Below are 72,089 nucleotides of genomic sequence, written 5' to 3' on the forward strand. Positions count from 1 at the left end.
AATGTATGATACCCTTCTATCAATGAACTATATATGCAAACCAATGAGTCATCAATACTTTGCTTTCTCTATTGAATGAAGTTAGAAGTATCAGACTACGGTGTTTAATACCAGGTATTTTGCTACACCCATCACAGCTGTAGAATGATATCTGAAGGTTTTTAAAATTTGAATGCCTTCGACGAAGATAAACATTCTTTCGAGCACAAAGATTTTGTCCACGGGTAGAAAAAAAATTATACCTGCTAGAGTCAAATTAACATATCTTTTACACATGCGAGATAAAATATAGTGGAGAAAAATCCTTGTAAATGATTTTAGGGTATGTTAACCTGTCCTGTTGGGGGCTATTTTGACTTCCTCGAGTACAATATTAGGGAAAGGGATTCAACCGCCTCTTTATGGGTATGACTCCTAAAACAAAAAGTTAATAGAATTTACATAAAAATTCTCTTACAACATCCACTTTTACCACTCCTGCATTGTAAAAAGAATAAGTTTCCATTTACCTCAATTTTACCGCTTGTTCCCCTAGGGATGGACTGTTACTACCATTAAAACCCGGCCTTAGCCAATGTTCCGGCTGATCCGTTGCAGAAGCCGCCTATGGGTTTGGCGCCAACGATGTAGAGAGAGTAATTTTACACAGCACAGAAATCTTGCTATCCCATCAGGAGAATATTCGTAGTACAGCGATTTAACCTGAGAAACCTTCTATATTTCACACTGAAGTGCCTTATTTAGCGTATGATCAAGCATATTTTCTGGACCCTTCCTAAAAGCCCTTAAAAATAACATTAGGCATATTAAGAATTGCATATTGCAAAATAATAGTGTTTCATGCTTCCGTTATTCTCATTGGTTAAATTATACAAACGTGTAAGGACAAAATTATGCAATGAAGATACATGCTTACAGCCCTAAATATGAGTAGAGCTTCATTAATAAGCTTGGAAAGAAGTCATTTCCCTGGAGTATTTCCACTAAAATTTCCACGGAATGCGTTTTGATGCAAGAAATTGAGCAGGTACCTTTAAATTAGCCAAATGGAACTTAGTGGATAAGAGAAAATTTATATTTAAAAATAAATGGAAGCCTATTTAAGTGAAAATTGAAGGACTAAGTTCTCTTTAATGCTCTCCACAAACCAACTCGACTAGAATAAAATTCAAAGCTTCCTATGATTCAGTGCAATTGCTATAATGTTCCATAGCTCAGAGCACAATGGTAGGCATGATTAAATCAAGATACGGTTCTAAAATATTTGTCAGATAGAGGGACCGCGTAGATAACTACGTAAGTACATATTTCGATGAAGCAGAGAAGAAACGTCACTATGAAAGAGGATATTTAATTATCAAAGTATTAATAATAATGCATGAGATGGAAAAAGGAGATACTAAAACTTTGTGGGCTGTTAAATGATTAATGATATTCTGATTATAATCGGGTGATAGTTGCAAGAACCGTAGGATTTTCGCTGAAAAAATTAGGACCTTTCTAAGGTTGGTTTGGATAAGCGAAGTTAGACGGCAGCCCAACAAAGTACAGGTGTAGAGATTCGCGTATCGGTTGGACCAAGCCAATAAACCTGAAAGTAGACATGCATGTTAGAATTTTCGTCCTTCGACCACTAAATGACCGTGGTGTCATAGCATAATTACATCTCCGGGTGTTATCATTGTTACATCCATATTCATCACAGTTACATCTACCTAAGATGTAAGAATGTCGTGAAACTCGGGTCGTGTCTATTCAAATGTACAAGTGAACCTGACAACCATTAATTCGTTTATTTTCAATTGCATATTTTTTATTTAATGATTACTGTCCCACCTAGAAATATGGTACAGATGTCCAAAGTTATTTTTGCCTCACATGCTTCGGTAATCACCGTCTTTTGAATGTGCCTGAAGCTACCGAAAATGGAAGTGAGAAACGCGCAGGCACACAAATTTGAGTCTCCCGACGAAATAACCCTTTCCCTCATACCTCCCACACACTGCGATGGAGTCCCCAAGGATAGGCGTTTAAGCGGAAGGACACACGAACAAAAGAATCTGCGTGCGCGCAAGGGAGTCGGGGAGAAAGAGATAAGAGAGAGAAAGGAACACGAAATAAAAGTGAGTAGGAGACAGTGCCGTCGACGACGCCGAGAGAGATACGGAAACAGAAAGAGAAAGAAAGAGACAAAAACAAAAACTTAACGCTTGCTAAATGAAATTCCCATGGCGCTCCCTCCCCCCACCACTTTCCTCACCCCCTCCTCCCCTTGTTGTTCTGTGGGATGGGAGCCTCTCCTCCCTTTTTTTCTACCTTTTCAGTCTTACTGGCTTATTGCCTTCGGCTGCAAGAGGAAGGATACAAAACGAAGACATGGGGAAAATGGAGGAAGAAGAGGAGTTAAGACGTTGCGTCTAGCTTTGTGTATTTATTCCTTTTTTTTCATTTTATAATTTCCTTTAAATTCCGCTCGGTCCATGTGCCTCGGATGCAAATGAAATAAAAGAGATGCGAAAAAAATATACGCGAGAGGACATCAACGATAGTTTCTTGAGGTACATGTCCGTGTTAATTTCATCGAGCGCTTCGGGAACTTAACTTTCTATATCCCTTGATTAATGAATTCTTCATGCTTGGAGTCTCGTCAAGAAGTTAATGGCGATAGTTGTGCATAAAATATTACACTCGGTTGAAAATAACAGTCACTATCCCATAAATGGCAACATTAAAAATATTGAAATAAAGAGAAGATAATTTAATTCATTTAGTCAGGTGAAAATTCTAGATTTCGACTGCCATTGAGTTAAAGCTTAAAATACGCAAATTATATTTTTTCAAGGTATGTTGGAGTGAAATGCATAAAAAAGTAATAATTACCATAGCATAACAAGTGAACTGAAATGCTTAATATTTCTGTTTTGTTCCTCAATGAAACCATTATATGAAAGATGAGGTTTTTATGTTTTTAACTATTATTTTCATGCGTATTTTAAATATTTCATGCTCCCTATTCATCCAAAATAGCAAGAGACACAAAGCTGATATCAATAAATTTACAAAATTAAGACGTGGCCTTGTTGCGTTCATTATCACCCGCATGCCAAAATGTTAATTAGATTTGGAAATAAGGCAGCTAGCGATTGTTATCTGCAAATGGTCGCGCAGGATTAAGATTCCTTCAATCAACGCCGAAGGAAAGGAGTTCGTATGTTCTTTGCTCGCTCCATCTCTCTGGCTCTTTTGATACATTTTAAGTCTGAATTGGGCCCTGTAGCGGACCAGCAGTTGCTGTATGTTGCACTATCGGCATTTCTTGCGAATCTGTAATTTGAAATCATAACTCCCCAAAGACTCGTTCGGAGTAAAATGCACGTTATAATTTGCGGTGCGTCAGATTAGCTAATGACTTCTCTCGCTCCCAAATGATCTGTCAAGTCATGAGATAGAGAATTTAAGGAAATGGCGAGGTAATTTGATGATATTTAGGCCGGAATGAAGAATAGGAACTTTATGTTACCACCCGACTTCATGGTCGACTTGTAACCAATTATTTAATAATAATAATAATATGGTGAAAATTAATGAAAAATAGAGACTTGACTAACTTCAGTCAAAACACCTTTAACTTTAAACACGATCAACAGGTATTTTAAGCATCCCAAAGATCATAAAAAACCTCCTGACTATGATATATAATCGCCTGAATTTCCTATCCAGCAACTAAAACATCAAATATATCATGTGCTGACACAGTTGAGTGTTAAATTGAATGAAGTGATTCGAATCCTATATGATCAGTCAGATTTGCTATCAGGAGTATTTTTTATCTTAGACCAGTACTTAAAGGTTCTGTAGCTTATCAGCATCAAAAGCAGGAAAAAAACGCAAATGAAAACGAGTTTGAGCTGTAAAAAGTTCATTGTACAGAGTCCTAAGCATTTATCGCACAGAGAAGTGCATCTGTTTCGAGACTTTCGGAGGCCCACTCAGCGACATTAAATTCGGTCGTAACTGCGTCGGGTCTCACGCATGAGCGGCCTGTAATTGAAACAGCGAGCAAGGGGAATGATTAAAGCAAAACCTTTAGCAAGCATGCAATGCATGTCGTAAGGAACTTGTGGCGGAAGCGACGGTACATGACCACAACGAGCATTGCGCCGCTGAAGAAAGAGAATGGGGAAGGGAGACGGTTGTTACGCCACTAATTGGTGTAAACACTTTAAGCTTTGATTATTTACTTGGGAAAAATATAATTTATCCTCAGGAAGAGCTATATCATTTTTACTTAGAAACTATATGCCTAATATCACGATTAAAAATAAAAATTAATCATGACTAATAATAATCATTATTAATAATTAAAAAAGTTTAACGATTAGTAAATCAGGTATGAATAAAAATATTTTTCTTTGTATGAGAAATCAACCAATAGTAACCTAAACACGCATGACACATCTTTTTCCATCGTAATCGAAGACAGCTTCAGCTCCTGGTATTTCATGAATATCAAACTCGTTAGTTATTCCTTGCCTGAAGACTTGTGTTGATATGCATTTATTTTTGTATTTTATGTTTAATTGTTTTGGCACATCATGTAACTACACCACACCTAATCAACACGCACGTTCAAGGCTGGTTGAGCACCAAACTTGAGGTTGAGCTATAATTGAGCAACCACGCAATCAAGATGCTTATTTTTTCCGTTGACCTTATTTCACGTAAAACGCTTATTGATTTTGTTATCCTCATACCACCGAAAAGGCCTTATTGGCCTTTTACATCGGGGTTTATTTAACCATAAAACAATTAGGCGCGCTCGAACAACCATGATTTGGATAGGGGCAGCCAACCCAGGTGGGAATCGAACCCGCGACCTCTTCTTTGGTAGGCGAGGACTTAACCCCGTCACTACCGAGGCCCAAAATTTATTAAATTTAAAAAATTTAAAAGACCATTTTCTATTTTAAAAATTAATCCGCCATTAAAGTAGATATCTTTGGGAATACTCCGTTTGTGGAGGACGTATGGCAAGGTAACAACATAGTCACTTTCCTTCCGTAAACCATTCTGCATCTTGACCTTAAATAGGAAGCCTTTCGACTAAAAAACAGTCAGACAATACAAGGGTAGGAGAAACTCGAGACGAGGAGGGATGAAGGAGAAAGAAGTATACCCGAGAATGGAAGAAATTGGACTAATTAGAGAGCATGTGTTTAAAAGCAGGGTCTGTCGCTTCAATGGCGACTACATTTCACCTAGCACAGGCGCGTTGCTGGGGTCGAGTACGGGTGGGGGCGTTTCCAAGGTAAATTACCCCGGTAATTTAAGTTTTATAAAGGGTATTATTGGGGAAGGTAGCGGCTCCAGTCCTTCCACTTGAAGACCTCTCAACGCGGCCCGCCAGAGGGCCTTGCACTGCAGGGTGAGAAGGCTTCTCAGTGCACCCACCCACAGCTCATTCTACTCTCGCGACACCTGCGTGTGTGTGTGTGCCCAAGACGAATATATTTTAAGTGTGTAATTGCAGTCGTCTGGACATAACGAGCCCGTCGACGAAGCCCGAGGTGTTTTTTGATAAAAGTACCAGCGGAGGGCTGGAATAATCCTTTTTCAAAAAAGCTTAACGTAACATGCATAATGTAAATTAAAGCTTACTAGCAATTTCTCACGAACAATCCTATTAACATAACTGGGTTCAATATATTTCGTATTAAAATGAATTATTAATTTAAAATACGTTCGCATTACACCTAAGTCTGAATCAACTCTCTACACCTGTAACTTTGCAACACTATAGAGTCTACATGACTCAAATGCAGCGTCTACTGGTCTACAGCTTTAAAAGACATTAAGTACATGCATTACTTCATTCATCACATGGAAAAGAAGAAATATCTGCTGAACAGTTGCATTTAAGTGAGTTTTGCTATAGAGAGGCATAAGAAATATCTTACTTCCTCTTCAATCAATGTCACGATGAATGAATGATCGAATAAATTTATCTTCAACTGTTGTTTACGTTTATAACATAACTTGGCATTTTGTAAATTAAAGCTCACAGTTGATTTCCAACGAAAAATGGTATTTACAGAATTATTTCAATAAATTTTGTATTGAAAATACAAAATGTAATGACATCGGTGTTGGTTGAATTAAATTGTTCGTGGAAAATTGCTAGTAAGTTTTATTTACAATATCTTAGTTTTCTACCTGATTAAACCTGAATCAACTCTCTTTAGCTGTAACTTTTCGTTACTACGGAGTTGGAGACCCAAAAAATACAGCGTCTGCTGGTTGAGAACAACTTTATAAGCCGTGGCTCACATTAATTGAAAGAGCTGAAATTTCTCCCGAACAGTAGCGAGGAAATGATTTTTGCTATCGAGAGGCATTAGAACTATTTTACTTCCTATTAAACCAATGTAATGGCCAACAGTTTGAAGGAAGAATATATCTTTTATTATTGTTCATAGTACGTCAGTTACACTGAGTTAAGCTTTGTTGAGTTTACTGTACCGGATAAAATTGCCCGTAGGCAATTGGCAGAGCAAGCAGATGGGTAGTAAATAAACAAGGCGAGGGTCTGGAGAAATCACTGTGAGGACAAAGAGTACGGGTCTAAGATCGCTCCTTCTTATTTTCACGTGCTTGCAGCCAAATACAAATTGTCTACTTTTGAGAACTCCCAGGTGTCAACAAAAGATCTCCCGGGGATATAGGGCGTGAGAGAATTTTTTCTCCTCCTCCGGCAAGCTCCAAGGCGTCAAAAACTCATGAAATGTGCTATATGTACTTTCCTTCTTGGCCAAAGGATGGCGTCGCATTCTTTTTCTTATTGTCGAGAAAATATTTTTTGGGAAACATGAAACAGAATATGTGTTTTACGAGATTTTTTATCTCGTGAATTTGAAATTGAACGACATTACTTTCATCAAAATGCTATTTTAGGAGCCTTTAAGTAATAATTTAATATTTACGATGCTAAATTTTGGCAACTTCTCCACGCTTAAAACAAAAAAACATGGCAATAGCAAGTATTCAAAAGATGAAGCCTCAAGTAAGCAATCTTTTATGTTTTTTTTCTAAATTATTAATTCTAATGATTAAAATAGTTTTAAGGAGCTTGAATGAGAAATTCAATGGAAAAATAACTATTTATGCAACCGATACTTTACCACCATATTGGAGATAAAATGGTATTTATACCAAAATATTACGGATTACCAGATCATCTACCATATTGCATAAATCTCAATGTAACCAACATCTACTTCTCATACGCTAAGAATTAAGTATATCAACCTCAGCGGCGTAGCCACGGGGGGGTCTCCGGGTTACAACCCTTCCCCTCATGAGCCTTTAAAAGAGGCGACAAAATAGAGGAGCTTGTACTTCGTCAAATGTATACAACTTATTTTAAGAAATACTCGTGCAAAATTAATGTCTATAGCCCTAATAATCACGTTTTCAGAATCAAAAATTCCAAAATTTTCCCCTCTCCGCCCTGAAGTGTTTTCCATACATCTCCGGTATGTCCGGTAAAACCCTATTCCCCATTTCAAAATCCTCGCCACGCTACTCATCCACCTCCTCAATTTTACTCTAATTATGAACTAAAGGAATGAAATGGAGGGAGATTTGGATAAGTGGGGAAGGTAGTTGGCAAAGAATGAGCTTTAGCCTCGCCTAGATGACACTGGCAGTGGTCAAAAAAGGTGGCCTGTAAAATATCAATTTAGGATACAAACAAATGTTTGGAAATTGGTTACTAAAAGAGAAGCAAAAATGAAATCAAGATATGTTTCTTGGAATTTTTGACAGTGCTTTTAGCGGTCTATGCATGAGAAAGGAACGGAACATGGCTACCTCGAAAAGGACTTCTTGAAAATAGTCTTGACTTTACTGAGGTCTGTTTAAGTTGGGCCTTTTGAAATATGTGGATAGTGCAAAGTCTATTTAATTATTTTACAAAAAGCCCTCTCGCTACGCTAGAACTTGTGACAATGCTTTTAGCGGTCTACGTCAGAAAAAAAGAACGGAGCATGGCCACATTTAAAAGGACTTCATGAAAGTAGTCTTGGCTTACTTGACTAAAACCTGTATAAGTTGGGCTTTTTGGAATATGTGGATAGCGTATAGTCTATTTAATTATCTTCAAAGACGCCGTCTCTCTACGGTTAGCTCCAACGTAGTATTCTATCTTTCCATTATATCTATTTTGGTAATTATCTACCACAAAATTATAGCTAAATGCAGTGTGGAGAAAAATTGTGACACGAAATTATAACCGTTGATAGATAATGCCACTAGGAAAAAAATTATCAATAATATTTTAGCCAAAAACGCACCATCATTAAAAGCGCAGCACTTGGATTGGCTAAGAGTTTTCCCTGTTGCCAGATGCTCTGGGTAACTCATGACTTCTAGTGCTTTGCCGGAAATAGCGATGCATACAATGATTCCGGCAACTGGGAAAACTCCCAGCTAATTGGAGCGCTTGGCTCAAAGTTTTTGGAGTTCAAATAACATCAGAAAATAAGAAGAAATTTTTATAAAAAAAGTTTTTTGTGATGATTTATAAAATAAATTTTGATGCAAACAAATTATATTTTATGATGTTTTGCTATTCTCCTTCCTTTTAATGATCACATCGTCGCCATTTGATTTTTGTGGCCATTTTTTGAACTAGTCCCAATATTTAATTTTAAAGTCTGAATAAAAATAACAGTTCTAATCATAACAAAGGCGTAACAGTTTCGCATTGTGATCTAGTTCAGAGTTATCCTGACAATTTTAGCTTTATTGCTATTCGTAAAGTGAGTTAAAATGGACTTATAAGAACTGGCACGGAAAATTGACAAAAAACAATGCGAGTTTATCAAAAAGTTGTAAAATGGTGCATTTTCGACCAAAAATCATTGATAATTTTGATTTTTACCGGTATAAACTATCGAGTATTAAAATTTCGTTGCATAATTTCTCTCCCCCCTTGTACAATACGGGGGTCGTTTTTTTAACATCCGAAAACTCAACAAAAAAACCACGGCGGGCGGGTACTGCGCAGGTTGGACAACTGAGCGTCATCCTCTGCACCACAAAATCAACTCACTTCCTACCTTAAGTTGTTAGTTTAAGGTTAATAGCAATCTCATTAACTACACTACCTCAATTGATTCTCCCGCTTAGTATGCACTGAGTAGCGACAGTTGAAAACTGACTTCACCATTGACATGTCTCGATCTATATGCCGATAAGGGAAAACTTTTTAATGCACTGTGTTTAGAGTGTGAAACAGAGTGAAGCATTACTTCCATTCCCAATCAAAACAAAAGAAGAGACATACTGAGTTATAAAAGTTCTCTGATCCATGACAATGACCGTCATCTCAGTGCTTATGAAGCCCAACTGTTCCTCCAGCAATTTAAATGGGACATTTTCGATCACCCACAGTGCAATGCGGGCCTAGTGCCGTGTTACTTTAATCTTTACTCTAAAACGAAGATAAGGCTTGGAGGGAAGCGTTTATAAACGGGCGATGAGATTCAGGACAAAGGCAATACTCATTGGAATTCATAGGCGGCAACATCCTGCGAAGTAGGTTTAGTAAAGTTTGACTACAGGCACTACCAATTCCCCAATCACCGAGGTGATTATATCGAAAAGACACCACAAGTGTGCTCAATATTTAGCTATGAAATAAATTTTAATCTATCATTCCGTCTTATGTTCACTGCCCATCGGAGCTTATTAAATAAACTGCCCTCGTAGAATACATACTCAAACAACTATCCACTCTAAATATAGTTCCTGGTTAATACTTTTTTCTGCATTCTATTAGGTCCAAAGCTTCAATATCCTCCCTTTAAAAAACAAACTCGATTGCACTTAAAAGGAGGGCGGACTAAGCGACCAGACAGCCAACCCGTCCCCTCGCCTTCCTCACCTTTACTTCAATTGACCGTCAAACAAGGGCGAGAGGGGAGACTTGGTTGGAAAGGGTAAGGCGGGGAAACCGTTGGACTCGAAAAAAATGGAGGGATGAAAAGTAAAAAAGAGGAAAAATGAGAGAATGAACCTTTCGCTCCAGTCAATCATCGATAAATTCTCTCCCGCCGTCGGGTACGTCGCTCGATTCCCGGCTTTCAAACCCACCCACATCCCAGTCTCCCTTCTCACGCCACCCGCCTGAACAAGCAATGCATAAAAATAATCGGCCTAGCAAAAGGAAAAGAAAGGCAGACTTGGTGGGTGGGGGAGGTGTGGAGGAATGGGGAGGGAGAGTTCTCAAAGGAGACGAACGCCACGAAGGCAAATGCGAGTAAAAACGAAAATTAGAGCAGAGACAGGTGTAGGGGTGGAGCAGGGATTATAGGAGATCGTTAAATTATTACGTAAGACGGTTTCTATGACCCCCTTTTCCACCACTTTCTTTCCTTTAGAGCAGGTCACGATTTTTTTGCTCTTCTCAGCCAAAAATTTGTATGTTATATGCATATTTCTCGGGTTTTCTCCCGCGTGAGTTGGCTTGTAGACAAAATTTTAGCTGGATATCCTGTCACCATTTTCAGGTCGATTTTTGTGCGCTCCTAAGTAAAAATTCTGTATGATCACTGCATTTTTCTTGGCTTTTCTTCCGCGTCAGTTGGCTTTTGGACACCAGTTTAGCTAGATATCTTTCGAGCGTCTTCAGCTCCAAGGGCGTTGCAGTACGCTTGTCCATGAGACAAATGACGCGGAAGAAAACCCGAGAAAAATACAGAGATCAAATTACCACCACGGAAACATTGGCTGTGATAAAAATGAGAATTTTTCTATGAGTTCCTTTTAGCATAGTAAAAATACCTTTCGGTTGCAATATGCAGTGCATCTATAAACCAATGGTAATGATTTTGCATACGTATAAATTCACCTCTGATAGGGTTGACATAAGTCGTCATTTTCAAGATTGTAATTCTAAGTCTTAGTACTAAATTTATTGTCCAAAAATTATTTTCTTGCGATAAATCACAAGAGAAAATATCAGTGGCATGCTCAACAATGCTTCTTTAGGCAAAATAAATGGCAAAAAGAAAGAAGACATTTTGTGCCATTAGTTATCCCATTACACCGAGTTTTCCTCCTTTTGGGAGAAGAAAACATCTCAAACCTATAATTTAGATAAATCATTGGCTCATTTAGCCTTTAAAAACCAAATTTTAATCGTATGTAAACGTCTCTCAGTGTCTGGTTACAAGGTCGTATCATTATGCATTTGAAAAAAGCAAGAGTTAACTTATTCAATATCTTCGTTGATCATTGCATTAGTTGTTCCACGACATCTCTCCACAAAAAGTTGACTTTATAAGATCATTTCTGTTATCCTCCCCTGACTTATGTTTGAAGCACTAAGAGAGTATTTCCCCGCCGTTGCCAAAGAGAGAAAGGATGAAGAAAAAGGTGAGAATCGAAAGAAAGAGTGTGAAGAAGAGAGAGTGTAAGAAAGCAAGAAGTGGCGCGGGAGTTGGATGGAAAGGGTTTGGAGAAGTTGGAGGTGTTGGGAGCAGAGTTCTCTATCTGAGAGGGAGTCTCGTAACTGGATGCACAAAGCGTCTCAAGGGCCTCACGAGTGTAGTTGGATTTCCACGACACGCCCCCCCACTCAGCCAACGGCCAGCGCCGACGACGACGGAGCTCCACCCCCGCATTGCAACACATGTACAACGACGAGAGATACATGCACCGACACATATACATACACCCACACGAAGAAATTCCTACTGAGACGCTCGGCAGAAGCAAATAATTCCGTGGGAAAAGATGAATTCGCAAATATAATGTTACAATAGCATGGATAATGTTGCATTTGCGGTATAATGTTACATTTGTGATGGATAATGCTGAATTCACATGGATAATATTGAATTTGCATGAATAATTTTGCATTAGCGATGATAATTTTGAATTCACATAGATAATAAGTCTGCCGCTAGAATTGTTCTCGCTCCGCGCGCATAAAAATCAAACTTCAGATTTGCCACTCGTGGCGCTAATAGTGATCCCTTCGCTTTTCTCACGAAGAAAACCACGGCATTTTTACGTAACCGAAGCATAAAATGATATAAACCACATACTTAATGCATGCTAGACGATTGTCGGCTATAAAAGACCACTTCCACTGCGGTTAATGGCGAAAGTCTCAGTGAACAAGATAACGCTGCCCAGTGGCGCCACAGAATAAAATGCGTGCGAAACGGCAACAGATGCAACGCTTAACCGCTATGCTCTTGGGCCTCCTATAATGGAGTCCCCTTGGATATAAATCAGGGCCCAAAGAGTGGGAAGCCGAAACTCGAACCACTACACCAGCTCGATCCCCATTAAAAACCTCCCAATAGTGTATTTTCAATGACAAGTTTTAACGATGACTACTGTATTTTCAATACGTCATCATCATAATCATCATATGTCAATAATGATAATATTGTTACGGAGGCTTCCGCGGTTAGTTGATTGGTGATGGTTTTCCGGGTTTACACCACGTTGATTCATGTTTTGCGGACGACAGTTTCGGGCGCGTTCCAGCTCCCGTCTTCGGGTCCAAATGATTTGCAGATCTGTGATCCTTATTTATTTATAGCTAGTCAGGAGGATGTTGATTTTTAATTCCATTGTTGGAAAAACCGTTTGAAAGATGAGGATAAAGGATAGCCGTCTTCCCTATTGAAGTTCTTTGGGTGACTCGCTATTTCAATCGCCTCCCTTATCAGCCTAGGGAAATATTTATTTTCCCTGGCGATGATTTGATGGAGTGAAAAAGATCGTCATCCATCAGATATCTATGAGGGAGTGTATGAAGTAACGTGTTCCTGTGGTTTATCATACATCGGGTAAACATCTAGATCCCTCAAATGCAGAATAAATGAACATCTTAAGGCAACCGAAAAGAAAAATTTTCGTCTTTCTGCGGTTGCAGAGCATGCATGGTCGGAACCTGGGCACGTCATATTTTTCAAAGAATCGAAAATCATCGCCAGGGAAAATAAATATTTCCCTAGGCTGATAAGGGAGGCGATTGAAATAGCGAGTCACCCAAAGAACTTCAATAGGGAAGACGGCTATCCTTTATCCTCATCTTTCAACCGGTTTTTCCAACAATGGAATTAAAAATCAACATCCGCCAGTCTAGCTATAAATAAATAAGGATCACAGATCTGCAAATCATTTGGACCCGAAGACGGGAGCTGGAACGCGCCCGAAACTGTCGTCCCCAAAACATGAATCAACGCGGTGTAAACCCGGAAAACCATCACCAATGATAATATTGGTTTGACGCTGCTCTCCACTTCTCTCTATTGTCCGCTAACCTTTTCATAGCGACGTATTTCTTCTCTTTTACATCCTTTATTACCTGTCCCATGTAACTCATTCGGGGCCGTCCCTTGCCCTTCTTCCCTTCCACCTGACCTTCCACGATAGTCTTCATCAGGCCGTCGTGCCTCAAAATGTGGCCAACTAAGTTGTCCCGTCTTCTGCTTCTGGTTTTTAGGAGGCTTCTCTTTTCTCCCACTTTTCTCAGCACTTCGTTACTTATGCGGTCAATCCATTTTATCTCCATTATTCATCGGTGGCACCACATTTCAAATGCTTCCACTCTCGACTTCTCTGCTTTTGCCAACGTCCAAGACTCACTTCCATAGAGAAACATACTCCATATGTAGCATATGATGATTTGTTTCCTTACTTTTTATTTTCAACACATTGGGATATTTTACAATACATGTAGTGTTAGCTTACAGACTCCAGAGAATTACCTAGCTCCATTTTCAGGATCCTCGCCTTCTTCAAAATCCCATTTTCAAATCGGCCAATATCCTCCCCATTCATCATGCATAGTTAAGCACCCACGAGTGATGAGATGAGAAAAGTTCCGAATCCTCACACCGTCCTCGGCTGTCACCGTCACCCGTGGAACGACTATGTCCGGATCCAACGCTGAAGAGTTTGGGAGTCATTTTCTCCAGACATCTGTTGCCAACCTCGGCTTCATGCCTCAGATTTAATATCAACCAGAGTTGGTAAGCAGCCAAAATTTTAGGACAACATTAAAATCCCACACTTCAATATTAATATGGAAAATGGGAAATAAGTAAATGAAACATTTTTATTTTCACATTAGGTTCTAATCACCAAAACAAAATGACTGAAATTTATCGATAAGACAGGATGTGGATTATTTACATTTCGAAGATTAACGATTTATAAACACGGTTTGTTAGTGGCATAATGCTTAGTGTTCAATTAGATTTAATATAAACCAGATCTGGTAAGTAGCCAAAATTTAAGGACAACATTAAAATCCCAGACTTCAATATTAATATGGAAAATGGAAAAAATGTAAAGAAATCTTTATTATCACAACATGTTCTAATCACCTACTCTAAAAAACTTAAAATTTTCGATAAGGCAGGGTGTGCTTTGTTTAAATTTCGAAGATTAACGATTTATAAACACGGTTTGTTAGTGGTATTGTGGTAAGCGTCCCATGTAAAACATTTGGAGCGGTAAATAGCCTATAATTATCATAATAGCACGCCAAGTTCCTAGTGTAAAAGGATTTCCCCATAATTTCGAATAATATATGGCTTAACTGAAGGAATTTGAGACTTTTAAGGAAAAATGAGATCTTGGAAGTAGAATGAACCGAAGTGATTCTATTCAACGCCAAAAACTAACTATTTGTCCATTTTTAATGGCTGTAAGCGGATAATATTTCCTCTTATTATCGATAAATAATCCACTATACGGCATCGTTCAAATTAGGTGATGAAACGGCATGCGTTTCAGTTGAATTTTTGTACCTGTTGAATGTAAATCCTTGATGATGAGCTCACTTCGCCAAAGTGACAATCCACTTTTTCCCATTCCATTGTATCCAACGTAATACTTCGCGGTTGTTTATTCCCATCAGATAATAAACACTTCTTTTTCATTATACTAGTAAGTGGCATTAGGAAAGATGAAAGAAATGAGAAACTAGCTCTGTTGAGATTTTGTTTTTCGACACATTTCTGTATAATATTAACGCGGGTTCTGAATAATACCCAGTGAAATTGAAAAAAGCACCCGTTTTTTAGTGGATGACCTCACTTGATTTATTTCTATTAGGATTCTATGATACATGTACTTAGTAATACATCGTTTGAAGTTGAGATAGTGCAGCAGTTTAGGCATTTTTCATCAAATTTGAACCTAATGCATTAACAGGTAAATCATTGTTGATATTGAAGAGTGATACCATAAAATAGTGTCTTAATTTGAAGAAATCATTTCGTGAATTTGAAAATGACACGGTCGGTCGTCGAATGTTGAATTAAATAGGGTGGAAATTATCATTTGTGTTTTTATCATGGAAATCATTTCATTCCCACAAAGTACACCGGGTATCTGAAGCTGAATGTAAGGTGCCCTTCAAGTAAATTTCCAGCTTTGTTACTGATATACATATTAGAAATCAAGAATGCAATTCAGTAAAAAAAGCACAGTCCAGCTCAAAATAGTGAACAAATATGGCCAATATTCTTTAAAGACTAGAGCCTCAGGTGCAATTTACACCACCGAACGATGGATTCAACAATTCAAGAAGAGCAAAAATATAGCAACTCAAGCAAAGATACTATTTCCAAATTAGTCAGTTATTAGAGCATTAGTCAATTCCAAAGCTCAACCATCAAGTGGTGATGAACCTGAACCGGTGAGCAATCGTAATTTTTTTACGTGTGGTAAATAAGCATCAAATTTCAACGGCCTCGTAGGGTATTCGCGTTTTATTCTTCCCCCGTGGTACCAATATTGACCACTCAATTGAAATCTCGTCACTGACAGATTGAATTCACATAAATAATTGAGATGAGTCACAAGGCTTTCAATATTCGGCCATTTGCATCTGTGCAACTGCATCACGTTAATCTGTTTTCACTGGCGGACAGCTGTTGCATCCGAGTCTTGGGAAACGACTCAAGGTGTATCGAATAATAGGAGGAAATGGAAAATTTGAAGAACCATGCGGCAAAAAAGGACGCACTATACATGCCATGTCGTAGGACAAAGTAACTCCCAGAGATATATAAAGGACGAACATGTTGAAGGAAAATTTAACCCAGGAAGATTCTTAAGTTCTTGGGGTAAATGACGGAGAACACAAGAAAGAGGGACTCAAGTTACCAGTTTGGGAAATGTATGAATAGAGGGCTGTAGAATACATGTGTTAGAATTTGAACAGTGCAAATGAATGTGTTTCTTTGAACGCCCATAGTTAAGGATCTAATATTAAGTAATCTAAGAAGGAAGAGAGAAATAACATTATTTTTACATATGAATTCAAACAAAAATCCACCACAGTGGTTATTGATTGCAAATTAAATGGAAGAATAGCCAATAAAAAGGGAATACTTTTATGAAAAAAGCTTTTAAACAAAGAGATTTGATGACAAAATGATACCAGAAAAAATACTATCCAATTAGATCTTTAAATAACATATGACACGTTAGGTCCCATTGGAGCTCACTCACATCTTTTCAAAATTTTCATCAGAATGATAAATAAATTCTAATACGAACTGAATATAAAAATATTGGAAGCTATTATAACTGATTCACATTATTAAGTGAAAACGACGGAAAATAAAACAGATACATTTGAGAGAACATTTACAGCAGATATGATTCTAGAATATTTCGTGAAGTGAAATATTTTTCATGAAGGTATTAGAAATTAAGGTGTAAATTTTCAAGTGAAATTTAACGGAAGCGGCGTATATACTTTTATGTTTCCAAATTTGATCACAATGTTTCGGAATAAATTACTTCAAATAGTTCTGGCAAGGAAAGTATACCTTTCCGGATATCGGAAGCCGAAGAAAATAAATATGAAAAACGAATTGCATACAATTATACGTTTTCAAAAATGATCACAATTTTCCAAAAGAAATTACTTCGAATACTTATAGCAAAGAAAGTATACCTTCCCAGATAGGGAAAATAAAGAATAAAATAAAACAAATTCAACACGAAAGAAACAAGAATGCGAGAGAGGAAACAAAGGAAGATCGTGACGGGGAAAACCTTCTCCCCCATCGCAACTCGACGTTGTTCGCCATTACGTCCTTTTTTATTTTTCGTTCCTCCGCTTGGTCGCCTCTCTTTTGTTTTTCCCGTCTGCTTATTTATTGCGTCGACAGCCGAGTGTGCCTTTGGCGCTTATCACTTTACGCCTCTCCCCTTCCCCCGCCGGCCCCATCTTTCCATCCCCCCCGGACTCTCTTTTACATTTCGTTCGACTTCCGCGTGATAGCAAAAGGGGTTGTGTGCTTCTCCATTCCGAGCCGCTGCACGCTCGCCTTCGGGCCCTTTAAGTGAAGGGATCCATAATGGAAGGAATTTGAGGAGAGAGTCGAGAAACAATTGAGAATGCACCCCTAACCCGTTAATGCGTTTGCCCAATCTAGCACGTTGCATAAAGTAATTACTGAAAAAGAATATTTACATCGCAAGCAATTGGCTGTAACAAGATTACTTACGCCGAATAAACAAGCCCTTCCCTGGGAAGTGCAAATTATATACGAGAAAACCTGACGCACATGCCTGTCAAAGTATTTATGAGCGAATAGATAAATAGTGTGGACCAGCACTGATGCAAGATGAAAGCTAACAATGAGAAGTGTGGTAACTGACGCTATTTAAATAGCCAGACGGAGGAGCATTTTCAAACGGCTTTTATAATTATTTTTATCAATCAAATACTTGGGTAAATGTAATGATACATGTAGGGAACAATTTAGAAGCATTGTTTCAGTCGCATTGGAAGATTTCAGTCCTCCTTCATGAAAGGCTTCCCTTCTCTGGAAAGTGTAAATTATGCGCACAAAAAAACTTCACACAAAAGTCTATTCAACTGTTTAGTAGCGGATAGATCCTCAGTAAGGATTCGCACTGATGCAAGATGGAAGCTAACAATGATAGGTGCGGTAATTTACACAAATATCCGAGGATAGAGTATTTTCAAACTGCTATCATAATTATTTCTATCCATCTAGTACTTGGGTAAATACAAGGTGGCTATTTTAAGAGCATTAAAGAACATTAACTTCCTGAAGGAAGCAGCAGGAAATTTGAAACCTCATCCACGAAAAACGGGTGCATTTCTATTAAAAACTAGGAGTGATTGAAGTTTTCCAATTTGTTCTTTAAATTCTCTTTCATTCACCTATATCTGGTGATTGAGAGAAAATTTTGAATATCATTTTTGGGTTCCTCTAGTTTGATCGTAAACTGAGGAAACTGAATGACTATCAGAGTCCTGTGTATTTTCCATGAATACAGGATTTTATTTTATTAATAGCGTTAGATAGCGTTCAACATGCTACTCCATCATCAAGGTACATCTCACTCCTGTTACTCCACGTTTATTGACACATGTAATATTCTCCATTAATCACCAGCTGTAGGTAAATATAATAGTACTTAAAGAAAAAATTGGAAAACTGTACTTCAATCACCAGGATATGATGGAGTAATTTAATCATAAAGTCCAAAGTACTTCAACACACTATATTTATGAGTCATAATTTTCATAATAATTTTGAGTACAAAATTTTCGCAATAACATATTCTGCGACACCAAGAAGTAGCAAAATCTTAACAAAACCATTGAAAAAAATATCAGCATATATAAATGTGCATAAGGTTGAATGCAATATTTTGATTAAAATAGCCGTTTGAATAGTATACTTGCATTGATTGACTCGAATACTCAATAGCAATTTGATCTATTCACTAAGGCCTGGAGCATTCATGATGAATGCAATTTGAGGTAGTGGAGGGGAATTGGGAACAATTCCAAACGCAATTTCCGTTAATGCGTTTACTTAATTCAGCACGATGCCTAAAATAATGACGGAAAGGAATATTGGCTTCGTAAGTAATTGGCGGTAGTGAGATACTGAAGCCAATTTTGCGTCCTTTCCTCATTAAATTCCACAATTTATGCCAAAGCCTGGACGCAAGCAATGAATAATTTAAGAATAAAAGCGCACGTAATTAAGTCCTAGTTAAGTAGCAAAATTAGCCACTATGCGAGTGAAGATTTGTGCCGAGCGAATTCATGATGGGATTTTTAAACTGGTGTTACAATATTTTCTATTCATCCCTAGCTTGGGAAAATACCAAAAATATGCTCCAGGCCTTTAACCATTCTGCTAAAGTGATTTTACCACACTTAAAAGGCAGATATTTCATTACTCGATATGGATTGGTAGTTACAAAAAACTCGATAAAATATATGTGTATGTGTAATGCTAAATACAATACCAAAGTGCCACATACACTTTATTCGATAAGTGTAGCTAAAAAATAGAGGTGAACTTTGGCGATATTCTTCAATATTAACTTCTATCAAACTTAACTCGTTAAAGAGGAAATCGTTATCCATCAAATTTCCGTAGTTTTCCACGAACAACAGCGTAGATTTTATTTAAAATAGCATCTAGTACACAAATTGTAGTGTCCAATCAATCATAGGATTGTTGACTACTGATGATGAAATGAATTGTAATTCCCTGCAAATATTTTTCCCCAGAATAGCTTCTGTAAGTTGGGGATCAGCAATCACGTTCGAAACCAATTATGATTAGGTATTAACCAATTGAATCTCAGAGGCGATCGTTTTCTTGCAGTTTTCTTTGGCTCATAACGAATTCACGGCAATAGGGTTGTTCACCAATTTATTTTTGCTGTCTTAAATGAAAGTACACACCGAGGGGATACCGGCGGCAGTTTCAGTGCTTTTCTATTAAAAAAATTAACCCTAAAAAGGCTAAGCGAAAAGTGTGGAATACGAGGGCCGGCTCAAACGCTCCGAAAGCGCACGATGGTTGCCAAAGGCATGATGACGTCACACACAGCGAACTTCTCGCGGAACCCGTCAACCCCGTCAACAAACTTGTGATCCTGCATCAGAGAAGAAACAACGAGGGTGAAAATGGAGGAAATTAGGAAGAAGGCGCATATATATTGCTTTCTACCGCTTTGTAAATCGACCACAATGAGAAATCCGGGAAAACTTTTTAATGCTGTACTAACCTCTTAACTCTCGTATGCGAAGGAAATGGTTTACTGCAGCAAGTCGAGATGGCCAAAAATCAGCGAAAAGACATCGTATTATTGCTGTGAATATCATTTTAATGTTAGTGCTAAATGTATACTAAATGCGATTGTTACATATAAGAATTGTAACGTCAGTTAACATGATATACTGTTTTTCTTGCGGTCTTCCTAAATAAGTCGAACGGATTTCTATTGAAAACAATTTTTATTAAAGTCATTTGAAGGGAAATAATTTACATAAGATTAAGAAATGTTTATCCTACTATTCAATGATCACCGAAGTTAATTGATGGCAAATTAGTCTTAGATTTAGTACACAAGAGATTGCCATACAGTCGCCAAACATAATGTTTATTGATGAAATATTCTCCAGCACATTCTCAGCTGGCAGTTTTGGAGTTGGTGGAAACAATAATATAATTGAATTAATAGTGAAGTTACCACAAGAGGTACTCAGGAATACCTTATGATCCAATGTACGCCATTGATTTGCTCTCTGGAATATTTAAGATTGCCACCAGGGACATTTTCATCACCATCATCAAAATTAAATCAAATTACAGCTTGGAGAGGTTAGGAGACTAGTTCCAAATCAGTAAGACAAGAGTTTCTTCTACTGTCCACACAACTTTATCTCTTATTTCAAATTTCTTTAAAAATTTAATATTTTTTCCGAAGCAAAACAAATTTCTACCTTTGTCTTTTCAAGCCAATTACAGCAATGTACAGTGTAAAATTGAATGTTTCGAAATTCAAATTCAAAAGCCCTCTGATCTTATAAAACAAGCTTTGACGTGGAGTGAGTGTTAAAAAATGTAATGGCATCAAATATTTAGTACCTTTTGAACAAAATGAATTTGTAAATTTTGTTTCCTCTGGGTATGGCGGAAGAATAAGTGAAAAAATTTGTCCTGTGGTTTCTTCTTATTTTGTGCTCTGGACAAACTCTTCCTTTCATTAGCAGCGCTGAAATAGTTTTCAACCCTTAGACCCATAGCATACGCCGATTTTGTATGGCCGTCCACATTCCAATAGTGAACAATGGAAGGGCATGGAAGCTTGCACACTGACCATCCGCGCACCGGAACCGGTAAAAAGTCGGTTAGCTACTGGCCATTGCCACTACGGATCACCAGCGCCGGCTCAACAACCAAGTAACTTATCTTTTGGCCTGTAAAAATTCGGCGTGTGTGCAAGCAGCGCTTCACCGGTAAAATATCGGCTAGTATATTACCGGCCATCCAAAATCGATGCGTGTGCAAGGGGCCTTTCATCCAAATCCACAAGAATAAATATTGGCAAGAAATCACAATTATTTTTTATGATGCAGACGAATCTTAGAGGAACAAAAGTGATTATTTTACGATATTAGTTCCCTTCAGTCACCTAAGTTTTTGTAGGCTAGAAATTATCAAAAGCCTTTAAAACTAAAAAAACGGCATTGTGTGACAGGGATTGTTAATATAATATGAAATGTACCCCTCGATAACCATTTCAGCGTTTACCAGGGGATAATTCGATTAAAAATGGAAGCCAAGGTAGAGTAAATTGTAACAGGTATATGTATTTGATGCAAAATATACTCATAGGTACGATTAACATATTTTACAGTGTTATCATAGTTAATATGCATTAAAACTTACCTTGACTGCTTGACTCCTTGACTTTTCGGAGCCCTAAAATGTCATTATTAGATTTATTTTCTGCGTATTTAGAATTTTTTCTTGCATTTCCCTCTGTTTTTATCGTGAAAAATGAGTATCAGAGCACTCATATTAGGCACAGTATTAGAATTAGTCCTCACAAAACCACAATCCGAAGGCATTTCTCAACACGGCATCCACAAATACAAGCACGGCTCGGATAACGGCGTTCACCGAAAGCGTGCAGTCAGCTATGTAGCAGTGTGTGACGTCAGAGCCATTTGAGCCTGACTTCCCGCCGAAACTGGCCGTTTCAAAAGCGCACAAATTTCAACGGAGCACAAAATAAAATGTAATGCACCTATTAAATAAATTTTTTCACCAACGTGAATTATTAGCCAAAACTCACCGTTGGCATCTGCTTAAATGGGTAATTTCGTTTGAGGTTAACACCCCTATTCCGTTTCTTTAGGTCATTAACAATAGCTGAATATGATTCTTCATGTAGAAAATGAATTATGACAAAGTGCTAAAAACGAAATGTTCAAAATATCAACACCTAACATCTGGCAAATGCACAGTGACCCCGAAAGGTCCGTGGCTCGATTCCCGGTACAGGAGAATTTTTTCTCATGGCAATTCATGTATATTTCATCGCCGCTCAAAGGGCAAACTTTCAAATATATCATGCGTAAAAAATATCAGATCTGCCAAATTAATTACATATCCCATACAAAATGACGCATGTAATGAATATTATTTACATCCCTGTGTAGTACCAGGATTACTTCAAGACTGATGGGAAGGATAGGAGCCACACGAGGAGAGGATGAATACAAATATGCTTTTCATTTCCAAGTAGTCTGTAATATATATTCAACAACTGTTCTCAATGCTATTCATACCAACCTTGGTCGATGGATTAGTCATTAAATTACGCACAACTCAAATTTATCATCAACGAGATTGAAATGGGAAATTCATGGAGAATGAAACATAATGGCTTTAATCTGCTGATGGGATGACAATTAGAGGATCGCAAAAATTAGCAGGATTCGTAGGCTATTATTATGGTAGGTTAAATAACGATTTGATATTTGTATTAAATATGAAATTATTCACCGACGCGACGGGAACTTGTTGCTGGATTAAAACGAAAAGTATTCTAACGATACAACACGGTTTATTATTTCTCTATTGGTTCCAGTAACTGTTCATCCATATGAAAAATTTGAAATAGGCATCACACAGCACCGGTCTTTCTTGATTATATCTAGGACTAGAGTGACGTCACCTTTTTTTTATCTCACGCCCCTCTATGGTATAAGATACAAATAAAAAGGCTGATTTTGCTAGATGCCTGTGTTTACCGACTGATAGCAAAAATTAGTAAATGGAGCTCTTTGAAGACAAATATAGGAAATAAGTTTTGGAATAGTATTCAATATTTGGACTGGATCAAAAGAAGGGTTCGAGGTTAATTTTGAAAAATGCTAAATTGTCCTAGACAATTTATTGAGAAGGAACCATTATTTTTAACCAACCAATGATAAGATAACTACTTCGGATTTAAAAAAATCAGCGTGATTCTTACTAATACTCGATAAAAAGGGGGATTCGTACTTTATTTTAAAAAAGAATCGGATTTGATCCAAATTTGGTCCAAGCTTTTTTTATTTATTCTCAAGCCACCAAAAACATTGGTCTTTAACTACGCGATTTTCAACACATTTAATACTTATTTGTCCCCAAAAAACCATTACCTAGATAATGTCAACCTATGTAGGCGGGAATCGAACCCGAGACCTCATGTTAGGCAGAGAGAGGGCTCCGCCGCCGCAGAGGCCGGTCTACATTGAATGACCTTTTACACAGGGATTTTCTGCAAATTTATTAATTATACGAGAACGAACAACCATGCCCAAAATAATGGCAAGCCACCCTGGACTCTGACTCGAACCCGCGACCTCTTCTTAGGCATGCGAAGACTTTACGTCGATGCCATTCTACATTAAAGAGACACTGCAAGCGAGCCGTGGGCGGAGAAATCCTACTTTACAAGGCAGACGTCATCAGACCACCTGCACTTTCCCGCATGTAAGGCGAAGCCCACACACCCTCGTGCAAGGAAAAAAAAAAGAAAAATTCTCCCGATCCCTCCCATGACCCGCTTTCACCTTTCCTAACGTATTAGGTCTGCTTAGTTAAACCGTCGGGGGAGAATCGATCACTTCGACCACACTCCACTTAAAGAGGGGAGGGGCGCTGGTGGCGGAGGTGAGGACGGTGGGAGGGGTGGGTGGAAAGGGGAGGGGGCGTTATAAAAATCGCCCGTTCAGACATGTCTACCTCACCACCCCGACAGCCCCCCTTCCACATGCCAGGGGTTTCTCCTCCACACTGCCCACAATCCACCACTACGTCTGGACACCCATGCATCCCAATAATGACCCCATCAGGTTAGACCACCGCGCTCCGCCTCCATACCCAACTCCTCCACCTCCACTCTCGGCCTGCCCTTTCGCCAATGGCATGACCCTTTCCACACTGTGGAGCCGTGCGCTACAGTACATGTGCAATGCAGCTAATACGACACGCGGGAGGGACATATCATTGCGTTATTGATATTCCGAGCCTTGGGATTTGTCGAATCATTACATAAATGAATTAACCCTCCGTTGGTCGCGAGGCGTCTAACAGACACTAATCCATTTTATTTTCTTTATCCACATCGTCCTTTCAAAGTTAGAAAACTGCCCTTCCTTGTATCTTGTTATTTTATGCTTATGAATTAGTCACCAACATGATTTTACGTTTTGTCGCGTTTCTGGAATCAATACGAATATTTTGTTGCTTTTGTTACGTCATGTCCATGATGTTTGGCGTTCGATTTTTTTGTTATTTGTATGCATTTGTATTCATTTTGGTGTTTTGAAGTTGAGGGCGCTATGGTGATGGGGAGTAAACAGGGGATTGTTAGAGGGAGAGGCATTTTGGATGTAGGGGATGAAATAAAGTGCTTAAGAGTATAAGTGATTATTATTATTATTTCAGAGGAAAAAGGTTGCGACATCACACTTTTGGCGTCTGGTAGATGCCACGTGACAACTTGAGGTACAATACGTTATATGCTAATTCTTTTGTGATATTCATTGCAAAGTTTTTAAATGCGTTTAATAATACAAAAAACATTATTAAGCATTAAATTTTATTTGGGGTGCGCGACTTTTTGCTACATATTTATGATTGTAATCAGTATATCACATGAATGAAATTATTTTTGCTGTAAAAATAACGTGTATTAAGTATTTTATCAATATGTTTATCTCCATTATTATTATGCATATATTTGATGTCTATGCATGAAATTAAATATAATATCAATGATTTTTTTTCGTTAAAACAATTATTTCTACTCGCATGTATTTTCTTTAACCATTACTATATGGTGTCTGTGAGACGACAAGTTGCATTCAAAAATATGACGCGACTAACGGAGGGTTAAAAATGAGAGTTGAATCCCTACAGGCAGCCAATTCCCTGCAGGAAAAAGGCAAGGCTTAAATTAACATGCGCAACAAAGTTGATTGTTGTCTAAATAGTTTTAATTTTGAATATTGATTTCTTTTTCGTTTTTCTGATTTTTCCTTTGCCTATTTCAGAACTGTGTACCTATAATGGGGTCATTATTACGCAACCTATAAGTGCGGGGGTAACATTGCTTGAGATGGGAGTGATGACGCGATGCTGATGAGCAGATGGTATGTAGAAATGTTCTGACGTCTTCATTCGGCGAATATGGCACAAAGCCCTAGCAGTGGAATTTTTCGTATGAAGATATGCACAGAGGCATCAGAAAACGAATAAGAATCACCCTCGGTTTGTCAATGAAGAATCAGCGATGATGAACAAGGAGATTGTCCATAATTGGAGAACTATAGATTTTCATGTGGATAATTTGAAACGCGGCAGATCATGCCGTGGAATTTTTCGTGTTGTGATGAACTTAATTATATATTTGGTATTTTTGGGATTTTTGATGCCAATGTTATTCGCATTAGAGAGTTGCTTATAGAAAGATCATCGGCAAAACAATGAAGATTATAAAGTATAGATCCAGGTTTTACTATTTCAGATTACTCATCTAAATTGGAAAGTAAAATAGTTATTTTCCGTGAGATTTTTGAAATAGCGATTAGTTTGGAAAACATAGTCGACTTAACATAGATATAAGATAGCAAAAATTAGTAAAGTATTTTTGCTGTTTCTACCCCTCAAGGTCGAATTTCTTACTTTGAAGCAGAAAAATCATTCAATTTTTCATCACTGCCAAGTATATGTGATTCATCATCGATGAAAAGGTGAAGTAAAAAGTAATTTTTCAAATAATTTAGATAATTAGTTGTGTGATAGATGAATGTTTAGGTTATTATGAGCGTAATTTATGATTCAATTCATTATATTTTAGAATTTTGATTAATTTCTTCCACTAAATCCAATATGTATCAGTAGACTATACCACTGTTTCCCCCTAAAAGATTCTAAGCCACAAACTATTCCACCCTCAAAGCTCAACTCAATCTCTACTTTACCTTCCTAACCTGGCCAACCCCACTCTCCCCTGACTGGGAAGGCCAAAGGTAGCCAGTCAGCCGTCCATCCGCTACCTCTATAACCACCGACCGGCCGCGTTCCACACCTAACCGCCCACGATATGATATCGACAGTTGCACGTAGGCTATGCGAGAATCAATGCCTGCCACTCAATCACGGGCAGGTGGCAAGGGACGGGTGATATATATATGAATTTCCGGCTGAATGGTCTGAATGGGGAGGTCGGGACTCGAGCGAACTGGTTTGCGAAACGGTCGGAAACTCCGGAAATTCAACAGCCGTGTAATTGATAGGCGCGGGATGAAATTAAAAACATCACAGTGATATGTGTGAGCAAGGCAAGAGAGAAATCGAGAGCACGGGTAGGATTACCAACAAATAGAGCTTACGGAAGGATGTTGAAATAGGAGGGAGTTAAAAAAATGAGATAAAGCTATGAAAGAAAGAATTAAACTCTACGAGGGTATTGGCTGAAAATCGTTAAAGCGGAGATTCTTCATCCCCATGAATATGTCCTTGAGGGAATGAAGTCAGCTTCTGCGGCCAAACTGAAGGTAGTCAAAGTTAATGCAGCGATTCGAAATGCTAATGCTCACCTTTCAAACTACATTTGAATTTCACACCACGTGTAAATACAAAAAAATAAGTATACATAGAATGATGACATCAATTGAGTAAAAAACACAGAGTGACACATCAAAATCTAAAATAAAAAACTGAAAATTTCTTAGTCTAAAACTAATTTATGTGACACTAAAAATCACGATTTCAATATCGACATGAAAAAATATCCTTCCGTAGTTCAAATCAGTAGTGTAGTCTTTTCAAGTGGAGCGTAACTAATGAAAATAAAAATGTAATGTCGAGAAAAAAGTAGCACCTCGCACGTGCACACACGTGCTTCAATCAAGAGAAGGTAATATTGATTAAATGCGTCAGAGAAAGTCTTTTCAAAGGACCTTGACATTTCCCAAACATAGCACGGTCGTGAAAAATACGAAGTTGATTTAAAAAAACAGGTAAAAAGAGGTGAGAGAAAAAATTCTACTATGACAAAATACTGGTACCTGCTCGTCGAGAATCTGCATAATAATAAAGAATTTTTTTTAAAGATGCTATAATAAGTACCTCATCAGGATAATGTTAACCTCTTAACTTTTTCATCTTTCCATTCTTATTTGTTACTCTGTGCTTATATTGTCACATACGTGATTTTATTCTATTTTGATGGCTAGGATGCAAAATTAATTTGCAAGAAAATTTATAATAAAAGGAGAGAAAACGCCAAGATGTGAAAATATTTTGAGCATCTCCCTTAAATGATAAGCACGGTATACCGGGTAGGTGAATGCACCGTTAGAAAGGCAAGAGATGATTTATTTTCATTTGAATTTTAGAGATTTCTACCAGCGCTCTTTCTCATGCTCAAAATGATCAGAAACGTTAATTTGATATTTAAATCTGATTTGTCAGTATGAAAATCACCAAATTACTCGAATTTTTAATTACTTTTCAGCCAATTGAAAGATACATTTTCTTGGCAAAGGAGAAAAATTAACCGCACTAACTAAGGTACACCTATGTTTTCTTAAACGGCGCTCATATATAAAAAATATGATTATTTCAACAAGGAACAGTAACAAAGGAGCGCAAAAAATAACGAATAATGATATTCTTTGGCACATTTTCCTGAATTTATACAGCAGGTACTACAAAATAAAAGGAGATATCATGAATGCATCAAATTTTCAGGGTGAATTATGTAAAAATATTCCCAATTATAACTAATTCCTTACGATTTCGAGGTTTATGACCAGTCACTGATTTTAAACATTGAAATACGCTGTAACTATTATTTTCAGAGTAAATTCTATTGTAAATGATGGACCTTTTCATTTTTGGGAACTTACCCCATTGCCACTGAAGTTACCAAAATATGTATAGATAAAAGCACAAGCCCTGGAAGAATCAAGAACAAATTTGTATCATATTATTGGTTACTGCCAGAATAAAACGGTACGCATTTCATGGTGGCTAAAGTTATATGAAATGCCATCCCTTCATGTGACCACTACTCAATGGCATATTGTCTGAATCTATTATCAATAACTATGCCAAATCAATGAAGAGAACGACAAGACTACTCATGACAACCTAAGCGTCGAATAGGAGCGCAAAAAATCCGCTTGCGAAGCCAGATGGGACAAGAAGAGATATTCTATTGGATAGAGGGGATGTGTGGAAGTGAATGTTAAGAGGGCAAGATGCAGTCTGCTCCGTTAACGTTAACTGGGGCATCCTGTCTGGGTCCCTTGGGGTTCCTCGGGTCAACGCTAGAGTCGGGACGGGGCCAGCAAATCAAAAGCAATGGATTTAAGTGTTCGACATGACTGGTTAAGAAAAAAAATGGCTCCACAGGTTCAAATGGGATTCAATCTATCACTATTCAAAAAAACAGATATGTAGTTAAATTTTGCATTTTTTTCTTCCATAAGGTATTATAATAAGAAAAATGTATTGGTGCCACGTTAAAATACACCGGTATATAAAAATTGTATTTTGCATTGTATGCAAATTTTACATTTTTTTCTTCCATATGGTATTGAAATATGAAAAATATATTGCTGCCACATTAAAATACAATGGTATATAAAAATTGAGGAAAATATTCCGGGACATTCACAAGGATTATCGTTCAAAACCCATTACTAATCAGGTATTTTTATCGAAAATAATGGAAGTAATTTAGAATTAACGGGCATATTTAAGTAATGGTGGTAAGTTTTGAAATTTTGGATGTATGCTGGGGATATTTTCAGCGAGCCAGATTTAATTCATGACAGGCTAACTCTCATTTTCTTTCGGAAAAATTATTCTCTTTAACCGAATGCAGCCTATTTTAATTTATTGATCCTACCAGAAGTCTCTTGAGCCTAAAAAAATACATCCAGTACAGCAATATTAATCAATTCTAATTTGGATATTTACGTAGAATTCTGATTAGTCCCCGCGGAACTACAAATGGTTATGTTACCCTTGCGGATGTAATCGACGAAGTCGTCCAACTGGCGTGAAGAAGGTGAAATTATTTACGGATATCAACAAAAAATTGATTAAAAATGAAAAAAAATAAATATTAGCTTAAAACAGAGTTTTCACAACCGATTCAGCACTTGACATAAAATTCTTTCCTGAGTAAGCAAAGTTCATTTCGATATTATTTTCGTTAATTAGTTTTAATAAAGTATGCAGGAATCAAACAAATACGTGACCGAAAATTCAGATGGCCAGTAATTAATTGCATGAAATGCAACTAATTTATCACTTCCGCTAGACATATTAATGACACGTAGAAGTTTGATGAGCATGACCACGATAAAAAGGTATATCACGTAAAAAAGTACGATTCGATTTCACTACGATCCATCACCTTGGAGACCATTTCCTTCTTCAGAATCCCGCACTCTTCATCAGAGCTTAAAAAACGTCATTTACCTCGAGGATTTCCCAATCTCGCAAAACAGTGGTTTGGACGCCACAAAATTTTGATCAGAGACTGATGGATATAATTCCCAAGGACGTCAGCAGCCAAAAAATTCCCATGCGGGTTTACTTTGACATCAAAGATGCTCTTCCACAGTAAAAAATTCATGCGTTCATTAAAGATGGATTAAGGACCGATGATTACCTTGAGACGAGTAATGGCCGACCGTGGAAGTTTTTCGCTCACGAAAGGCGGAATGAGGCGGTCAAAGAGTTTATTATGGAGAAGACGTTGAACCCAACCCATGAACGTCTCCACACTTCGGTCGGTCTAAGGCATTGCCGTATGCAAATAAACACAAAAACGAAGAAAAGCCCGAAAGACGCAGAGGGAGAGAGAGAAAGATTCTTTCTTAATTTTTTTCCACCATCTCTAAGAGCATCCACGGAGCCATAAGGACTTTGTGGTGACGAAGAGGGTTTATTAATTTTGGAGTGCCTTTAGTATTTCGTAAATGTACTTACGCTTCATTTTTTTCTCAAAGCTTTTATTGTTCTCTGCGAGAAGGTCCCGGCCAAGAGGCGTGATGATACTGGTTCGACGTCTCCGGAAAGTTAATGAAGTCTGCCAAATTGTTCGTAGGATAAGATCCTTATTCCCTTATTTTAAGGCTAAACTGCTAAATATAAAATAATTTGTAGAGAGTGATTAAGGCTCAGAGAGCCGTTAATCCACCACGGAATGGCCAACTGGCGTGCTTTGGAGCTTTCTCCCTCAGCCATGAGTAGTAATGAGGTTCATAGCCTAATTAATTACTTCATTTAGGCTCTAAAAATGCTGTATAAGTCATTTATTAACGATGTGGCGGGATTTCCCTCATTACCCAGGATGTATTAATATATATGATAATAATTTTTTTTTCTTTGATTATCTTATTCTACTTTATTTTCTGTTTTGCTATCATTCTTAAGTCAAGGTGTAAAAGTATAATCACATACTATAAGTAGGAGGACTAATAAACTGACCACAGATAGGAATCGTGATACAGATTGACAACGTTGCAGAATATTTATTTATATCATCGTATATTTATTTCCGGGAGAATCTCTTAATGCGAAAACTCGTTATCATAAAGGTCGTGAAAAATATTAATTCAGCAATAGTAAATAAGGACTCGATAACAAAACAAGAGTGTTACATATGATCTAGAGAATTGACATAAAATGATGTCCCTAAGGGAAGCATTGCAAAAAAATCCATGAGTTCATTTCAAAAGATTACAAAGTTTTAGCAAAAAACATTCCAGCTTAAATAAAAATGAACAAAGCGATGTTTTAAATATATTTTTCATTTGAAAGTGAACCACAAGTAATCTTCCTCTGATAGCCAACTAAGACTTGAAACAAAGGTTATCCCACGTGATGCAGTTCCCTGAGTACATGCAGTCGGAAAGAAAAATGGTTTAACTTCGGTGAATGGGAAAAATAAATAAGTATGCCGAATAAAACCACGGGTCTTACTGAAAAAAATTAGATGATGAAATCTAAAAGGTAATAACAGCCACATATTTTGGAGTATGATCCTAAATTGTCAAATACGTGACTCTTGGGCAGTTTTTTTCGGTTGGAGACGGTGGAAAGCTATAAAGGGTACAAAAAGCGAGCAAAGAGGTAGATGCAACGAAGACGAAGGTCCAAATTGAAGAAAGAGATGGAAGCATATATTTGCATAGGATCTCAGCGATGAAAGTTCAGTCTGGTCTTCGGCGGTAGTGAAAGGAGAAAGGAGTTTCTTTAAGTGGGAAAGGAAGACGGGTAAATATTAATGGAAGAAAGGAAAGGAAAGGGCTTTTAGAACAGTTCAATCGACGCCTCGTGAAAGCAGCAAAAGTGATTTTCCGGTCCTAAGGGGACAGCGTTTAAAAGCCTGGTTGGAGCAGGTGATGGGCCTTTCACGTTATCACCACTCGTGAGAGGTTTCTCATTAAAATGCTCGGGCGGTTCAAAGGCACTCTTGCCTCTCAATGCGTCTTATGCAGGAGGGCGAGCGAATAGGGTTCCGATATTGCCCAAAATAGAGAGATGCTGAAATGATCCGTGAAATATCCCACGGTCATTTCTTCAATATTGAGAAAATTGCATGTCTAAAGGGATCATTCAATGGAAAAGCCGAGAACTGAAGGACAGCAATAAATGAAAAGCCTGAAAATGCTTATCCTCACCAGTGGCCACTAAAGTCTGGCTATCATTACATGGAAATTCGTGGGCTACATTTCTACCGCAAAAACACAATTTTATATTTCTAGGACACTATCATCCAAGCATGTGTTATGATATAGATGATAGTATTATCGTCTGATATTTTCATCTAATATGATGCAGATGATAATACGTAGGGTTTAGTGAAAAGGAAAAAATAAGTTAAATCACACAATATCACAAGTGATATTACGTTACTACCTTTTTTTTTTTGGGAAAGTTGAATTCTTCTCTTGTTATTTTTTGGTTTGCACAGGGTGCATTTGAATTCATTTACGATTGTTTCTTTCTAATTATAACTTGATGTTACACTATAAATAACCATGAACGACAATTTTCTCATGGACCATTAAATGACTCACTGAAAACTTAAAAATGAAAGAGATATATAAAAATGAAGAGATACAAGAAATAATTTTTACCTCAAGTAAACTGTTGTATTAATACTAAATCACCAACATTCTTGAAAAACAATCGTTACAGAAATCTTATATATATAAAAGAAAGTCGAAAATCGTGTTAGTTAGAACACTTATAACTCGAGAACGGCTGCACCGATTTCAATGAGATTTGGTTCTTTGGATTCGTCTCAGGCGGGGTTAACATATAGGCCATTAAAAAAAGGATAATTTCACACAAAAAATTCATCTCTTTCCTATGGACAAGCTTTTAGGAGTTATAGTAACACAACAATTGATAAGTCGGTCAAAACTACAAATTAAATACTTTGTTTTGTTTTTACCACTTTAATAACTGAATTTAGTAACAATGTAGCATTTTAATTACTAAATATATTCAAAATATTAATTAAATTGAAATTACATTTTAAAAATTTGATTCGAGCTGATTGTAAGCCCAGCCGTGGCCCAGCTCGAGTTGTCACTTCACTACCGTGTTTGTAAACAAATCTCCAAGCAATTGTTGACAAACGGTAATGTCCGTGTTCCGAATCAAAGATGGTTGATTTAGCGAGCAAGAACGAAGATGTGGATGACTAAAACGAGGTAAATTCAAATAGTTCGTACTCTGCATGGATTCGAATCTTTTAAATGTGTAACAAACGAAGACGAAATCACCAACTATCTATCTGAATATTTTAAGTCCTTGGACGTACCTGGCTTACCAAGGCACGATTTACAGAAATGTAGTTTCTGTGCTCATGATCTTTCGAAGCCTAAACCAACCATAACTATCCAACGGAACGTGTTTGATCATTAAAAAAATTGGTGATGAATGTGATTCACGCAACTTTACTCAAAGGAAAATTCAAAGGTTAGGAAGTCCTCATTCCGTAGATTCCATGATCTCAACTCATATGCCCTTTTGAGCTTAAAGTATCCAATTTCAAATTCGTTATGCATTCGTGATAACGATTAAAAAATCGCATAGTCATTCTTTCATTTTTTGTGTTGTTTGTGATCATGTGCTAATGAAAACCCATGATTTTCTCATTGTCAATTTAGCGTGCTATGTTCACGAGTCGATAAACCATCCTCTGTATTTCTTCCTTCGCTTCAAGTGCGTAGCTAGGATAGGGAGTTTTGGGCGCAGCTAATACCACGGGTTTGTAGGGTATAGAAAACTCGCTAAGGTAAGCGGGAAGTGTGGGGCACTTCCCCCAGATATTTTTTAAGATAAATGGTTCAAAATAGTGGGTTTTGTGGCTGTGTGAATAGTTAAATATGTTTTGTTTGTTAGTCATCCGTTCCCCTAATATTAATAACAAAATCTTTCATAAAAAAATTCTCTAATCTCTTGGGGGGGGGGGGGTTTATCCCCCAAAGCCTCCCCTCGCTGCGTCACTGCTTTGCTTCGCTATATTTATTTAGCTTCATCCGCTTCATCTTGCGCCTGATACAAAACAAAAACTGTTGTTTATCAGAAGGTGGTTGACGCGAGACATTAAACCCGAATGTGTAGGGCTCACCGTGGTGCGTTTACGCATGCAGTACGTTTACGCAGTGCATTTTTTCCAAATAGAGATACTAAAACTGGCGCGCCTTAAGTCATTTAATGCGAATGCTGCTTCATAGGGGCTTTTCTTGCACGATTTTGAGCATCAGTCAAGCGTCGGTCTGGGGTTGTGTCAACCTGCCCTCTGAAAGGGCCAAGTGTATGCAACAGACTTGGACCTAAAAACATTTTTTTACAGCTAATAACGCAAATAGCCAACAACTGAATGCGTATAATTTTTATTTCATAAACTGCTTTATTAAACCACAATGCCCAAAATTTCTTAAGCCAAAACGTAAGAAAATTTGTTGAAAAAAATCCGCGTAAACGTGCTCCGATCCACCCCATGTAGATTCAATAAAGAAAATGTCTTTCTGACAAGCAATTTTGGTACTCATTTACGTAATTTTATTGAATTTGTATCCTTATTTTATTATAATAAATTAAACATGATTAAAAACGCTACAGCCGCTCTTGATTTATAAATGGTGTAAGTAAACTGTAAGTTCATTGATTGTTAGGCGGTACGAAGTTCGCCGGGTCAGCTAGTAGTGATATAATTTAAAAAGAATTCACAAAAATATCATTTCTTTAATTCCAGGGAAGTTTCCAAGGCACTTTTTCAGGTAATACTTTTATTACGCTACAGAATATAGATCCCATAATTTGTTTTTCGATAACAACGAATAGAAGCGTAAAAATCAATTAATATCCATATCCAATTCCCGTTACCAACATCAGCATGTCTTACAACAATGAATATTACCGAGGCATTTTACCCTCTAGTGTGTGCGGAGAGGCGACAGCTTCATCATGTTATTAAACGTAGTCATGAATGATAATTTACTTAAAATTGTGCAAAAGCTTGCCGTACTATTAAGCATCGAATTATAATGTTGTGCTGTGATAGACGATAACCCATTTACCGCTACGCCATATCCTCTTACTCCCATGCTAGCTGTACTTGCAATCTGAATAATGATCTCAGCCTGGCCTTACACATATCGTTCAATGCTCCTACACAATTCTTGGCCTGCAGTCGGGAATATAACGACATCTGTGATTACGAACCCTTTCATGGACGCCTGGTGACAAAAATTGTATGTACTGCTCCTGGCCTTCTACCATTAGGGTCAAAATTATTATCATGAATGTTAGATGGATATTTTGTAGATAATAAAACTAGGTGGTTTTACTAGATTATTAGGATAAACTTTTCTTTTGGAGATTTAAAAATCGTTTTATTGAGTCTCAGTCCTTTACTTTCTAAGAAAAAAATTCCTAATACATTTTTGCTTGGATGAATACTGGTAATATATTTTTTTTTAACCATAACATATGGAAAATTTACTCTAAAAAATTAATTACCTCAAATAATTTTTAATTTATTTCCTCTGTTTGACTAGAAAATATACTGCATTGAAATTAAAAATTGAGTTGAATAAAACATTTTTTGATAGGAAGACTTAATCCCAGCAGTATTTGCCAAACTTTACTTTAGGTAGAGAATGGGGTAGCGCGTAGATAAGAAATGAAATTTCACAATGTATATTCCGCACAAATACTTCCACTGCATTGCCAAAACCTCGGTTGAGAATAATTGACAATTAGTGCGAAATTTAAAAACGGAATTTTTATTTTCCATTCTTTAATTCTACCAAATAAAATCGCAAATTTAAATCAGTAGCACATGGAGGAATATTTGACCCGTTGGAGTCACTCTCATTCATTATGTCGGTAGACAACAGCCGAGAGTCGTAAAAATGACTGCTAACGTAATACTAGTCATGAGGGAAAAAATATGAAAAAGAGAGCTTCTACACGTGTACCGGCAATTGAGATGTAAAAGAGAGAGGAAGAGATACATTTTTGAATGTTTGTATGTTTTTCTAGGTGTTGATCAGGCATAAACTTTTTAAATATATTCCCGACTTCTTTCTACCACAATTTTTCATAGCATCACATGATAATTATTTGGATAGATACAAAGGTAAATGTCTCTACCATTTATTATTTAGGGTAATTCTGAAAAGGGTTTACCCCAAGGTATGGGAATATATAGTGTTATTCCATTTATTTTCTGTTCGTCGATGAAAGAAAGAAGAGATTTCGGTGAGGATAAGTTCGTTCGGAGTGACTTGGCAGGAAAGAAGTTATTATAGATGTTAACTCTGACATAAACCTTTTTTCGAGCATTCATGACTACTAACACAAGATTGAATAAAATTGCGTCATAAATATTTGAATGCATACAAAATTTGGTGTATCTACCAGTGATCATTATAAGATAATGCTGCGAAGGATTAACCCAAAATATCAAAATATTTAGAGATATTAAATACATTTTTGTCCATCGATTAAAAAAATGAACAGAGTTCGGTGAGGAGGAAGTCATTCGGAACGAGTTACCAGGAAGGAGGAGGTAGAGCTCTAGGAGAGGGCTAGAGAGGGTTATTATAATGAGTGTTGAGTCGGTCGAAAGGCCGTTATTGGAAGGGAGGAATCGTTATAGGGAAAGATATGGCGGGAAGTAAGGAAAAGCGGGATCTACCGCTTGCAACGGACGGCCTACTGCCACATTGCAGGTCAAACACGTGTTCGGTCTGTAAGAATCCCCATTATAACTGGGCGCTGGGATAGATCCAGAGCATTTATGGTGAGAGAAGGGTAACAGATTTCCCAGAAGCCGTGAAATCATCTCTTATTGGTGTTTTGAGGGAACACGTGCATAGTATGACTCTGAATATATATAAAATGATCCAAATTAATGAATTATTCGGATAACAAATGTTCGTTATGATTTTATTGACGTTCAATTTTATCATAATTTGCGGACACATTTAGCCACTTAAATTTATACTGCTATTATCCATTAAAATATATAACTAAAGTTATCCTTACCTGTTTAAAGTGTTTGAAGCTGAATGATAAGAGGGCTTAGTAGATACCATTTGGAAGGTTGGAATGAAGATTTGGACTCAACCTTTGATCGCATCTACTTCAAATAATAGTGATTAGAGTCTGGCGTTTCTAAGGAATTCCATATACCTGCTCAAAGATCAGGTAGTTCGAAAATATAGGCAGATTATTTTCACCTGATTGAATCACCCATTCATAAACATTTACGAAAGGTTTTCAACACCTAACGTGACTGAATTGACAGCTTTTCACGCATATATGGGCTAAATTTTCGCAAGGTATTAGGTATAATAATCTGTTGCAAAAAAAATTTATAAAGAGAAAACCTATGCGACCAATCTTGCTAATTTTCATCTAGACATTCAAGATGAATATAGACCGCGCAAAAGTTTCGAAAAAACATAACACAGCAAAATTAACTTATATACCTAGATTTTTAATACTGTTGACTGAAATCCTAATTTCCTATGGAATTTGCTCAAGATACGTAGTAATACATATCTTGAGCAAATATCATATCAGTAACATACATAACAAAGTTAGACACTTCTCACCAAGAGAGATACAGCGTAGAAATTGCAATTGATTGCCAATAAAATATGCAAAAAAGTGATCCACCTTGTTTTTTACACTTGACGCTAAGAGTTTACACTAGTTCGATAAAAATAATTAATCATAATAATTTAATTATTAATAATTTATTGATAATGATTAATTTTGCAAAGATGCTCGAAGAAATACCAATCACAGTAGCAGTAACGGAAGCATTCATTCCAGTGATGCAAGTGCATAAATTTCTAAAAATACTACTATACAGGACTAAGATATGAGTGATAAATTTAATACGATAAATATCTGACAGTGTATCTGGATATAGGATGATATCTGCTCATCATCCACTATGCGAGATGAATGAAGTGGGCCACGAAGAAAGACTTCCCTGAAAATCTCATTTCTCTCGCCTGCTCGAAAGTCACCCGGAAATAGACCGGATACATGGGCTTTTACGTGGAATACCACGTGCAGTTCCCGGCAATGCCGTTCTTACATTACGGCCATCGAAGTTATTGGGTTACAGCCAAGGAATTCTTGGAAGTCGCAAACCCATCCGCTTGGAATTTACTATTCCACTGCACCAGGATCTTCGGCACCTTAGAAATGCTAACTAAAAATTAAGTTTTCATTCGTAGACTTAATATGTTGTGTAACATAAGAGACAAAATGTGTGAAAGATAGAGGAAAATATGTCATTCCAGCATCATATTTGTAAATGTCAACTTTTATCGAAAATTTACTGCAAATTTTAACGTCAAGGATACCTACCCCAACAACACACATTTGGATATACATATGTATATATATTGTATTTTCATGGGTCACATACATGTATATTTTTGTTATGTATTACATCTGTAGTACATATGTATTATTGAATGTATTTCCTTTGTATTCATGAATATGTAAAAGTGGCACTTGTTACACGATAAATACATTTGTATTTTTAGTGTATTTTTGAAATTTGGATACTTATGTAAATGTGGTCAAAAATACACAAAAATACAAATGTATTTATCGTGTAACACGTACCACTTTTACATAAGTATGAATACAGAGGAAATACATTTGTAAATGTGGTCAAAAATACACAAAATATACATTATGTATATTTCCTGTAATACTTGGGTGGTAGATTTTCGTGGCGTCTTGCGAAATGTTCATAAACATTTTTTCCAGAAATAATATGTTCACAGCAAACGCCAGATTTCCCTATTTTAATGATCATTCATCCATTCGAATTTATACCCAGAAAGCTTAAAAATAAATCATATACTGGTCGATGTGAGCAAGGGTAGTAAAGATGGCGGCCATTTATGTTAATTTGTAAATGCACGCGAAATACAGACGTATTACATATGTAAAATTCAGTTTCTATCCGCGAAATATACACATGGAAAAATGGTTCACAATACATGAAAAATACAAAACATAGTACTTGCACAGATCAAAAGTAAAAGCGAAGTTTAATTTTTTAAACAATATTTTAATGTAACTGTTTAAATAAAAAATTAAATTCTCAATTCCGCGGCTCACTGTCGCTAGGGAAGTGAGTGGGAGTGATACAGTTATAATCTCGTTGACAGTAAACCTCGGCATTTCGTTCGAGACTACGAGAACGTGCTGTAGGAGGAACTCCAGCATCTACGCTAATAACCAAAAGGAAATCCGTTATTAACTAGCTACTGATGTATAGTTAATTTTATATTTGTTTGTATTATTATACTTATTGGAAGAATTGACATAGTGTTTTAATCCTCGATAACCGGTGCGTGTGGATGGTGTGCTCAACCCGAAGCTATGTTTTGCTGGAAATGTGCTTCAATCCCACACGTTATTGCGATTCGTGCAAGCCAGCTCCAGCAGTTTCCTGTCACTGGATTATTAAGGTAAGGTATGATTTATCTTTTATTGTATTGTACGCCTACATAGACTACATTAATTATGTTATTTCAGTATATTTTGATACAACTATTGGCGCAATGTGGTCAACACATTGCGCCAATAGAGGTAATTATTTTGTTTATGTTTGGCTATTGTTTTCCTTTTTTGTTGAGTTATGTATCGTGAGGAGACTGGTCTCCATTGAAGTTATATGGTAAAATATAGTAATGTCAATCTTGTACGTATAAATTAATAGATTATTCGTCGTATAGTAATTCCGTGCTTCGCGGCTGAAGTTACATTTTTTCTTCTCTTAATTAAGAGCAGAAAAAACTGTTTAAAGGAATGTTTTCGTTCACGTGTAAGTTGTTTTATCGCTGTTTATTACCACAACCTACTGTATTGTAGTTCTTGCATTCCTAGTAGTCCTTTGCTTTAGTCATAACATCTTTGACCGTAGACTTATCAGCGTAGCCTTGTCACTAATAGATTCCTCGAGGTTCCGAGCCGTTTTGCCCTCTACTTCTAATTATTTAACGAACAAGAAGTATTGGCCGTGTAATATCGGTTCCCTTAAAGCAAAATGTAATATTTCTTTCATCTTGAAATGCAGTCAATCAAGGTGCATTTCGTCATTATTATTAACACAAGATAAATACGTAATTTTCATGCGAAAGTTTGTCATTATATGTAAGATAAAGGTGCGTACGGGCCAAATTAATTAATTATAATTTTCTTTTCATGCTCTTTCCCGCATACCCAGCAGGCGACGATGTAAATAGCTTGGCCCGGACAAGAGAAGAATGGATTACGGAAAAAACGACGAAGCAAAGCCAGAAGACCTGGTGGAATTGTTAATACCGAGGTAAGCTTTGAGGGAAAATTTTTTTTTATCCATAATGGAGAGGTTTCTTAAAGTTAAGCCTGAAATTATCGGTTATGTATGAAATTTATTTGTTTGAAAATTTGATATCACAAGTTTATATTTTTTCTGTGTGAGTCATCCGCTACTAAATCATGGTACTAATATATTAGTATAATGTACTAAATAAGCATACCAATGGATTCACGTTTTCCTAGTTAATTTATATTTAAAAGTAGTCATATGATCTTTTCTCATATTTCTCATTCTTCTTAAGAGAAAGACTATTAATTTTGTAAAATGAAAGCATATCCCCAAAATATATGATTTCTCAAAGGACAAGGTCAAATCTGTGCTAGCTGGGACCTCGACATAATTGGTAAATGAAAAAATTTAAAACTTATGTCTGGAATCTAGCAGAGAAGCCAAACTTTCATTTGCATTCAGAGTACAGAATTAGTACTAAAATTACAGACTTCACAGAATACTGACTGCCTATATGAATTGAAAAAAAATAAAATTGAAAGGCCTTGACCTCCTATTCAGATCTTACAAAAAGATATATTTTTGCATGACTTTTAAACTTGACTTCTTTTCTCCTTTCAGAAAGTGGCTAATTGTGCAGAGTTGGTTTCCTGAATTCAGGTTTCTTCTTGTGCAATGGGTTACAACGCTTGTTCCGTGCTAACATTTTTTTCTATTTTCCAACTCAAACCATTGTTTGTACTTGATTTATCTTTGTGCCATTTTTTTAACTAAGTTTCACCTACTGTTTGCTGGCCCTTAATGCTTGTTAGCAATATTCATGGCCACACTTGTTATTTGTGTGTATTATTTTATTTTTCTCTTTGAATAAATGTTTTATTATCTGTATGTTCTGGTTTCCTTATATTTATTCATCCGTTTGATCCATATTGATATTAAGTGGATGTGGGTCAGAAAATCAATATGTATAATTCGTGTACGAGGGCCTGCAGATACACATGTATATTACATGTAAGGATATTCAGATTTCCAATTTGTAATACGCATGTATACATACATCCTGAGGGACTTTTGAGCCACTTTTACGTGAAATATACAGACGTAATACGATTGTATTCCATTGTATACATATGTATAATTCATGTATGGGTATTCAGATTTCCAATTTGTAATACTTACGAATACATACATCCATAGGGACTTTTGAACCACTTCTACGTGAAATATACCGATGTAATACGATCGTATTCCATCTTATACATATGTATTTGGTCACGTATTTTTTGTGTATTATTGATGTAATACAGAAGTTACACAAATGCCGTGTTATCTGGGTAAGAAGTTAGATCACTGTTTTTACACTTTTAACTGTCAACTAATTGCAACTTTTGCTGTGGCTGACCTCATCTGCTCATCATCAGAAAAGAATGGAACGTTTTCAAATTTTCGGCAACAGTAATTTTGTGAATAATTTCTATTGCTTCATTTAGTACTAAGTTATTCTAAGGAGTTTCACTAAAACTAGCGGCCAGACCGTGCGTTTGAATTTTCATTATGCATAGATGTCATAGAATTTCAAAAGTAATATCGGGATGTAAAGGTATTAAGAATCATTTGCAGTTACTTTGGAACTACAGCGGCCAATATTGTTGGCTGGAATTCTTCACATATTTTGTTCTTCAATTTCCTTACTTTGCTTGCCCGCGATAGTCCCAAAACTACGATGTTTAGTAATAAAATCTCTTGTTCAAAGTAACCATTCATTATTTATTGATAGGTAGCTCGAACAGAAGATGTTATGTAATGTAAATGCCTAAATAGTTCACGTGCATTTAATATTTCCGAATAATTCCACAGATTTGAATTTAATGTTAGTAACTAAACATAACATATTATAACTTGATATTTCTTGATGATGTCTCAACAATGGTTTTTTAATGCAACAATGAAAGTTTTCAGCAATAATATCAGTAAATTAACAGTACCAGTAAAAATAATAAAATTCGCCTTTATTACATTTTGGTCCTTGAAAAACGACATAATGGAGTGACAGAATAAGTTCTCTTCGAAACAATTTTTTTAGCAATCTCCATGATAAAATTAACAAAAATTAGTTGTCTGCTACCTTTTCAAACAAAAAATCAACTGAAATAAATCCAAGTCTATCGTTCTGAAAATGCAATGCCAAAATTAGGCTTAAATGAAGACATGCCAACATACAACGTTAGTTATGACTGCTTATACTCCGGGATGATGAGAGATTGATTAAAATTACTAAAAGAAAAATAACCCTTGCTGTGCGGAGATGAAGTAAGCACATGGTCGGCGGTTCCCCAGGGTGGCGCCGACATCAATTTTTTAATCGCCGTCGCAGATGCCAAATGGAGCAACCGAAAATGTGTTCACCCGCCCAAAGGCTGCCAAAGGCATTGTACAGTCGTAGTAAAGCAAAAGCTCCACCTTTAGGCATCACAATCCGACGTTGCCAAATGGAGTATAAATCGTGACCTAGGAAGTGGTAGGAAAGAAAATGTCCGTGCGCTCCACTTGGCAGCCGTGGAATATAGAATTTTGTCGAAAGAAGAGAAGGTCAGTCTCCGTCTGCCACGCGGCGGATATGGGGCTAGTGAAGTGGGCGCATGTGGTAGTTAGTAGCACACCAAAGCCGCAATCCGCCCGATGCCTCCGATGGGAGGCTAAAGGAGCCACGCCCAAGTACTTCGACAGTTGTTCCTCGCTCTAGAAAGAGGGGGAGCGATCGCGAAAACATGCAACTCTTAAAGGAAATGAAACGAGGATGTATAAGTGTTGCCATCACCCTACTGGTACAGCATTTGGCAAGTGGAGAGTTTTATTTCATGTTACTACACCCATAAGGCTGACAATACAGCACTATAAAATCGATACAACAACATTATGCAAGTCTTAAAACGAATCGAATGATCACGAAAACCTGCACCTCTTGAAGGAAATGAAACGAGGATGTAAAAGTCTTACCATCACCCTACAGAGACAGAATTTGGCAAGTAAAGAGTTTTATTTTCTGTTACCATACCCGAAAGACTTAAAACATAGCACTATGAAATCGATACAACATTATGCAACTATTAAAAGGAATCGAACGATTGCGAATACATGAAAGTCTTAAATGAAATGGAATGATGATGTAAAAGTGCTACCATCACCCTACAGGTACATGATACGGCTGGTGGAGACATTTATTTCCTGTTACCATGCCCATAAGAGTTGAAACATAGCACTATAAAAATCGATACAACAACATTCAATACTTTTTTCACATAATATGTTTTTTTGCCACATGTCGTGTTTAATAACATATCTATAATGTATAAAAAATAAGTAACGTTTTTGAATATCAATGCATTTAAATTTAAGTATGGTAGCCTACACAATGGTATAAACCACTGAAGCTACCAAAAACTCCTTCATTTTTTGTTTCCAAAGTTCCAAGTTTTCAGACTCTTTGAGTTATAAATTTATTATTATTTAAGTGAGGAAATATATCAAATTATTCAGTCCATGATATTAAAATGACGTCTATTGAGTTTCTTTTAAAACGTCACTGCATAACACGCGCATAATAATTTTGGCTTTTGAGTAAAAAATATGCCTCTGATGAATCTGGAAGATCTCAGAATATCCAATTTCCTAAACGCCATAATTCAGACACATTTCTGATAAAGAGATTCGGTCGTAAGAATTTATTTTGCGAAAGGAAAGCGGACTGCTATATTTTCACAGCCATATATCGGCAAGAGTTGCTAGGGGAAGAGTATTTTTTCCTCCTACTCTTCTTAACACAACTAAGAAGGTATTTTCACCTCCAATTTGCATAAAAATATTTCTTTCCTACGCTAAGTATTTATTCCCAAATAGACGGAAGTATGGCTAAATAAGTGTCACTTTTTATGGCAACAGCTTAGAAATTATTTTAAAATCCAACAAACAATTTCAAAGAAATACATTTACATCTAACTTTAGTCTTTCACTATTACCTACCTATTCCTTTGCTATCCTCCCTTCATTAAGTTTTGTGTTCTCACACCTTCGAAACACGGTATTTCTGCGACTCGATTGGAATTGCTGGCAGGTGCAGATAAGAATTCCTTTCCCTTTTTCTCCTTGGCGCGATGAAAAAAAACCTCACCATCCGAAATTCTCGGTGTGTGTCTCTACCACTTGAGATCTTTCCTTTATTTCTCACATTCTTACAGGCCTCCCTTCCTACCTCAACATTTCCCTTGTTCTAGCGTCTACAATCCAACGCCCTCGTTCCCATATCTGCCCACCTCTCTCTTTATTTCATCTCATCTTCGTGTCATTACGCTTTTCTTTCTCTCCGTGAGCTCCCTTCATTTTTTCGCAGCTACCTATGAGCCTTAGTTTCTTTTGTGCCACGTCCTCCTGCAGGCACGAACCACGGAGTCTTAACGCTCGTTTTCAGCCTCTCCTTACCTTCCAAACTCTCTCTAGCGTACACAGAATTGGGGATCGGGTTGGTGTGGTGGCATTTGGAGAGTGTGCTTTATTTCAAATTTTCGCCATAAAAAGTGGTCAATACTAAAAATTTTGTAAAATTATTTCGTTTGGTTTTTTCACCACATCTTACCTGTTAAATTAAAATTATATATTATTAATTAAATCTTTGTATACCCGTGCTAATAGCCATGAAACCTTTTCATTGATGACTAGAATTAACAGTTATTTAATGCAGGTTTTCATGTTTAGAATTTTTACGTTGTTGTAATACACTTTCAGGACAGATGTATGCACCTAGATCGTCAATAATTCATTCATAACATTATTCATAACGATATTCTGGCTAAATAGTATTTGGCTAGACCACATCTTGAAGCAGTGATTTAAGGGTCCTGGTTTTGTGCCTTCCTATACTTTGGGGCCCGACCCTCCGTTCTGTTATGGCCGAAAGGGTAAGGCCGTAGAAAATAAAAAGGACCCTTTCACGCCCTTAATCCAATCGCTCCATTGTGGAGTCACTTATTTTCATTCGGCTGATATGTTTTGACATGAAATCTCGGACCTCCGATACGGCTATGCTAAATCTACCAAGAAGACGTTTCCACGTTTCTCCATCTTCCTCGGGGCACGGATTGGGTTGATGTGGTGGCTAGAGTGTTGGCTTCCCATCGCGTGGGTCCGGATTCATATCCCAGCTGTGGAAGAGCATTATCAGAAACTGCCTGAATGTTGTGTAGAGGAAACATCCATTGCAACAATCCGTCCGTCGGATGGGACGTTAAGCCGTGGTCCCCTTGGTGCCTTTCGTTAAGAGCAGGTTTATGCCGACGCCGGGTTTCTCTCCATCCTTCTTTCCATACCCTTCCTTCATGGCTCAAATAACCTTAGCTGTCACTTACCTCCTCTAAATATCATACCGCTAAACATTCACGGAATATCTTGTGGAATTTTTTCGTCTCAGGCTCGGCTTTGGAAAAGTCACTGATGTTAACTATCAAAAAATAACCTAAATGGACCTAAAATGCTTACCCACAATTATAAATCGTAACTCATCAGGATTTCCGAAACTATGAAGCATTATTTAGGTTTTTTGTGCTGGCTCCTGATATTCAATTATCGTACACCTTAGAAAAATAAAACTTTTTGTATTCAATTTAATACGCATATATCGGTTTCAGTTCATCCAAATTTGTTTAATTTTACCATTTGAAGACTTACTTCCCGCCAAATCTCATATAGCTCGCACATAATAATCTAACAGGTGTTCTCAGCAACCACAGTCAAAGTACTACCTACATAGCAGATGTTCTCCTGTAGTGGTAATGTTTTTTTATGCAAAGTTAATGAGTTGATATATTACACAAGGCTTATACTGAGTCGAGTACTTATTTTTGGTGCATTAATATTTCAGAAAAAGGGCAGTCAGACTACTTATCTTTGTGTATATTCAATAATATTTGAGAAAAAACCTGCTTTAAAACGTTTACACCCAAATTCGTTACTTTTGCGGCATAAAAACATAAACGTACGGTTATTAGGCGAAGTGTGTGGGAAGAATGCATTAACTACCGGCGCGGGGTGATGGTAGATCCCTAGGCTGGTAAATTTGTTGTTTACTTTCAGCGTTATTTGGCAACATCGCTTAGCTACTAAGTAGCTTCAAGTCTACCCCCCTCTCCCACAAAACTGGTTTTTGACATTCTATCTCACCCTTGTGAAGCGTAAACACTGTGCAAAGTGATATCTGGGAGCTCGGTATGTCCCCGCGCCACTAGTTGAGTTATAGATACCTCGTTTTTTTTGCATTGAAGTAATTACCATTGTGAAGTGAAGTGGTGCACATTACTTTATTTTGTATTTTGTAGTAATAATTGAATTATGGGTTCCCAGGACCTGAACGAAGAGAAAATTAAATATGATTTTACGTTAACACAAAAAAATGCAACTTTTTTCTAAAAATATGAAAAAAATATTAAATATTAAAAATATCAACATCTAACAGTCTACGACTGTTGCAAATAATTTAAAATTTAAAAATACATGCTGGTTTTGACAAAATATCAGTAGTTATTATAATAATTGAATTATGAGTTCCCAGGATCTGAATGAAGAGAACAATATGACTTTATATCTTCACAAAAAACTGCAATTTTTTTTTTAATATGAAAAATACTAAATAGTGAAAACATCCAGATCTAGTAATCAACAACTGTTGAAAAAAATTTAATCTTTCAAATATGTATGGTGGTATTGACGAAATATCAGTAGTTATCAAGAAATTAAATAAATAATTTGGGAATCTTACATGTCCCCACGCTGGTACTAATGCCTCAAAAAAACTCGACAGTAGTTAAGAACAAAAACGAGGAAGAGAAGGAGCAAGTGCGGAAAGCCTCCCAAGTTGAAAGAGGGCGTCCGGGGAGACGCCTCTGTCGTGGTGGGAGAGGGTCTGTGTCGAGAAATGTAGGAATCGCTCACTTAAGTGGGCGGAAAGTCTCACGGGAGGTCGGACGGAGAATAATAAGAGAAGGGAGGAGAGGGTTACGTGAAGGGGTGTGCAATGCAGAATGGGGTTGCACACCAAGTACCCCGTCTCTCTACGTAAAACCTCCACCTTCCTGGATCCTCTAACGTAAGGCTTACTTCTCCTTTCCCCCATTTCTCTCGCCCCCAACATCTTTTTTTTATCGTATTTTCATTTTATACATCCTCCTCCTCCTCTCACTCCGGCAACTTACACCACTCGTGGGTTCAAGTCACGTCTGGGGAAATCCCCTTGCTACCCATACCACCGATGTCTTTTGCACTCTCTCAACTTCCTACTCCGGCCGGTCGACCCCCTCCTCTCCACCAACATTCCCAACGACGCCCTACCCAGACTTTCCTCCAAACCAGACCTCTCTCAAACTATTCTCTCTTCATCTCATTCTCTCTCTTTCTCCCCTCAATTCTCTCGCTTTATTCAGGGGCGAGAGCAACTGTCATAGAGGAATTTTGACGAGAATAAGTGTCTTACGCTATTTGTCTTGGAGGTACCGTGACACGGGCTGCTAATAATAATAATAATTTCGTCTGTATTACATGCGAATTAAGGATAAATAGTCCTTTCCTACAATTTGCTCGTTTGAAATTCACATATATCCACGCCCCGGGTAGTGGTAAATCCAGGATTTGATCCCAAGACCTTTAGGCTGGCAGACGGGGATGTTACTCGGGCACCACCCAGGCCAACAAGTGAAGGGGTGAATGCAAATTTATAATACTATACCTCGGCTACACAAATGCTAAAAATGATCACGCACTCACTCGATGTTTCAACATTTAGATGGGAATGATTGGTGAGAATAGAGCTCTGATCATACTGAGCCAGAGACATACGAATCTCACATGCTGAGGGTAGGGGGGCCAGTTCCCTATCCTGGGAATAGGCTGTGAAGGGCTAAATGCAAATCAGTACTTACCCAGGCTATTATTAAAATAATACACCGATTAAGATATGATTCCATGGAGTACTTAAGAATAATTCTGGGAGCCTCTCTTTCCATCAAGCACTTCCCTCTTATATTCACAATAAGGCCGACTTCCTTTCGTCCTGTCTAAAATTCCAATTCTTTTCCTTCCCCTCCCTCGTTTACATAACATCTACCCTCTAACACTTTTTTCAACATCACCCCCCCACTAAGTACTCGACCCAGGCAATAGAAAAAAATATACATGCGAAATACTCTGACTCACTCACTCAATGTTTAAACAGTAAGCTTGGTATGATAAGTGAGGATAGAGATCGCCTCAGACTAAGCCGTATCTGAAATATTTTATCTTAGGGTTACGGATACCAATCTTCAGGACATTTGTTTATTAAAATAGTAAGTACGTGTTTTATTTTTTAAAACAAACTCGATCTTGGCTTATTGCACTCTAATTTATACGGATTCCTCAATAACAGTATTCAAAGCGAAAAATGGAATACTGAAATGAAGTAGAAACAACAAATTTTAATAGAATGTTAGAGTTATGCATAGATAAAGGAAAAATCGTTCTATTTTTCTTAAATTCAAGGATTTTAAAAATAAAACGCCCGTTTTTTATTTGTAACAAATTATTTGCAGAAAACAAGTTCTTAATCGATTTAAAAACGGCAAAATAACAAATACCCATCCAACCAAAAATTGACTCTGATATCGTTTTCTAACATTCACTCAACATTTTGCCTTTAAGATGGAGCTAAATTGATAAGCATATAAAAGCTTCAGTTTCTACAGGATATTTGTAGAATACTACAATTGCAGAAGCCCAAAAAGTGTAGCTGGGCTGATATTTGGGGAACACACATCATCTCTGCAAAATCTCCTTAGTCACTTTACGTAACAGCGAGCCCATAGCAAATTCTAAGTGGATTTTGATGAAAGACAATTCAAAATGGAAGCTAAATGCTACCTTGAAAGCCTGCAATAGTCAGGAAGTGTAACGTAATAATTCTTGAGGAATTAATGCACGTAAAGAGGAAATCACGATTGCTATGAGGTTCAAAATTAATCTCTCTATAATCAAATTTTGTTTGCAAAGTGGGCTACCAGCTCTGGTCTTTCGCATGTGTAGCTTTACTCATTCAAAAGCAACAGCGACTTGACTGCCGCTTAAACACCGTGGCTCGTAAACTACATGTTACAGGAAAAAATATCTTAAAAATCTCTTAATGACGGTTATTGTCGCATAAAGCGAAGGTGTTTGCAAGCACACACATGCTAAAGAAGATAGCTTTGGTTGCGATACGAGCAGCTCCGAAGGGGTTTTACAGGCTCTCAGCACTGCTTGTAAAGTTTTGATCGCTTAGCTCCATTCATCGCGTTGAAACTTCTCCTCGGAGCATTGGGGACAGGATGTAATTTGGTGTGTGAGAGAAGCTTACGTGTTTGCACTTGGGACTCTCCGCATTACTACAAGCATTTAGGGATGAAAAGCCATTTCCCAAATCCGTTGCAATTGAATTTTGAGAAATGCAGCGCGAAATGTAGTCGGGATTGCCTTTCCCAATGAGTACTACATCTAAAATCTGCTTTCCCGACGGCAGTTCAGGGTTTACCGAGTAATTTTTAAGCCCAGTTGAACCTCTTTGGAAGTATTCCCACCACTATACTCCCATCTGGTAACGCTCTAAGACCAAAAACACCACAAGGAGTTTTTTTGGAGGCGTTTCACAAAAATATTTCTTCATTTATTACTTTCATGAATTCATCACCTTCCATTGAGAAAGCAACATATTTTCTCAGTAAAACGAAAGTTAAAATATACGAGTTTCAATTATTTCATATTTTATTCATTATATATGTGATTTAGAGAAGACAAAATTAAACTCGATAACTCATATTGCAGTAGGTATACATTATAAAGTCCATAATTATAATAACAAGCTTTAGAAGACAAACTTTAGCCTTTGCAGATGAAAGTCTAAATATATCCCCTTATAGAGAAAACAATAATTCAGAATAATTAATGAACAAAACGTGTAAAGAACATTTTTCTAAATAACTTCAGCGATATAACAATATAATTTTTGAAATGAAAACGCAAAATAGCGTAGCGTATTTTAAATTAAATTTCAGCCAAAAACACGATTATCAAATGTTTTTTAGACATATTGTGAACTTGCTCCCCATCTACTACCAATAAAAATCCGTAGAAGAAGAATATATCAAATAGCTGTATGCCTTGGATAACATTTTAATACCTGTGTTTGATTCCTGGTCAAAGCAAGTGATATTTTTGTGGAATTTTTGCACAACAATATTAGCAGTAATACCATTTAAAGATTTTGATACGACATAGGCATCCAGTTCGTATCTTATACGAAATACTAGATGGTCGGGGATTCAATAAAAATCGGTTAGATTGATTTGAATGTTTATCAACGATAATGATGCCTAATAATACATTGCTATAAATAATATAAAAACATTTAAGTAATAAATATTCGTTTATCCTATTAATTATTTAGTATGAATTCAACGCTTAGCGTTATACGCAAAACTAAATGTCAATCACTTTTGGCAATGATATTTAAAATGTCTTCGTTAATGCAAAGCTATTTCCCAACATATCCGTAGGTATCTACTCATCAAACACCACAAGGTTGTTTGAAATTGCGCCAGTGCAAGTCGTGATGTCGTCAACACATCAGCAGCAAAGCATTCCATATTTAGGCCACCACGTTCCTCCAGTCGTTTCTAAAGCATACGAAAGTTAAATTTACCAAAATATTAGATTTTATGGAAATGGCTCGCTCGCGGATACATTTTAACTTTGTCATAACCACCTATATAGGATTTTAAATAAATATGGATGTCTCGGGAGCCATGTACATTAGCTATTGACGCACTGGCTCAACACAAAACCAATTAAAAGAGAAAATATGCTCGCAGAAGGGCCTCTAGCGGTAAATAAGGAAGATATGATAAAGATTAAGGGTTAAAAAATGCAGAAAAAATATAAAGACCAAATTAAGATGTAGTTTTTAGTTTTTTTATGAGGATAGGAAAGCAATGAAAGGAGAAAGATGCTATCCCATGACACATTGCCTTCGACCGATCTATCAAAAAAAAAAACAAATGCTGAAGTTTTTCAGGTTTTTAATAAAATATCTATACATTCTGCGTAACAGCAAAATAATATATCTGTCGTCCAGTTATGGCACTAAATTCTTACCGCACTTGGGGAGCACATCAATCATTGGTGAAGAATACGATGAGAACGTATCGAAGAAAATATCCCATGTAAGTCATAAACTTGCTTGCTTATGGAGCTGAATCGACTAAAATAAAACTAGCTACTTTTTTAAAGCCATCACATGTGCATAGATATATGTAATAACCGTAGGAATAAAATCATCCAAAGCGAAAAAGTATTGTAAAAATAAAAAACTCGTCCTCAACTTAAGACAACGCGTCACACCCTCTTTACCGGTCTTATTTTTTTCTTTTCGTAAATAATAAGTCATTCAAACCTTGCCTAATTACCTTGAAATTTTGAAATTATGGAGATTAGAACTTTATCAACATTTCCCTTTGTCTCAGATATAAAATCACTTGAGAAAACACAAAGGTGGGATTTTAAAATTTTTGTTACTCACTCATGTTGACAACGATCGATGTTGAAAGGGTAGCTGTGGAACTAGTTATTTATTCGACGCCAAAAAGGATCCGGGGAGCGGAAATGATGTGTCGCCTTAATGTGAGGCTCCGTGTTTGCCGTTATGTGAGTGGAGAATAGAAGTAATCCCATCATATAATACTCCGCATTGAGGTTGCTCATTACTTAGCAGTCACACAGGAGACATAGAGTCACGCGCTCTAGCCCCGCTGCGGTCATGAGTGATGTCTGGCTGAATTAGCGTGTCATATCAATAATTGACCACAACCGTCGATGCAAAGCGCTACCGAGCACGACAGCCGTCATTCGAGGAAATATGGATTTAGTCAGACGCTGTTGCATGACGGGGGAGGTGGGCGAACGGACAAGGTACTCTGTCATTTCTAAGAGAGAACGTAGATATTTTTCAAAGAGCACGGTCGTTTCCGCGTCCAGTGCCTCGTGTAGTCGCCCGTCTAGCTGCCCTGTTAATGCCCGTACGGTATCTCCTTCCGTTCGCGTAATTCAACGCCCTCATCTCATCCAATTTCCTCCCCCGACTGCAGCGCTACTGAACGAACAACCCCGCCGTCAGGCCAGACCACCTGCAGCATGCTTGCATATAATCCTGGAACACTACCGTGGAATTAGGTTAGTGTTTCACGTGCAGCAGGAGGGCGGATGGAAAAAAGCAAAGACAGGGTTATGAAGAGGGGGAGAGGTATTTCACGCGTTGGATAGGGGTGGATTTATCGGTGAGGTGATGCGATACCAAGTACTACAGGGGATCGGGTTGGTGTGCTGGAGTGTTGCACCACTCCACCCTGTGAGCTCGGGTTGATCCTTTGACTGCTCATAGAGAGGAGAATGAAAGAGAACAAGCCAACGTCCGTTGCGTTCGTGGACACAGGGAAGGCATTTGACGACGCGGATTGGAACATAATACTTGGAATCTTAAAATAAATTGGAGCTTTTTGCAATGAAAGAAAAATAATCCAAATGTGATACAAAAACCAAGTTGCGATGATAAAATCAGATCCCAGCTGTGAAAAAACAAAAATTAGTAAAAGAGTGAGACAAGGTTGTTATTTGTCACCCGTAATTTTCAACGTTTACATCGAGAAAGACATTATGAAATCAAAGGAAAGGCCTCGGGAGTGAAAACCCATGGAGAAAATTAGCATGCTGAGATTTGCCGTTGAAATAGCTGTCATAACAGAAACAGAGAAGGATTTGAAACATAATCTGGTTATTCTGGGTAGGGTAATGAGTAAACATCATCTGAAAATGAACACAAAGTAACCCAAGATATAATGGTATGCGGCAGAAGAGAAAAAGTAAAGTCTAACTTTAAAATAGGGAAGAAAATGGTAGAGGTGGACGAATTCTGCTGTTTGGGAAGCACGGTAACTAGAGGCAGGAAAGCAGGAAAGAAATTAACAGCAGAAAGCCCCAAGCAAAGAGAACAATCCACAAAAAGAGAGGACTTTTTACAGCGGGAAACTTAAATATGGAAGAAAAGAAACAATTTTTAAGAACTTACAGTTTGAGTATGCTCCCATTCAGAAGTAACGCAGAGACAATTGGAATCCTTTGGAATGTGGTGCTAAAGAAGAATGATGAGGATCAAATGGATCAACCGACTTAGTAATGAGAAAGTCCTAGAAAGTGTAAGAGGTAAGATAAGCTTCATGAAATCTTAATAAGAAGGCGAAATAACCTTATAGACCACATTTTGAGAAGTCATGGCCTGATGAAGACAACTGTCTGGTGACCAGTAGATAGCAAGAACGGAAAAGGAAGACCTGGAACAAAAATATGGAACAGGTAAAGACGGATTTAAAGGGAACACATATGTAGGTGTGAAAAGATTGTTAGGAGAGCTGCGTCAAACCTATCTTAGATTTGTTGACCACTGATCATGAAGATGTACTCGGGTTCAAATACCAGCGGTGCCATAGAAGTTTTAGAGAATACATGACCCCTGCTGAATTTTGTGAATTGTGCGGGGATTTCATGCGCAACACTCCGTCCGTCGGATGGAACATTAAGCAGGGGTCCCCTCCGATTCCTTTCGTTAAGAGAAGGCTGATGCCAACGCCGGGTTTCTCTCCACCCTTCCTTCCATACCCTTCTCTCTTGGTTCAAATGAGCTGTCGGTTGCCTCATTCAAATACCTTACCACCATACCCTAGTGCTACACTGAAATACATCAGGGATGCTGCAAGATCTCCAAATACAAATCCCAATACTTTTTTTCTGATTAAAATCAACATATCCGTAGACTCTTTTACACTCTCCTATACAATATGGTAAAAATATATATACCTGATATTATTTTAGATAATAAAATGCTAATTACTCCTAAACATTTGATTTCACATAAAAAAATACATATTACTTCAGAAAATTCTATGCTATATTAAAAGTATTAAATTTCGATATTTGCGATCTTTTCACAATGAAAATGAAAATTTACAATGCCGCAAATTAAAGTGCATTGCGGCCCATTCTTTGTGTTAAACTTGAGTATTCCACATACATTCATTGAAACTGGCTGGTTAAAGGTACTGTAGTGTGTTACAGAGTCCGCACATACAGGGTTGGAAGAGGTGAGGAGAAGGCTAGTTGAAGTTATTTTTGAGAGGGGATTATTACTGCACGGAAGTGCACGGAAGTAAAATCAATACTGGCTTAACTCTACGTATAGTTTAATTTTATGCATCTTTATATTACAAAATACCTTAAATGCATTTTAATTACGAAATAAAAATTCTGAAAGTGTTGAAAATACTTATCTGAATTAAGTTAGATGCAATGAAGAAAGTACAAAAATATTCAAAAAGGTTATTTAAATTGGGGATTGTCTTTCTGGATTGGCTTCCTATCCCATGGGTCCGGGTTTGAGCAGACGTGGTTTACGATATTTTTCATAGAATGCCTGGTTCCTACTATGGTACTTAATGGAGGGCACTGTTAGAATAACATTCCGTCGTCCAATGGGACATTAAGCCGTGTAGTTAACAGGTGCAGATTATTTCCACCTTGAGTGAAATGTTATGAAAGTAACCACTTATCCTATCAAGGAATCAAACTCGGATCTTCGACCACAGGTCAGGTATTCTGCCAGTTGCATCTTATTACAAGGTCGATTTTGGATAGGGTTCATCAAACGAGGTTTAAGCGTCACAAGTTCACGTTGTATCACGGGACACAAAGGTCGCGCTTCACAAGCCACTGTGCGAGACATAACGCAAAGGGTCAAGCCGGTTAAAATGGTGAAAAGTGCTCACAGATGTTTTGAAAAATAAAAATTATACTCTTAAAGTGCATCAAAAATTATGTTTCCCCAAAGTTTCGGGCCCTAGCAATGGAAACTAACCCAAAAAAAATGAAACACGATTTTTCGTTTTTTAACCATATCTCCTGCCTTTATTTTTGTAAGCTATTTATCTAATGTTCGTACGTAGGTTTCCGCGGTGATTACTTGAGTTCAGCATTCTTTCGGGCTTCATCCGCGTCCGTTGTCGAAGAACCACAACAGTTTCGCCAGCTCTCCTGCCAGCGTCCTCAGGTGAAGGATGAGGATCCTCCTTCACCTGAGGACGCTGGCAGGAGAGCTGGCGAAACTGTTGTGGTTCTTCGACAACGGACGCGGATGCAGCCCGAAAGAATGCTGAACTCAAGCTATTTATCTAATTTTAAAATGTATACCTTATTACGTTCCACCATCCTTATTTTTTTTCAAAATTTTTTGACCGAAAACAAAACTTTTGCATAAGTTTTGAAATTTTCAAAATTAAATTAAAAATTTTAGGAAACAATAGACACGCAGAAAAAATATATGTTGTTACCCCTACATTTAATCCTAATTTTTTTTTCAGATTTTTAAAATTGGTGAAACACTGTCAAAAACACGAGTAATTGCTTTGCGGTATTTGCATCTATGTATTCCAGGAGGATATTTGATTTGAGTGTTGAGAGCAACGATTGTTGATCAGTTTGTAATATTATTGATTAAGAATAAATATTAACATAAACAATTCCTATCACACTTAGATTAATCGTTATTAATGGTTATAACCGTACTGTAAAGCTTTAAGTTCGTCTTCAAGCTTCGATAAATACAGTGTCTGCCGAAAACGATTTTTTTTCATATCTCCTGACTCTAATTAACCATGAAGTTAATTGAGCCAATTTACTAGAGGTACGACAATATGACTCAATATTTGGGGACCAGTTTTCGACGAAGTGCTGACACTTCATCTATGTTGATGCCAGTACAATAGGCTTTCTCTGATGCTTAATTTCTCAATCAGTGAGTGTTAAACAATACAGACGAGTCACTTGCAGCACTGAGATAGAAAATAATTCGGATAAATTGCTTAATGAGAGGTTGGTTTCCATGAATGCTATAATTCCCATGAATTTTCCCCCACATATTAAAGTCTACATGCGTGTACATTGTAAGGTTCAAGTCAGTTGAGATAAGTGGGGCAGTCGAAGGAAAAATTGTGCCCTCCAGAAATAAACGGCACTGATTGTAGTGTATCACATGAGTGGGTGAGAAGCCGAGGGGTACAAGTAATTTCTGCTTTTAAACAGAGTTAGGTGCAGATGTTAGCTATAGAAAACGAACAAGATCAATTTGATACTTAGTAGTTCATTTGCTTTACCACTCGATGTCTGCACAGAAGAAAGACTCACTCGTATCCCTTGGAAACCATGTTTTGCTGTATTTCTTCTTATTATTAACTTTAGCTAACTCTGTTGAGGAAAAAATTACTTGTATCCCTTGTTTCCTCACCTCCTCATATATATATGAATGACTATATAATGATAGGAAGTGAACTGGATGGGTGTACCTACGATAAGGAAATAGGTAGAAACGAGAAGATGAGAGGAGAAGTGGATACAAATATTTCGGTAATCAGCTCAACGGTACATGATAATTTCCAAAATATATGTAGAATTCCTAGGAACACTTAAAAATATCTAACAGGGGTGGCTAAAAGAAATCGGTTAAAAATATAGAATGAAAAACAAGTTAATGCTGAGGCTGAGCTGACTGCGATATTCTCAAGCACTTTAACACTTGTAACCCTTGGCAACCAAGTTTTTGTTTATTTCTTCTAACAATTAACTTTACCTAACTATTTTGAGAGAAAATCACTTGTACCCTTTGGCTTCTCACCCCCTCATATATGATAGAAAATGCACTGAAGGGATAATGTTTGCATATTTGCAAGTTAAATTTCCAGAATCCGCCAACCGAGGGGGATGTGTGAGTGGATACCGATCACGTGATTTCTGCGAAAGCGGAGGATGAGGCAAACGTCGAGGGCGAGCGTAAGGGGGAAGAGGCGGAGGATGAGGGAGAAAGCAACAAGTGAATGGCGGCGTCCGTGGTGTGGAGAGACCCCAGGCGAGAGAAAGGATAGGAGAGAGGGAAGGTGCTGGAGGGGATGTTGTATCGGGCATTGAGTGGAAAATGAGCACTTTATATATCAAAAGGGAGGCAGGAGTAGCGTCCAGCTGATAAGAGGAGAGGGAATCACCAAGGTCGAGATGACCACGAAGACAATTTATCCCTGGGAACAGGAATAGAAAGGGACGGGAGAATTTCCGGTCTCGCTTAGATTTAAACCTTGCCATTTCTTTGCATAGCGAACAAATAAATTTGTCAATAGCCAGTTAACGTGTTCTACATGTATTTAAAATTTGATAACTACAGCTGATTCAAATGAATAGGAACTGCGATATAGCCATACAGAAAATTATGTCGTATTTGTAAGACAACGAGAAAAAATATTCCTCCAGAACAGTCTGACTACACAAGAAACATTATTTCGATGTGATACCGGACCTAAATGACCGTAAATTACCCAGGTACGTAAATGTTACAAGTGCCCAGAGAAGTTAGATATCAGGTGAAACTTAGAAAATATCTAAAAGTCATAAATTTCTTGGCACTCTTAAAGAAACAAAAATCACAATGCAAAAAGGATTGACCCATTATAATAAGTCAATACGGTGCTAATTAGGGCGAGTTGCATATTTTTCGATATTTTGGTGGCCTAATATTTATTTTTTCACGGTTGTTTATGCGTGCAAACGTCCTTATGATTGCAATGTGGTATGATTTATCTATGGCCACACTATCTTATTTGATTCGATTAATGTTGCATTGTGCTAAGATAAAAAAATATACCCACATCCTAGAATTAAAAAAATATCTAATATAACCCGTATCTTACCAAAGATTTTCAGAGCAGTTCTGCTGTTGGATACATTCGCATAACTAACTTGCATAGTTCCTTCCACAGTTTTGTTTAATACTAATGCTAATTATGCTATAAAATCCTTGGAATTTTATATCCATCATGAAAATACAAAACAAATGTGTAATTTCAGCTTAAAATAGTTTTACAGAAACAATTAGTCAATGAAAGATAAACTTGAAAGCAGTAGTATGTTTACGAAATGTCTGCACGAAAATTGATATTGCATAGTGAGGAACAGTGCTAATAATATTACAATAATAGGCAAGAATTTTCCAATAAAAATAACATTAGAGGAAGATATGTTTCTCTGGGGTTGGAGGAGCATTTTTTAGGATACATTATGATAACGAAGAGTCGTATATAAATGTTCAGGTCCTATTTTTTCGCAATAAATATATATGTCTGGTTTAAAACTGAAAATATGGTAAAATAATCCCTTATAGCAGAGTGTTTTATGGTTGTATACATCCTTATTCCCCTAACAAAGACGCAACTGTTACAGGTAACCACACAACATGGGTAACATAAGAAACGTGAATAAAGTAAAACTTAAGCTCATCAAAGGACTAATTACATGTATACAATGAATATATTTGTTGCCTATGCTGTGTGTGTAGAATTATATTTAATTCGAAATTAAATATACTTATTAGGCTCGTTTAGTCTTTAAAAATTTGGTGAAATAATTCCTTATTTCAGAGCATTTTTTGGTTTGGACATCCTTATTCCAATAGCAACAAGGTGACTGTTATGGGTATCCTCACAGCATAGGCAACTCACGAATGCACATCTGTATGGATGGAAACCACAAACTATGTAGACTGGCTGGGAGAATGTGTGAGTGCCGTAGGTAGGTAGGGACTTGGCGCTTCTCCGGTCCACCACCATCCAGACGACGCCGTCCAATCGATACAGCGAAGGTTCAAGTGAGGACTTTCACTTTCGCCGGGCCTTCCTCTCCGGGCCCAAGCGGATCCTGAGGCCCCTTTGCACACCGCCCTTAAATAATAAAACCGCCGAGGCTGTTAGACGGTATGGAGAGGAGTACCCACCCACGGACTCGCCATACCCATGCATGCACTACCTCACACAATCTCCCGCTCTCTCTCTCAGGCGCATATTTAGTTTTTTTCCGGTACAAGACGTCCCAAATGAAAAGAAGAGGCAACGATTTATGGCAAGGTATGTAATATGAGAGGAAAAGGGAGATCGAAGATGGGAAAAATTTCTATACTATCAATGGTAGGGTACAGCAAATAAGTATTCAGCCGTGGCCTAAAATGTTTTGATATTTTCAGTAGCCAATTTTATTTGTCTTCCTTCAGTTTACCATGCTAAAATTTTTCTATTAAGTAATTCTTATTTTCGTAAATAATAACCTGTGATTTGCCTAAGTTATGTTTGCGTGACGATTCTTAAGGCTCAACGAGTATTATTTCAGTTTGTGTCAAAACGACATATAATAACATATTTACATTTTAATATGAATCAAAATTTTCATGCCTTTAGGCAAGTAGTTCCATAAGATCCAGTGAAAAAGGCGTATTTTCTACAGATATTTCAGAAAATTCTGCAAGTAAGGTTATTTTTGGCGGCTGTTAGCAATAAGATTTGATATTTAGGCATATTTTGAACTTATCATAAACATTACTAATTTTTTATTTAGCAGAACAACCAACCCAGGTTAAATCACATGAATGAAGTTACACCAAGTACCGTTGACATGAACCAGGTTTTAAATCACTACTTGCCCTTAATGCTGCCAACCTCTCGATTCTCCCTACTACTTAAAGGCATTCCCACAAGTTCTCCTCCCCTTCAATCTGAAAATGCCTCCCTCCAACCTTGAGCACACCGATCCTACCCGAGTCAACCAGACCGATATCACCTCTTTGCTTTTCCCAGGGGCTTTTGGGAAGGGTAGGGTAAAGAGACGGAGAAGGAGACACATGCACGACGAGCCGACGGGGGCGTTGGAAGGGTAAGAAGAGGAGAGACTACGGACGAGACAAAGAGAGAGAAGTTTTGTCTGGGTGTGTAAGTTGAAAGGCGAAAAAATAATAAAAAGCTTGGAAGAGAGGGAGAGAGTAGGTTGGAGAACTCACACGCCAAGGTGAGGCAACGACAAACCAGTCGGGAGGTCTGGAGAGAGAGTGAAGGGAGAAATTTCTTGCTCCAGGGTGAGAGAATATATCCATGTTCTCATTTTAGAAATAGGAAAACGGAGGTTGTAAGTATTTTCCATTGAAGCACATAGGGAGGACTGTAGTTAGACTTTTATCGGGATGTAGTGTCTTAGGATCTTCCGGCGTATCGAGTACAGAAAGATTTCTCGGGGTTTACACCGGGTAATTAGCTCCATATCTCCCGAAGTTTTGAAGAGTGACTTGCTTTATAACCTCAGCGATTCGCCGGTGGAAATTAACAATAATTACTCGGTGGAGAACCACAGAGACATTTCTGCACTTTTCTCAGAATATCTTCCGGTTGAGAAACTCCATTTCTGGCGACGTTTCGAACTGCATGTTCGGGGTGAATGAGAATTATCATGTTTACATGTGAGGAATAGGACACCGTAGGTGGTTAGTACTGTCTATTACAAAAAATAGGGAGGACAATGGTTAAAATTTTCTCAGGATATCTTCCGGGTGAGAAACTCAATTTCTGCCAGCGTTTCAAACTGCTTGTCCAGGGTAAATGAGTATATATTCACATATGAGACATTAAGACACCGGAAGTGGGTAGCACATTTTAGCGAAAAGTATGGGTAGGACACTAGGTAAAATTCTCTTATGTTTCTCTACGGGTTACAAACTCCATTTCAGTCGGTGTTTGGAGCTCTAACATGCATCACTAACAGTCTAGTTTGTAATTTCAAATAATTATATTGTTTTACTAAATAAAGCAAGGGAGAGAGAGAGGAAGTTGGAGAACTCACACGCCAAGGTGAGGCAACGACAAGACAGTCGGAGTCTTGTGAGAGTGTAGGGAGCGATTTTTTTCTTCAGGGTGAAAGAATACATTCATATGCACATGATATGGAAAGAACATAACAGAGGAGGTTTGTACCTTGCAACAGAAAATATAGGGAATGCAGTGGATAACATTTTCTCATGTTTGCCTCCTCGTGCTTTATTTCCGCCCGCTCACAACTCCCAAACTCCTCTCTTCAATCTCCTGCACCCGTTTTAAGTCCTCCACTCAGAAAATAAGGCCTTCATTCCAATGATTATTTTTACTTACTTCCGTTAATGCAAGCAAAAATTACCCGTCTTCCTCTCGTTGACAATTTATTAGCTTTGAAAAACCTATTTTTAGTAATAAAGTGTCTGCCATTTAAGCTTCAGGGGTCTCTGGAGGACGAAATTGGTATCTATGAAAGACAAATTTTGATGAAATAATAAAGTTTTTTAAAAAATAAGTCATTAAATTTCAGAAATTTTAAACGTCGGCATTAACCTGCCAACGGTCTTTAGAATTTTTGGTTCGTTTATGGAATTCCAAGGTTATTTTTGTTAGTGAGGATTCATGATTGGTTTATGTTCATACGGTTGGATCAAAAAGTCATGGTTCGGGAATCCAATACCCCCCTAGTAAATCATACTCTCATACAATTTATGTTTTCGAGATGGAGAGACTTTATTCCTTAGTCTCAGTTGGATGACTGATAATGGATCAATTGGTTGGGTTTGCATAAACCAATGATGAAGTTCACCATGAAATATCACTTTGCTTGACCGGGATTCGAACACGGATTTCCTAATTGCCGGTCAAGTTTGCTAGCCAATTACACCACCAAGCTATTTTCTTAAAGCAAAATTTAGGATGGATTCTAAAGAACAAGGTGTCAACGTCACAAACCCACTCCGAGGCTCACGGGACTGATGTCGTGCATACTAAGCCACTCTCGGAAAAAAGAAATCCTACTTTGCCGCTATTCAGCGAAGAAGAATTTCAAAGCACTGCATAAAACTTAGCACACAGCCACGCGCACTACCTAAACAGCAGTCGGGTGATCCGGGTTCAAATCCCGGCTAGGGTAAACTTATTTTAATGGCGTACTTCATCCATGGCGTACATTAATTTTCATTCGTGCGCATGACTGCTTACAAAGTCACTTGTTTCATGCAATAACGAAGATTTGCGTAGGCAAAAGGAGGTACAAAATACTGATAAAAATTTTCGGAAGAAATCCGTTTTTTCCTTGGATATTCTCAGTGAGGGATAGAGGAAGCTGAAGAGACTTCTGGAATAAAAAAAGAACCGCTTGCGGAGAATAAAATGTGCGAGGCGGAACTGGAAGGAAAACGTTGAAAGAAGAAGAGTTGGAAAATCTTTTAGAGGGTAGGGAGGAGAAAGGTACCATTTTTTCCCGGGGAAGGTAGGTAGGGAAGGTATTGGAAGAGGTGGAAAGAAATGGGACGAAGGATAGAGAGTGAGGTGTTCGAGGTGTCTGTCTGGAAGGGCATGGGCAAAAGCCTTGAGGTAAATGGGGGTCCCTTCAAAGCGAGGGTGGGTTGATTTTTTTTCCGGGGGGGTGGTTCGAGAATCTAGGGGGAAGGAAGCAATGCATGGAGGTGGTAGGGAAGGTATAAAGAGAGAGGTGGGCGTAGTCAGATTGGCCACCCACCGCTCTCTCTACCCTTCTGCAGCCTACCAGTTTCCATCCCCTTCTCCTCCCAGCCAAAAACCTCCCTTACGCCACACCTCCACGCTCCACCTACCTATCCCGGGGCAGACAGCCACTAAAAAAAATCTCGATCCTGAAGCAGGTCCGGAAATTTTTCTATAAATAAAACCGCAGGCAGCCCTTTTATATAGAAGACAATAATTCGCGCAAGAATTGAAGAGGAAAAGAAAAACATTACAGCAAAACTATCATAACTCTCACTTCTAGAACTTGTTAAGGTAGGAACTTCTTGGATCTTCGGAAACAGCTTCGGGGAGTGAAAGTCAATTATTAGAGTTTGGTTGGAGTCGAATCCTTACATTTTGTGCTACCTAGCATAAAGTCATCTAAGTTTGCGTTCTAGGATAAATAGACGCAAAGGAAAAATGGCGATCGATTCATTAATCAATTAATGAATGTTATGGAAGCCAATTAGTTATCAACTTGTTCACGCATAAGAAATAAATATTAATACACAAGTTTTTGATCTACTGACTTGAGTCTTTACTCACTCTGAAAAAAAAGTATTCCGAAAACTTGTGTTCATAATTCGTGATTAATTTCACATTATTGATTATTTTTGCAGCGACTAATATGCGTTAATGCTACGATAGTTCTCAAATGCAATTGTTACCATTGATTGTAATGTAAATTTATAATCAAAGCATACCTACAGTCATTCTTTAGTAATTCACTAGCTAAAATAAAAAATTTTGATGCAATAATACTGTCGCAACTCTCACTTCTGGAAACTTGATAAGAAAGAATTATCTTAGCTCTTCCAAAACAGCTGCGGGGAGTGAATCTCAATTTTTTTTTCATTTTGACGACAGTATTTGATAATATTGAGGAAAATTGAATCCTTAAATTTTGTATTATCCACAAAAAGCCCAATATGCTTGCGCTCAAGGATGAATAGGAATAAAGGTATGGAAATCAATCCATTTATCAATTTATGAATACAACAAAATCCAACTGGTTATCGACTTGTAAAAAGCATGTATAAAAAATAAGTTTTAATCTTCAAGTTGCAGTTCACTTACTGTGACAGTATTTGCTCACGTTGTTATACTAATTTATTTTGAAAACCTGAAACAAAATTCGAGATTTATTTTCCATAGTGGATTAACGTTGCAGAGACTAATAGGCGTTAATTCTGCGAGAGCTGCGAAAAGCGATTATTACCCCTGATTGGGAAAATAATCGGAGCATAAAGCCTTTATTTCGTAATTCATCAGCACAAATAAAATATTCCAACACAATATTACTATCACAACTCTCGCTTACAGAAACTTGTTAAGGAAGAAACTTCTTGGCTCCTCCAAAACATCTTCGAGGAGTGAAAGTCAATTATTATATTTTGGCTACTGTATTGGACGGTATCGAGTATTATCCAATCGTAAAATCAAATACTAAAACTCTTTATTAAATAGCCTAAGCCATCTCCGCTCGTGTTCCTTGATAAAGGTGAACAAAGGAAAACAAGGTATAATGATCGATTATTTTATCAATCTATGACCACTGTGGAAGCAAATTAGTTATCAACCTGTTAAATTATCAAAAATAAATTATATTCTCTAAGTTGTAGTTCATTAACTTGACTCTTTACTCACTCTTAAATAGTAATTTGTGCCGAAAACCTAGGTGCATAGCTAGTGATTAATTTTCCATCAGGGAGTAACTTTGCGGTGACTATTTTACGTTAATACTGCGATGGCTCTAAAACATGATCATAACTACTGATTGGAAAATGAATTTATAATCATAGCAAATCGACATGCACCAGTAATTCATGAGATAGAATCCAAAATTCCAATGGGATGGGGTTGAAATAGGATTGAAGCTAGGCATCAAATAAAACCTGAAAATAAAAAACGCAACCTAGTGCAACGAATTCTTTCACACTCCTAACTCTTTACCGCCAAATGGTCTAGTTATTTCCATATGTGAGAGAAACCAAGTTTTTCCGCACTTTGAAGGAAAGTGAGGGAAGAGGTAGCAAAAGCTTTGTGTTTTAAAATCAAGGTTCATGCCACAAATAATAATAATAAATTGTTTTTATCACTCCAAAAATAAAAAAATTACAGAATAGAATTGATTTCATACGGAGGAGTAACTTTTGGTAGCCATTAAGGAGAACCTGTTTTATGGCTACCATCATTTACAAAAGGTCATGCTAACATAGAAAAGTTGTAGACTCAGCATTTGAATTAAAGTTACACACATGCATTACATGGTATAACATCATAGAAAAATATCCTCCACACTTCGCATTTTAAACAGCCAATAATGTACATTTTACATAATTGAGTTATTATTTTTTGATTTCAGACATGAATCAGGTAATAAATTATACACTTTTGGGCCGATAAACAAGAAATACGTTTATGTAGCGTAAGGCTAGGTCTAGTTAAAAAAATATGTGACCTCCGTCGGGTGAAGAAAGGACGGTTGCATAATAATAACCCCATATTTCCACTTCTCATAACAAATCGATGTAAAACCTTGTAAATAAAAAGATGAATTAAGGGGAGCAAACCTATACAACAAAATAAAGGAACTTTCAAGACGGTCCTTTTTTTAAATGACTCTAATAAGTATTTTTTGCAGTACAACAAAATCATTTTGCCATAAAATAATTGACGTAAGAAGTCAACTTTTTTCAAAACTTCCAGGGTTATAAACATTTGTTTGCCAAACTAAACCGGGAAAAAAGAGTATTCGAGTATTCACGTTCACGAATTTTACATTACTGCCTATTCCCACATTCAATGGATCCCATCTTAGGCGAACGTTCCTTCCGACCCTAATGATTGGAGAACAATAGCTGCATCACGCCCGCATTACAGAAACTCATACTTTCTGAAGCTAAGGAGAAAAAGAGTAGGTACTTACACTCAGGAATTTTATATTACTGCCTACACCCACATTCAATGCATCCCATCTTATGCTAACGTTCCCTCCGACTCTAACGAATAGGATAACTACAGCTGCCTCACAACAACGTTACAGAAACCTATAATTGCCTATGCCCAGGGTAAAAAGGGTATTCAAGTTTTTATGCTCAGAAAGTGTTAGAAATGTGTTAGAAAAAAGTGCTATGAAAGAAAGTGAAAGGCCCTCATTCCAGGGATCCCATGTTATTTGAGCGTTCCTTCTGACCACAACGGATTGGAGAACTCAAACAGCATCACGCCAGCATTACAGAAACTCATGCTTGATGAAGCTAAAGGCAAAAATTATCGAGTACATACACCTGTTTATTTACACCAGTATTCTACTATTTACACTCAGTAATGTTAAATTATTGCCAACGCCATTATTCAAGGGATACCATCTTATGCAAACGTTTTTTCCGACCCAAACAAAAAGGAGAATTTAGTTTCCTCACGCTGCGCTGGCAAGAGAAAAACTTATACTTGTTTTAGAACCCCGGGAAAAAATTATCGAATATTAAGACTCGGATATTTAAACTTAGTATTTTCTCCAATTATTCCTGTATTTACACTATGGAATTTTAAATTGCAGAATTATACACCAGGATTACAGAAACTTATACTTTCCAAATCTCAGGGCAAGGATGGAGTATTTTCACTCGAGTATATACATTTATTATTCGAGTATTTACACTCAGGAGTTTTATATTACTGCTTACGCCCTCATTCAAAGGATCCCATCTTATGCAAGCGTTCCTTCCGACCCCAACGGATAAGAGAACTCAAGCTGCCTCACGCCAGTACCTTTACTTTCACTCAAACCCTCTTTTCTATTCCTCCCCCTCCTCCAACATGCCCTCCAAAATCCCACCCTCCCGAAATCCATCCCGCGCCTCGCTCCATTCCATTTTATTCTCTAAACATCTTCCTTTCACGTCCCTCTCCCCCTTCTCCACTTATCCCTCTTATTTCAACCCCTCCCCTTTCTCTCATCCTCTTCTGAGGCTGAAGATCGCCTTCGGAAGGTAGTCTCCTAGAGAAAACATACAGAGAGCTTCCAGCGGGTCCGTTTTAGGGGATTTATTCCGCGGGTAAGTTCCCAGCCGGAGTATGAGAAAGGAGAAAGCGGTTTTCCTTCGCCGGAGATCTGGGAAGAGAGGTAAAGCTAGATAGAGAGAGTAAGGTGCTTCTACGCAATTTAAAGTGGACGTTTCTCACTGCCCGTTGTTTGCTATTCGTGAAATACTAGCATGCTGAAAATATAACATAGCATACTGCAAACTTAGCAATCGCAGGAGTTTTTTAAAAATTGGCTTCTTACATCAGGGCTTTAATGACCCCATAATATTTTGTGTCATGAACAAAACACCGTTATTTTAACAATCAAAGCTTTTTTTCTACTTTTTCCCTCACTTTCCTTCAGCTACAGCTCTCTCACTTTCCACACTTGCGTAAAAGAATTTCTACAAAAAGAAATTTGAGTTATTTCATCACTTCTTTGATAACTCAATAATTTTTTGTGAAAAAACACACCTTGATTTCTAGACACTAAGTTTTTTCCTCCACTTTTTCCTTCGTTTTGCTGCAGCTATTTAACGTACCAATTCAGTTTTACGTACGATTCAGTTTTACGCTTAAAATGTCTCTGTGGTGTGTTTCCACCAGTTACTTTTCATTAAAAATAACATGAAAACTTATCTTGGCAATGTTACCTTTTCTAAAATTTCTCACAGAAAGCGAAGTAATCGAAGGCACGAATTACAGACCGCACTATTCCATTCGATCTATTTTTGGGCCAAACGCTTTCGGTACCTACCTGCAAGAGCCATCAAATCGACATTTTACAATCATTATTTTTGTTGCTGTGCATAAAAACTATTTCTAGGATGAAAATCAAATCAGCAACCTTAGTATCACCAAAAGTATGCATAAAAACAGTTTATTTCAAATCCCTAACAAGTGGACTTTTTTCGTCTTTGAGTTCATGAGTACAATTAAACCAAAGACCACCAAAGAAATATTTCCACCCATAATTAATTACACGATTCATTTTATTTCCTTCGTCATCCGTTTAAATACTTGCTTAGGTTGATTTTGGCAGAGGTGATCAAATATCAGCATGCATATGCAAAAGGATCCTAACGTGCGTACGCACGACTTCACGGTGTAATCTTCCTTGACTTCCTAGCGGGTTCAGTGTTTCCTCTCGGTCATTAGACAGTAACTCAAGTATCCGAGGCACTTAGGGAACTTACAGAAACTGCAGGTGTCTAATTTAGAGTAAGATTTTACAGATATCAACAGGATTTCAATCTCCAGGTTCGTTATGTGAAATTATACGACAATAAGAAGTGAAAAATTAACTTTTCATCTCATGGAGAAAAATGCGTAGGTTCTGATGTTTTATTATAAATTAATGTAGAAGAGCATTATAAGGATTTGCACGCAGTATTAATGTCTCAAATGAATTTAGGCAGATAGAATCATCGGAAATGAAATTTCTAAGATCAGTGAAAGGCTGCATAAGATTGGATAAAATTAGAAACACTCAAGTAGGAGATGAACTAAGTGTCCAGGCAGTCACTGACAAACTACAAGTATTCAAACATAGATGGAAGGAACATATAATTCGAATGCCACAATAAAATATTTCCATAATAAGCCATAGAATATCAACCATTCGAAAACAGAAGTATTGGAAAATTAGGTATTACATGGTTATGTGGAGCCGGAACAGGTTTAGTAGCCTAATGCTGGAAGAAAGAAGAAGGAGAAGATAATTGTTTAAGCCTATTCAGAATCCAGAATTATTTCTCCGAGTGATGAAATGTTAATTGAAAAAACCGAGATTAAATTATGATTTTACTTTGTCTTCTATTCTTACGTGATGAATCGTGTAGTATTCTAAACCAGAGCTATTACAGAAATTTCTCCCAAGTGATTATAACTAACGTCATCTTTGGACAAATTTTCAAACTATTATTCTAAAGGGAAATTTATTTAGCTTGATTGGAACACGACGGAAAAAATTCAAACATACGAATATCGAATATTATGTTACCATGAATAACAAGTAAGTGTAAATATTTCAAGCCGAATCAACTATTGGAAGTGGGCTAAAAAATCAAATTCACTGTTCTATCCTTGAAATAGACAGGCAGACGAAGCAATTTGAGAAGCGTGTAATAAGTGTGTGATGATGATTCAGACTTGATTAGGTGGATATTCAGTTTATCCATGATAAAAACCACATACCTACAATTCAAACAATTTATATCATTTTCACCCTTGAAAATTACATAATGTTTGAGCTGTAGCTTCAAGGATGAAAATAACATACTATGTTGAAATAATGATTTTGTGTATTGTGGAGTTTTGAATTATAGTGTGCAAATAACCATTACCAGTATTTTTTATCATGGATATACCAAACCTTTGCTTAACACAACGAATATGAATACATACTCGAATATTTAATCTCGCTAACGAAGAGAACGAGCTATCCGCTAAAAATAAATTTTCAGGAAAGAAAACACACCATTAGTGTGAGCTGCAGATCTTGAGGACAACATTTGCCGTACGTAGCCAAAAACTTTCCTTTTCTTTGGTAACATCATACATTTCTCTCTCTTCTATCCACTTATCTCCTATCTTTCTCTATCTCCTTCACTATCTTTCCCATCTCGTATCCTTTTTTTTCCACTCCCCCGTGGAATTCTCCAGACCCCTCCTCCCTACCCGAATTTGAGGGTGTCGCGTGGACTACAGGCTGGGAGGAGGATGAGTAGATGGATGAAAGAGATATAAACTTCAACTATCTAATTATTGAATATTATATGGCCATCAGAAGCAGAAAAAGGGGGAAATTACAAGCCGATCCAACTATGGAAAATTGATTAAAAATCAAGTAAAAGAGCCTATTGATGAAATAGACAAACAGGTGAAGCAAATAACGAAAAAGCGTGACATAATAAGTGCCTGATAATGATACCTTGCATCAAAAATTGACACATCATTATATAATTGCCTACCATTGCCTTTCCGAACTAGAAAACATCTTATTTGGTTAAACAACCTGAATATGAATAAATACTCGAATATATTTATAACATTTGTCTCATATAATTTTGTATTTTGGGCTGTTGAAAGTTTTGTATTGAGGTTACCACCCGACCACATGGTTCACTTGTAAGTATTTGTTTAATGATAACATTAATAATAAAAATTTAGCATCGCTAACTAAGACCACTAGCTCCGCTAACCAGGAGTCCGCTAACAATAAATTTTCAGCAAAGAAAACACCTTTTTGGGTGAGTTGTATATCTGGAGGACAACATATGCGGTGTGAAGCCGAAAACTTTCCTTTTCTTTGATAACATCATACACTTCTTTCTCTGCCGTCCACTTATCTTCTCTCTCTCTACTTCACTTTCTTGCGTATCTCGTATCCTTTCCCCCAACGCCCCCGGGGGAGTCTCCAGGCCCCTCCCCGCCTCCCTCTACCCAGACGGAAGTAAGGGTGGCCTTCGCACTATAGGCTGGGGAAGAGGATGAGGAGATCTCTGAAATAAGTAGAGAGAGAGAGGAGAGACCCCGGTTTACGGAAATGGCGAAGCCGATAAACACCTCGTGGATCCTTCCCTTTCTTCCCATCTTCCACGCAGCTTTTTGGACCCCACGGGAGATGGCGTGCGCGAGCGAGTGGGATGTATTTTTCCCGTTCAGTTTTTTTTTCTTTACTCCCCAACTCACTTTCACTCGCTATCGCCCTAATCCATCCAACAGCGCGCTCTCTTCCCCGTCCAACAATTCAAACTCCGAGAGAGAGTCATCCAAAGAGGAATGGATGAAGAAGGGGAGGGATAAGGACTAAAGCATGAGGATAGGAAGAAGAGCAAGGAAAGGGGAAGAAGACCTTTCACTTATTACTTAACCCAAAGGTACCCCCAACGTTTATCGAAGACAACGCTTTCAATCGGCGACAAGGAAGAAGGTTTGATATAAACAAATTGTATGGTACTCTGGAAAATATCTCAAAGTATGCCAACATACAAAACGTGTCCTTGAATGTTGTTAAAACGTTTATTTTGATGTCAATGTTATATTCTGGTGGTAGACCTTCACTTAAAAGCATACCTAGTGCTCCATTATATTTTAATATGCTTGAAGAGCTCAAGACGCTCATGTTTACCGAAGAGAAGACCTTAAATTAGCAGCAATGAGGGAGGTTTGATACAGCAAATAATATGGTACTGCCAATATACAAAACATTAACTCTCTGTCATATTAAGCGAATGAATATCAATCTAACATTTTTTTACAGATTAATAGGCATATAGGTACAGGTTTTATCAAACTCTAAAATAGGATTTTTTTAGGATTTTTTTGCCCAGTGTTTAACCGGGCAAAGTTTTTAAAAGCGAATAAATTTACTGGTCACTAAACATATCAATTATGGATTTGAATTTCTTTTATAGTTTATTGGCGTTGATAAATGCCTGCTATGACTTCCGAATCTCCTACAATCCCTACTTGAACTAAGTTAGATCGCATTACCTCTAGCATCTAAACCTGCTGTTTATAATTATCGGGTAGGTCACAAATACTCAAGTAGGTTTGCGGTTATTTTGGTAACCGTTTAGTATATATGCAGATACTATTGTTGAATTTATAGCATTAAAATAAGACGGAAAGAAAGATGAAGAACATAAACCGGTAGCTAGGTTTCTCTCACTGATAGATAACCTCGAGTTAAGCTAATTTGAGGATAAAGACAACCTGGAGTTATGATAACAAAAAAGGTTCATTGGCTCCAATATTGCTTATGATTTCATCTTGTACCTCCTAAATACCTAGGTGTACTCAGTTATTTATTTTACCCTTCGTTATAGATACACATGTATAGGTAATACTTTAGTTTCTTGGTGCGTTGAGTAAAATACTGAAAAAAGAAAAATGCAGACAGGTAGTTATGTGACTCTCATTGTTGAAATATTTATATTTATTAGGCTTGTAGAAGCCTGTCTGCATTTCACGCAGTCATTCTTTCGAGTGTATCTCAGTCGTACCAAGTGCTAGAGGGATACTTATTTTACACTTTCAATTAGTCCCAACGCTGTAGCTCGACATTGCATAAAGTTGTGAGAAATTAACATGCAAAAACGGACCAAAAACAGCCTACCCACAAAACGGGAGAAAGCTGCAATGAATTCCTGTCTCTCCACTGTAGTGGTTCTCCTTTGTAAAAGCCTACCAAAAAAGAACCAGGTATTGGCA

Source organism: Ischnura elegans, chromosome 8, assembly GCF_921293095.1.
Source record: "Ischnura elegans chromosome 8, ioIscEleg1.1, whole genome shotgun sequence".
Lineage (NCBI taxonomy): Eukaryota > Metazoa > Arthropoda > Insecta > Odonata > Coenagrionidae > Ischnura > Ischnura elegans.